General features: G+C 43.6%; 1 protein-coding gene across 4 annotated transcripts; it reads right to left on the reverse strand.

Moving 5' to 3' along the window:
• Positions 1-29,430: 29,430 nt before the first annotated feature.
• Positions 29,431-46,905, reverse strand: PAX1 (paired box 1). Of its 4 annotated transcripts, none has more exons than XM_036892274.2 (5): positions 46,487-46,903; positions 45,423-46,052; positions 43,682-43,824; positions 42,933-43,155; positions 29,431-29,640 (listed from the first exon to the last, which is right to left on the reverse strand). In XM_036892274.2, the coding sequence occupies exons 1-5, from the start codon at positions 46,761-46,763 to the stop codon at positions 29,558-29,560; spliced, it is 1,356 nt and encodes a 451-aa protein (XP_036748169.1). In that variant the 5' UTR covers positions 46,764-46,903; the 3' UTR covers positions 29,431-29,557. The 4 variants fall into 4 exon arrangements, with proteins under 4 accessions (XP_036748169.1, XP_036748172.2, XP_036748170.1 ...); XM_036892277.2 differs by lacking the exon at positions 29,431-29,640 and adding an exon at positions 36,559-38,057 and having other exon boundaries at positions 42,926-43,155; positions 46,487-46,904; XM_036892273.2 differs by lacking the exon at positions 29,431-29,640 and adding an exon at positions 37,843-38,071 and having other exon boundaries at positions 46,487-46,902.
• Positions 46,906-72,089: the final 25,184 nt, after the last annotated feature.

Raw genomic sequence — 72,089 nt, forward strand, 5'->3', positions numbered from 1 at the left:
CAATGGGATAGTATTCAACACTAAAAAGAAATTAGCTATCAAGCCATGACAAGGCATGAAGAAACCTTAAATGTATATTCTTAGTGGGAGAAACAAATCTGAAAAGGCTACGTACTGTATGATTTCAACTGTATGGCATGCTGGAAAAGACAAAACAGTGGAGACTGTAAAAAGATCAGTGATTGCCAAGGGGCTGGAGGAGGGAGGGGTGAATAGATGAGGCACAAGAAATTTTTAGGGCAGTGGAACTACTCTGTATGATACTGTAAAGGTGGACACACATCACTACACATCTGTCCAAACCCATAGACTGTTCAACACTGAGCCCTCACCTGACTGTAACTGTGGACTCCAGATAATAATGACATGTCAGTGTAGGTTCACCTGTTTTAACTAGAGTACCATCTCATGGGAGATGTACTGTGGGGTGGGGAAGCTGTGTGTATGTGGGGGCACAGGGGTCTCGGGAACTCTCTCTGCCTTCTGCACAATTTTACTGTGAACCTAAAACTGCTCTAAAATATTAAGATCTACTAAATACACACACACACACACACACACACACACTTCAGCTAAAATCATTCCATAAAGATGCGCAAAAATTAATGATAGAAAAATAATGCCTTATGGGCTAATAGAAACCCCCTGAATGTGGGGAGAAGTTGGCTTGGGCAAGGAAGTTTTTTAACCTATAGCCCAAGAGATGATCATCTGAATAGGTCCAAACACAGTGTACTATGTGGGTCTTCAGGCTACTACTATGCAGCAAGGCACACTTAAGAAGGAGATGGGGACGTGCCACGCTCTCCAGCCCAGTGGAATTCCACCTCTAAAGTTGAATGTTCACGCACCTAGAGGAGCAAGTAATGAGAGATTTTGGCCAGTGGGGCATCCCTAGGCCCCTCAGTTTTGCCAACTACCTTTTCATGAGGCAGCCTTTATACTTTACACATAATGTTTCACTGACTTAGCTTTAAAAGCTTTAGAAGCCAAACTCTAATTACTTGCCAAGAAATTGTCTTCTTTACCATTGCTGAAAAAAACTGCCAGATGAAATCCTATATTTAAAAAACCCATGAGACATGGAGTGGATGATCCACAGCCTGAGTGTATTGAGGAGCAGTGTGAATTCAGGGGGTACCAGAGGCAGCACTGTGTTGGTACCTGCATTCCAGCGCTTCTCACATTGTTAGAAGTCTCATTCTTGAGCTTGAGAGAACCCAGAATCATTTCCTATTTGGAACCCCTGCATAGTGCCTGATCATAATATTTGATAAGTAGATTAATGAATGAATAAATGGGCTTTCTATTTTGGAACCCATTCCCATAGAACACAGTGCTATCCATTTCATTTCTACTTTTGAATCCTAAAATTGAGATATTTGAAGGAGCAAGTCCTAAGGAATCTGAATCACTTTCCTTTAAACTTGTAAACAAAGGTATATTTAGAGTCTCAAAAAGGACCAATGACAATATCGGCCTGCAGTCAACTGACCAGTTTTCACATAAATGACCCCGTCCTTGGGCTTCTCAGTGTGTCAGTTTTCCATCTGCTTTGTTGCTGATTTGCTATTGGACCTCAGCCTAGTCACTTTACCCTGCAGGACCTCAGCTTCTAAGCATGGATGTTTAGAACATTTAAAGGATGGCTTTATCTTGAAAATCCCTGAGATGGGTTTCTCATCACAAGCGTTTCAGAGCCCTGTTCTTCTGTCTTTATAACATGTGTCACATCATTCTCAGTCACCACTCTGATGCAGACCTTCGATAGTCACCAGTGTAGCTGCCCCAGAAGCATACCCCGGCAGCCAGACAACACCCTTGGAAGGAGTGAGGTAGGAAGTCACCCATGTGCAGGGAGTGGCATGAGGAGGGCAACAGAGGGTCTGCTACACCACCTTCCTCTTGGACTACAGTGGGCCTGCCTGTCTTAGCAAAGTATGCACTATATACTGCTACAGTCCATGAAGCACAGGACTGAGGCTCCCCACAGTGCACTGCAGGAGGCACACTCCAGTGCACATGGTCAGTGAATGCATGAACCAATCAATCACTACTATGTCAGTTCTGTCCAAAGTAACACCATCAGATGGTAACTGCATTCATTACCTACTGGTGATAACAAATTGCCCCAAAACTTAGTGGCTTAAAAGAAAAACAATTAGTTGTCCCATGGTTTCTGAGGATCAGGAATCCAAGAGAAGCTTCACTGGCTGTTCTGCCTCCAGATCTGTCATGTGGTTGCTGCCAAGCAGCTGTCACCTGAAGGCTTACCTGGGGCTGAAGGGTCTGCACCCGGGAAGGCTCCCTCTCACAGCTGTTGTCAGGGGACCCCAGCGTTTTGTTCACTGTAGCAGGAAGACTCAGGTTTTTGACACAGGCCTCTCCATAGGGCTGCTTGAGTATCCTCATGAGAGTGCGCCTGACCTCCCAGGGCAAACCATCTGAGAGAGCAAGCAGCAGTGCATGGGACCTTACATGCCCTTGTCGTGAAAGTCACACATGATTGCGCCCACCTTACTCTGTCCTTTAGAGGTGACCCACCAAGTCCAGTCCAGTCCACAGTAAAGGAGAAAGGAACTCAGCTCCATCCTTTGAAGGCAATATTAAAGAATTAGGGATGTGTACCTTAAACCACCATAACAACCATGTTTTCCTTCAACTGTCTTTAAGCCTTCCACATAAAATACATCATTCTCAGCCTGCACTCAGATCCCCCAGCCCTATCATCATTCCATGTGTCCCCCAGCCACCCTTTCATAATCCATTGTATTAACCCAGTTGACTTGCTTGGTGCTCCTCACACGTGCATGGTGCTTCCCCATCTCTGAGCCTTTCTTACCAAGGTTCTTTGAGCAAGAACATTCTACAGACATTTTGGCATAGCCACCCCCTACCCAGCCATCAACCTAGGTCAAACCTCACTTTCTCCAGGATGCCTTCTCCCTCCCCTCACTGAAATTCCAGAGAACTTGGTAGCTTCTAAGGCACTAATCACTTTTTTTTCTTCAGACTGTGTTAATATCTATGTCTTATTTTTCCCAATTAGACTAACTTCCTTGAAGCAAGACTCAGACACATCATAGTATATTCAAGAGCTTCTCCACATATTCTAACCTTTCCTGGGTGCACTAGGGCAGAAGTCAAGACCTTTTTCCTGTAAAGGGCAAGTTAGAGAATAATTTAGGCTCTGTAAGCCATTTGGTCACTGTCACAACTGCTCCACTCTGCTATGTACTGCCAAGGCAGCCAGATACTCTGTGAACATATGGGTGTAGCCATGTTCCAATCGAACCTTATTTACAAAACAGGCAGCTGGCTGGATTTAGCCCATGGGCCATGGCTTGCCAACTCCTGAAGTAAAATATTGGCTAGGTATCCTCAAGGTCTAGAATTCTAAGATTCAGGTACAGTGATGGCTACAATTATTTTTACATAAATGTTTTTAAATCTTTTCTGTTATGAAATTGTGTGCATCTTCTGCTGTTTCTACAATCAGGGTGCATTTCCTTTATAATAAAAAGGATATTTTAAACTTATAAGTCTTTCATAGTTTTAGAAATCATTTAAGAGAATAGAGGCTGGATGAGGTGTACACACATAATTATATATTAACCATTTTCTCTAATACAACCATTCTTCTAATTCTTCTAATATAAAAATCACTATACATTCCTACCTCCTGTAAAAAGCAACCTGATTTGTTCCCAGTTATAGCAAGACTACTAGTCTGTACTGGCACAGCAGCAATTTCTATTTGAAGTTAAGGTTTAGATCATTTTTCTAAAAAGTGTTCTTAATTTCATCTTTGTCTCATATTTAAATTATTAGCTTCTTTTATAAGAAGAGGTATGTGTGAATAGCAGTCATTTAAGAATCAGTGACCCATAATCATATTCATGAATATAATGTGATTATTTAAAGAATGAGCTGAGTTCAGTCAGCATATAATACAAAAATAAATAATTGTCAGGTTTTATTGAGACACCAAAAGGATGTGTAGGGATATAATTTTGAAAAGTTAAATTATGTGTCTCATGAGGAAATAACGTTGCTCAACAAAACTGCTCCACTTACCTTAACAACAGTAGACACGAAGCTTGAAAATTGCCCCAGTGATTAAGTAAAACTTGCCGTTTTCAGGGAACTGTCAGGATTCAAACTCTATTCTTGTTTGAACAGACCTAAAAGAGAGGCTGCTCTGTCTGACACTGACAAATGGCTCCTGAAGAAAATAAGGCAGTGTCCACCCATACTCACCTTCAGCAAACCCGTTTTGCTGGCTGTCAGACTTTTGGCCTCCTTTCCATCTGTCTCAAGTGATCATGGGAAATCATCATGAACAGCTTACTGCCTTAAAATTTACCTAGACCCCTTTGTTTCAGACATTTCACATTATCTTAAGTTCTATATACATGTTACCTTATATTAATAAATATCTAATTAATAAAAAATGTGGAAGACATTCAAACAAGCTTTTGACATTGTTCTCTGTCTTTGCAGACCACCACTCTTCCCTGGCCGTCTCTGCAACTTTGAGGAAAGTATATCTAAGCCTCAGTCTCAAGGTCACCAGAAGAAAAAAAAAAGATGCTAATCTCATAAGAAGATGCATGCTAGGTCAAATTCTGTGACCATTTACTGCAAAAGATGGTCCAAATTTTCTGAGTTACTTAGATCTGAAAAATGATGGAAGAATCTAGAAAGCATTTTATTTGATGCTATACAAAGATATCTTTTCTAATTATAGGATATTACATATAGGTAATAAAATTTACTAAAAAATTATTTTACAAATATGAATGTCCTATTGGTCAGAGAATAGATAAGTAAATTTAAGTTCACTTCTATATTATAATACAACACAGCAATAAAAAAGAACAAGCTAAGCAAAATGGGAATAGAGGGCAAGTACCTCAACATAACAAAGGCCATCTATGATAAACCCACAGTCAACATTATATTAAACAGCAAGAAGCTGAAAGCATTTCCTCTGAGATCGGGAACTAAACAGGGATGCCCACTCTCTCCACTGTTATTTAACATAGTACTGGAGGTCCTAGCCATGGCAATCAGACAAAATAAAGAAATACAAGGAATCCAGATTGGTGGAGAAGAAGTTAAACTGTCACTATTTGCAGATGACATGATACTGTACATAAAAAACCCTAAAGACTCCACCCCAAAACTACTAGAACTGATATCGGAATACAGCAAAGTTGCAGGATACAAAATCAACACACAGAAATCTGTGGCTTTCCTATACACTAACAATGAACCAACAGAAAGAGAAATCAGGAAAACAACTCCATTCACAATTGCATCCAAAAAAATAAAATACCTAGGAATAAACCTAACCAAAGAAGTGAAAGACTTATACTCTGAAAACTACAAGTCACTCTTAAGAGAAATTAAAGGGGACACTAACAGATGGAAACTCATCCCATGCTCGTGGCTAGGAAGAATTAATATCGTCAAAATGGCCATCCTGCCCAAAGCAATATACAGATTTGATGCAATCCCTATGAAACTACCAGCAACATTCTTCAATGAACTGGAACAAATAATTCAAAAATTCATATGGAAACACCAAAGACCCCGAAAAGCCAAAGCAATCCTGAGAAAGAAGAATAAAGTAGGGGGGATCTCACTCCCCAACTTCAAGCTCTACTATAAAGCCATAGTAATCAAGACAATTTGGTACTGGCACAAGAGCAGAGCCACAGAACAATGGAACAGACTAGAGAATCCAGACATTAACCCAGACATATATGGTCAATTAATATTTGATAAAGGAGCCATGGACATACAATGGCGAAATGACAGTCTCTTCAACAGATGGTGCTGGCAAAACTGGACAGCTACATGTAGGAGAATGAAACTGGACCATTGTCTAACCCCATATACAAAAGTAAACTCAAAATGGATCAAAGACCTGAATGTAAGTCATGAAACCATTAAACTCTTGGAAGAAAACATAGGCAAAAACCTCTTAGACATAAACATGAGTGACCTCTTCTTGAACATATCTCCCCGGGCAAGGAAAACAACAGCAAAAATGAATAAGTGGGACTATATTAAGCTGAAAAGCTTCTGTACAGCAAAAGACACCATCAATAGAACAAAAAGGAACCCTACAGGATGAGAGAATATATTTGAAAATGACACATCCGATAAAGGCTTGATATCCAGAATATATAAAGAGCTCACACGCCTCAACAAACAAAAAACAAATAAACCAATTAAAAAATGGGCAGAGGAACTGAACAGACAGTTCTCCAAAAGAGAAGTACAGATGGCCAACAGACACATGAAAAGATGCTCCACATCGCTAATTATCAGAGAAATGCTAATTAAAACTATGATGAGGTATCACCTCACACCAGTAAGGATGGCTGCCATCCAAAAGACAGAGAACAACAAATGTTGACGAGGCTGTGGAGAAAGGGGAACCCTCCTACACTGCTGGTGGGAATGTAAGTTAGTTCAACCATTGTGGAAAGCAGTATGGAGGTACATCAAAATGCTCAAAACAGACCTACCATTTGACCCAGGAATTGCACTCCTAGGAATTCACCCTAAGAATGCAGCAATCAAGTATGAGATAGATCAGTGCACCCCTATGTTTATCGCAGCACTATTTACAACAGCCAAGAATTGGAAGCAACCTAAATGTCCATCGATAGATGAATGGATAAAGAAGATGTGGTACATATACACAATGGAATACTACTCAGCCATAAGAAAAGGGCAAATCCTACCATTTGCAGCAAAATGGATGGAGCTGGAGGGTATTATGCTCAGTGAAACAAGCCAAGTGGAGAAAGAGAAACACCAAATGATTTCACTTACCTGTGGAATATAAGAACAAAGGAAAAACTGAAGGAACAAAACAGCAGCAGAATCACAGAACTCAAGAATGGACTAACAGGTACCAAAGGGAAAGGGACTGGGGAGGATGGGTGGGTAGGGAGGGAAAAGGGGGAGAGAAGTAGGGGTGTATTAAGATTAGCATGCAAGGGGGGGTGGGAGAAAGGAGAGGGCTGTACAACACAGAGAATGCAAGTAGTGATTCTACAACATTTTGCTATGCTGATGGACAGTGACTGTGAAGTGGTTAATAGGGGGACCTGGTATAGGGGAGAGCCTAGTAAACATAATATTCGTCATGTAAGTGTAGATTACTGATACCAAAAAAAAAAAAAGGCAGTTCCTGTGTGGTAACCTCCAATGAGTTCTACACAAGAGTATAAAGGGCATATAAAAGTGTAGGCAAACAGTCTCTTTGTGTTTATACAGAGGATCAAAGCCTAATTGGGCTACCCTGAAAATGAACTAAGATACAATATGAAAAAGAACTTCCAACATCAGCACTCTCTGGAAGACTCATGCCAGAAGATGATCATCAAAAAACCCCAACAAAGATCCAGGCACTGGTACAGCTTTAGATGCACTCATCCCTCCAGTTCCTGGACTTGCCATGGGAATGAGGAAGGAGATATCTAAGCTGGCCTGTGCATACAGTAAAACCACAAATTTGACTGGATCTATACTGTTGGAACTCAATCAAGAATTAGGAGAAGTGCAAATTGTAGCGCTCCAAAATCTTACAACTACAGACTATCTACTGTTAAAAGAACATAAGGGATGTGAACATTCCCCAGGAATGGGTTGTTTTAATTTGTCTGATTTCTCTCAGACTGTTCAAGTTCAGTTGGACAATGTCCACCATATCATAGATAAGTTTTCACAAATGCCTAAGCTGCCTAACTGGTTTTCTTGGTTTCACTGGAGATGGCTGGTAATTACAGGTATGCTTTGGTTATGTAACTATACTCCTATTATGTTAATGTGTGTGCACAATTTAAGTAGTAGCTTAAAACCTATACATACTGAAGTTACTCTACAAGAATTTATGTCAAAGAAATAATAAATCTTCCCATGTTTTCTGTCACCTGCTACTTCTATAGCTTTTCTTCTTCCTTCCTAATTACAACCCTTAAATAGAATTCGTGCCTCATATCAAATTTACCAAGTATCATAGTTCTTCCAAGTGGTAAAGATACCTCAAGACAAATGCTGGGCATAGAAGCCACAGGGCATAAATATGCAAAGAAGTAAAAAGCTAATGTTTTCAAACAATAAGGCTTCTCTCTCACTTACCAACTTTTTATTTCCCTATATGGCCCTGGAAGATGACTGGTAAGCCAGAGACGGGTAAGATTCCTCAAGGGAGGAACAACCTAAGACAGGCACAGTCGCAGGGGGGTCATCAGGTGAGAAATTGGGGATCAACAGAGGTGAGGCTTAGAACCTCACCCCCCCTGTTCTGAGAGAAATCTTCTGCATACGTGGATGTTTTATTGCCCTTGTCTAGCTTGGATTAACACATAGTCTACAGGCACACACCTGATCATCTACATTTGCTCTCTTACAACACTAAACTATGTTTTCTACCTTTATCTTGTATCTACCTACCACTTCAGCATTTTATTAAAAATAATAATAATAATGAGAGAAATGTGGTATTCACATATAAATCAAGGTTAAAAATCAAATGAGTATTCATATTTGAACTGACTGTTTATAGTTCATAATGCATGAGCAAATCTGAAAGTTTCTGTGATGACTGCCCTTGTACTGTTCACCATGTAACTTATTCACTATGTAAGAATTTGTTCTCCATGTGAGAACTTGTTTGTTATGCCTCAGAAGATTGGAGACTGACGAAAATTAGGCTTGGGGTGGATTAATGATTGTGCATTGAGCATTGACTCCCCTATACAGAATTTTATTGTTGTTAACAACCATTTGATCAATAAATATGAGAGATGCCCTCACAAAAAAAAAAAAAGTGCACACTTCCAATGGTAAAATAAATAAGTAACAGGGATGTAATGTATAGCAAAAGGAATATAGTCAAAATATTGTAACAACTTGGTATGGTGGTAGCTTTAACCTAGAATTATCTTGTATATAAATGTTGTATCACTATGTTGTACACCTGAAATTAATGTAATGTAATACTGTGTGTCAACTACCCTTCAATAAAAAATAATTATCTACAAAAAAAAAAAAAAAAAGAACAAGCTTCTGGTACCCACAAAGCATAGGTAACTCTCACAGACCTAACCTTGAGCAGAAGCAGCCCGACACAGAGTAGTAACAATATGATTGCAATTATGTGACACTGAAGAACAGGCAAATTAACATGTGGTGATGGAAGTCAGGATGGTGGTTAATCCTGGGGGACATGGGATACACTAGGAATGGGCACAAGGGGACCTCATGGATTTTTCACCATGGGGTTCATTACCAGGATCTATACGGCTATACAAATTAATCAAGCTGTGTGTGTACCTCATGCACTTTACTGTGTGCGCTACTCCTCAATCTTTAAATCCTTAAAGCAAAAAAATTAAGAGATCGTAATAACTGATGCAAAAGATAGCTAATTTTAGAAAGACCCAATCAGATACCAGAAAATCAGTAAGTGGGAAACACAGACTGGGGGATGTAAGTGGAGAACAGAGGAAAAGAGACTGAAAACAGAGGAAAGTAGAAAGGGTGGAAGCAGGAGAGAAAAACACCAATTTTGAGGAAAAGACAAGAAGGAAATTAACTGGGTGCCTAACCTCTACAGAATCCTCTGTGAGCTACAATTTCCTCAGACTTACCTTTTATTTTCTCATAAAAAAGAATAAATTGGCAAGAAGAGCTAGAACTTATGGAACCAAAATAAATAAATAAATGAGGGAAATGGAAGTGGCCTTATGACAACATTCAAAAACATACCGGAAAATCTCAAAAGTACAATCAGTGTGGCAATGGTGCCAAAATATACAAGCAAGCCCAGTGAATAAAACAGACAGCCCAGAAACAAGCACCTTTAATTTGATTTAGTAAATTCTAAATAAGTTATCAAACATGAATGAGGATGGGGGAAAATATTCAGTACAATTGTTTAAATCCTGGATATCCTCCCCAGTGTGAACCAGATAAATTCCCTCAGGCCAAAAAGCCCAGAGGTCTTAGAAGATCTGAGTACCAAGAAAGACAAACCTTTGCAGAAAAGTTGAAATAAATATTGACTATGAATATGGAGTTTATCAAGAACACATCAGAAGTGTTGATGCTTGTGCTGCTGTTAGAAGCACATATTGAATTATCTACAGGACTTCCTCTCCCATGGAGTAAGTCAGAGACTAACCAGGGGAGATGTTCTTGTTCCTGACCCTTCCTTCTTGTCTTCTCCTCAATATTGGTGCTTTTCTTTCCTGCTTCCACCCTTTCTGCTTTCCTCTGTTCTCCACTTACATCCCCCAGTCTTTGTTTCCCACTTACTGATTTTCTGGTGTCCCACGGGATCTTTCTAACACTAGCTATCTTTTGCATCATTTATTATAATCTCTTAATTTTTTTTGTTTTCTATTTTGTGTCAAAATCATCCTCTTCTCAATCCCTCTTGGTGGAGATGGGGTCCCCACAAGGTCCTACACACTCATACACCGCAGCATGGCCCCCCACCCACTTTTCAACTTCTGATGATGGTACCCAACTGAGATACAGGTGAGTAGGAGAAGTGGGAGCCCCTGCCCACACAGAGTACTTCAGGACCTTCATATGAACAGTCCCTAAAACATACTCAAACTGAATGTACCTGAAGAAATAATCTAAGACCTAGACAGATATTTATGTGCAAGGATTGCAAAGTGATTTATAATAGCAAAATTTGGAAACAACCCACATGTCCAACCAAAGGGAACTGATTAAATAAACTGTAAGATGTCCATATCATGGAACATCATAGAACTAGCAAATGTAATGCATTTGAAGAATGCACTAAGCATTTGACATGCAGATTTCACCTAATCCTCATAAAATCCTGTGAGGTGAGGACTATTATCATTTTACTATATATCACATTTTATAGAAGAGCAAACTGAGGCTCAGCATGTTGTTGTCAGGAGGCCTCAGTTCCTTGCCACAAGGACCTCCCACGGGGTCGCTTGAGTGTCCTCATGACATGGCAACTAGCTTTCCCCCGGAGCATGTGACCCAAAAGAAGCAAGTCAGAATATGACAACCTCAGAAGTCACCGACTGTCATTTTCATAGTATCCTATTCTATGAAAATAGAATCGGAAAATAGAACAGGTCAGCCCCTTTCGGGGGGAGAGGGAACTACAGGAGAGCACAACACCACGTGGAGGAGGGAATCAGTGGGAGCACTCTTGGCAGCTGGCCATCTAGGAGGTCTTCAGGTAGAGCAAGCTGCTCCCAGGTGCTTCCCAGGGCTTCACCTGTGGTTTCACTCCCTAGGCCAGGCTAATATTTTGAACATTTTCTGTTGCTGAATATTTTCTGTCAGAAGTTTGGTTACCACTCTCTCCAAGCTATCTTGGGAGTCGTTTCCTCAAAGACTAAAGAATAAATTCTTTCCTTACCTGAGGATGTTTGGCACCTGGAGATACCAATGACTCCACAAGCACATATGATTATAGGCAAGGCCTGGAGAGGTAAGGGCAAGTTGGCGGAACCCTCAGATGAGGCCAGCTCCTGCAGAGGGGCACTCCTTTGGCCCGTGGCCCCTTCCTCTTGCAGACTTGTAAATTCCTCACCTTTTCCATGTTTCCTTTTCCCACCCAGCACAGGCTGCCCTTGGTATGTAAATTGTTCATGCTTTCATCCAGCAGATGGAATTGAGTGCCCCTTCCCTGCCAGGACTCTCTGCCAGGAGGTAGAGGCTCAGGGTCAAGACAGACACATATGCCCAGGGGAAAAGGTAGCCATTTCCACAATCCCTTAGCCTCACCAATGTAGATTCCATGCAACCATCTACAGTTTAAGTTAGAGGAATATGGTATGGTTTTCTAACAAGTAATCCCCATCCCATGACTTCAAACGCGTGTCCTGGGATAAGGCAACTAAAGTTTCAAGTCCCCATCCTGAGGGAGGCCACTTGAGAAGGAGTCAATCTGGCATGAAGTCTTCAAGTTCCTCTTCCATGAACCCAGAGTCCTCACTCCCCAAGGTCTTGAGCATCAGAACTGATGGATAAACAAATTGGTCTTAGAAGATACCAGTGGATTAGCCCCCAAACTCCCCAAGGGAAGTGTTTTGAGGTCCCCTATAACATAATTTTGGTTGAGCAGTAACCTGAAGTCCCATACATCTTGTGACCGAGACTGAAAAAAGGACATGAGGAATGTGGAGAAGGTATTTATTTTATTTATATGTCAGGTAGCACCTTTCTCCAAGGAGCTCAGAGCACTGCGTGAGCAGCAGTCAGCATTATATATGGTGCTTCTGTTCACAGGTGTTTGCTTGGATTGCTCAGTTTTGCTTCCGCTGTGAGGTCCTTTTTTCCTTTCTTTCTCTTATTTCTACTCACAGTTGTAGTGTTCTAGTATATCCATTTACTTAAACAACTTAAAACTTATGTTTTAGGAAACTGATTACCAATATGACAGGCTTAAAATAGATCCTTTTTGTATGATTACAACATGCTGATGCAGCTTCTATATATTACATGTTGAATAAATGTATCAGTACACCAAGAAATAATAATAGCATGCTCCACTTTTGTACAAGTACCTGTAAATGCACATCCAGCCACCAGGAGCAAAAATGCCTGAAAAATTACAGACAGGTGTTCTTCCTGTGAAGGATTAGGTTCAAGGTGATTCTCTGCAGAGGATGGCATATGATTTGATGAGGATCAAAATAATAGCTTCAGTAGGCAATTTGGCAATAGTTGGATGGGAGGATGTAGATTGGATCTGCAGCCAGGGTGGGCTTCCCAGGCCTGCCTTAAAGTAGGGAAACTCATACACTCAAGCCTCCATCCAGCTCCAGGTGTGTAGCTGGGCCTCTGCACAGGGCTCCGGAAGAATGAATGAAGAGGAGCGCCTGTCCTGGGCTGCCTGCCCTGTCCTGGAACATTTTAGCAGTTCATGGGAAAGGCAGCATAACAGAAAAAGAGAAGGTAGGGCCTGTGTTTTGTCATTTCATTGTCTTGTTTTATTTTTGCTTCTGAGGCTCAGGAACTCCTCCCTTGGAAAGCGCAGACCCAGGACATCAGCCCTCATATCACTCCTTCCTTGGGGAAAAGTAAGCAAGAGGCTGAAGTTCCCATTCCATGGTTGCTCCCCCCTTGAAAGTGGAGATAACATGTGAGGAAGGAAATAAGTGCCCATTTTACATACAGTTGTCAGACCATGGAGTCGTTAAAGAGATTGTTTTAATTTTGGGCATTGTTAGTATTCCTCATTTGTGAGGATGTAGAGGGAAGGAATTTGGGCAAGAACTTTATCCCAGTTTCCATCGTGACAACCACCATTAGTCAGCCACCATGACTTATGGAGAGAAGTGAGGGAAATAACCCTAACCATGTCATCCCAAGCTGCTCCAGGACCGCTAACTAAAAAGCAGTCTTACAGTCTGACCTGCTCTACAAAACAACAGACTGCTTTCTCCCTCCCTTCTACCTACCGCCAGGCCTGCCACACCCAACCCTAAGGTGGGATTCCTTATTCAGCCTCCAACTAAGGCCAGACTTCAAGCCACACTGATCATGTCTGCTGATTCATTTCCTCCAGAAGGAAAATGGTACCTGACAAGTTGTGTGGCTTGTACTTCCTGGTGTTATGAATAACGCACTTATAGGCTCAGTTCCTTTTAGGCCCAGCCAATTGTCTTTCAGTCCCAAGTAACAATTTGCCTCACTGTGTGTGTGTCCGAAAGTCAATAAAGCTCCTTGCCTGGTTTTCTAAATGATCTGAGCGCTAGAGGCCAGTATTGCCTGGGAAGCTTTCCTACCATATGAACCTTTTCAGATGCAGGTGGGCATGGTCATATGTCACAAGTCTTAGGTTGTATCTATGAATGTGACTTTCCCCGTTAGAAGTGCGGCTTCAGCCAAGCTCCAGATGAGAACAGTGCCTAAGGGGGACAAACAAGATAGTGGACGCCTGTCGCTGGCAGCCATCACTCAGCTCACTACTCCGCCTTCTCACATGCCCACACATTCTCTTTGTTGCCATGGCTGAAGTATCAGCCTTAGGTGGCTACAAGGAGATGTGGAGTCTTGAGAACTGGACAAAGACCTGATCCAGATCAGACATGTCCCCTTAGGAAAACCCCTCAGTCCTCTTAGTCTTAAATTCACAACCTGTACGATGAGGATAAGTGAGATTTTTTTCTAAAATGTTTGTATGTGGTTCTGGCTATAGTGGACTCTCTTACAATAAACCAAACCTCTCATATAGAACCAAAAGTTGAATAAAATACTCTAAAAATACCTGTTTGGAGGCAGCAGAGAGTTGAGGAGACAGCAAGAATTGGAGGCGCTATGATCCAAGGCAGAAAACAGGTGAGCCTACATTTGGTCCAGCCTTTCTCCAGGAGAGATTTTTGGATCCCAAAGCAGCATCCTAAGGGCTTAAAAATTGAGTGGCAGAAAATGGTGGCCAGAAGTCTGAGATATGCTAGATGGAGCTGTAAGCAGTCTCCCAAAGCTGGTGGAGGGAGCAAAAACGAGACCTCATAGCTCACAAGAGAAGTCCTGGACAATACCACTGGCTTTGGGATGAGACCTGTGCAGGGAGCCACCCTAGGAGCAAGGGAAAAGCAGTAGACCAGCCAGGACAACGGCTGGGCTGAGCTCCCAACTGGACTAGGACGGCCCCCTTCCTTAGCAGCCTGCGTGAAACAAAAGTGGAGCCTATGAAGGCAAGATAAGACTGTCCAGAGCCTCAAATTGTCTCTATTATCAAATACAATCCATGGCTTTTAATAAAAATTATTTACCATATTAAGAGATAAGACAACATGACAATACACTAATTTAAAGAAAGAGTCCCTCAGAAAGTCCAGGTAACAGAACTGCCAGAAAAGGACTTTAAAATAACTATGATAAGTATTTTCTAGAAAATAGAAGGGACAGAATTTCAGCAGATAATTAAATCCATTAAGAAAAAATTAAATGCAGGCTCTATACTGAAAAAGAAAGAAATTGAAAAGAAATGCTTAATAGATGGTTTCAAAACTAGTTAAGAATTGGTGTTTGAAGAAAGATTAGTAGAAGTGAACTAAGCTGAGTCACAGAGAGGGAAAAGATGAAAAATGCCAAAAAGAACATAAGAAATATGGGCACAGAGAAGATGTATAACATATCATATCAGAATCTCAGTAGAGGAGACACAGATTGTGACAGACTGAAACTGAAATAACTTCCTGAAAGTGATGGAAGACATCAAATCTTAGATTTTGGAAGGGTTATGTACCCCAAGTCGAAAAACATACAAAGAATATCACATCTGGCCTATCAATGTGCTGTTAAATAGAGCAAACAAGAAAAAAAAATTAGTCAGGATATAGAAGATTTAAAGGAGACAATTAGCAAACTTGACTTTATTAAATATATATAGAACATTGCAGAATATGCATTATTTTTGAGCCCATTTGGAAAATTAGAAAAGTAAATAAAAAGTAAAAGAAAACATGGGGTTACAAAACAAGTCTCAACAAATTTCAGAGGTTTTAAACCAAAGTCTTCCGATCACAGTGGAATTAAGTTAGAAATGCATATTAAAAAAAAACAAACTAACAAAATCCCAGAAAGTTTGCAAATTAGGTAATACACTCTTAACATCCCTGTGGGCCAAAGTAGAAATCACACTGAAAATTAGAAATTATGTAGAACTGAATAGTAATAAAAACATAATATATCAAAAGTTGTGAGATACAGTAAAGCCATGCTTAGAGGACAATGTATGGAGTTAAATGAGTTTTCAGAAAAAAGGAAAAGGACAATTAAGGAACAACTCCAGAAGGTAGAAAAAGAAGAGCAAATTAACCCCAAAGAAAATACAAAGATGGGAATAATAAAGATGACAACAGAAATTGATGGGGCAGAAAATATACAACACAAAAATTCAGAAAGCTAAAATTCTTTCCAAAAGGGAGGCAGGAGAGGAAGATACAAATTACAGTGTCAGGAATGAAACAAAGAACATCATTTGCAGATCTTAGAACATTAAAAAAATAATGAGAGGATATTATAAACAACCAATTTTGAAACAACTTACCAATATGATACAAGAAGAAAATAATTCTGAATCATTTGATAGCAATTCAAGAAAATAATAAATAAATAAATAAATAATATAAGAACAAAATATATTCAAGGAAAGTATAGACCCAAATGGTTTCACTGGTGAAATCTACCAAATATTAAATAAAGAGACAATACCAGTCTTTCAATATCCTCCAGTGTTTTGAAAAAAAGGAATACTTCCTAAATCATTTTATGAGGCTGATATAACCTTGATTCCAAAATCTGGAAAAGCCATAAAAAAAGGAAATGTGAAGCCCAATGTCACTTCTAAACATTTGTCTAAAACTTTTAACGAAATAATAGAAAACCAAATCAAGTTATACATAAAGAGAATAATATATCATGACCAGTTTGAGTTTATTTCTGAAATGCAATGTTAATTCACATTCAAAATTTAATAAATGTAATTCCCCATATTGTTAGAATAAAAAGAAAAATCATATGACTATATAATAGATGCAGAAAAAGCATTTTAAAAAATTCAATAACCTTATGATGGGAAACAAAAATTGTTAACAAATTAGAAATATGAGACTTCCTAAATATAACCAAAAAAAAGGTACATATGAAAATCTAGAACAAGTTTGATATGTAATGATGAAATACTGTGTTTTCACCTGATCATATGCCCTGTTAAATATTATTCTAAAAGACAATAAAGCAAAGAAATGTAAAGAATAAACACTCAAAAGGAATAAAAAGCCATTTTTCACATAATACATGAATTCATACATATAAAATATATAAAAATCAACTTAGAAACTACTAAAATTAATAAGTGAATTTTAGCTAAGTCAGTGGATGCAAAGTTGGTATACAACAGTAAACATCAAAAAAATGAAACTTTAAACAAATACAGATAATAGCAGCACATTTTTAGAAATTAGCCTAATGGAAATGTCCAAGATCTCTACACATAAAAATTGCAGAACATTATTGACAGACATTTAGGAAACCTAAATAAATGCAGAAAGATGTCATGTTTGGGGATTAGAAGACTATACTGTAACAACCTCAGTTATTACCATTTTACTCTCCACACAACCACAATAAACATCCCTGCAGGCTTTTCTGTGTGGGGAAAATGTTGAATATATGTGTAAAAGGCCAAAATGCTTTCTTGAAGACAATCTTCAAGGAAAAGTTGGAAGATTTACAGCACCACATATCAATAGTATCTGGACCTTTTTTTCCTGAAGACCCTTCAAGAGAAAGGATCCAATCAATAGAATAGAAATAAAAGATTAAAGAAGAGTGAACGGAATCTCAGAAACCTGTGGAACATTATCAAACAGGCTTCCTTATCTGTAACTAGAGCCCTGGAGGACAGAAGTGTGAGAATAAGGCAGGAAAAAAGAATATTTGAAGAAATAATGGCCAAAATTTCCTAAATATGATGAAAAGTGTCAATCCATCAAACCCAAAACAGGAGAAAAATACGAAGAAAGCACACCTAGATATATCACAGTTAAATTGCTAAAAATCAAGGAGAAAGAGAAAATCCCCAAAGCAGGAAGAGGTGGGGAAAAAAGACACTTTACATGAAAGAAACAAATACCAACAACACATCATAAGCAGTAGGCACCAAAGGACAACAGAACAATGCATTTAAAATGCTGGGGGGAGAAGGGAGGAGAGATGGCCTGCCCAGAGTCAGTATCTAGTGAAAATACCCTTCAGAAATGATGGTAAACTGAAGATACATTATACAAAACAAAACTGAACAAGTTATCTGTAGCTGACCAGTACTACAAGAAATACTAAGGAGTTATGCAAACTGAAGGGAATTCACACCAGACAGAAACTTGGATTTGGAGGAAAGAATGAAGAGATGAGAAATGGTAAATGAGTAGATAAATATAAAATAGCATGGAGGGTTTTCTTTCTCATAATTACCTTAAAGCACAACTGACTAACAAAGAAAAATATAACATGGTAAGGTGATGTTTATAATGTATTTAGAAATAAAACTGCCATGATAATAGCACAACTGACAGGAGAATGGGTTAAAGGAATTTTACTGTTGTAAGCATATCACATTTGTAAAATGGGAAGTGAGATGCATCAGGCCAGATGTGAGGTAACATTTAAACTCTGATACCTTTAACTGACTTTAAGTAAACTCTGGTAATGGAAAGATACATATTGTTAGCCATAGAGCAAAAAAAAAAAATTAAATAGAAGAGATACATCTAGCAAAAATTACAGGAAATATGAACAATTCTTGCAACGCAATAAGTAGAAGACAACCCATAAAAATATAGGCAAAAGAAAATGCACAGCACTTTACCAAAGAAAATATACAAGTGTCCAGTAAGAAGATGAAATATAAAAGTAAGTATATGACATCATTAGTCATAAGGAAGATGCAACTGAAACCACAGTGAGACACCGAGATACCAGTACACACCCACTATGATAGATAACATGAGAAAGATGAAGATTACTCAGTGTGGGTGAGGACATGGAATAATCAGAATGTTCGTGTTTTGCTGGTAGAGAAAGTATGTTAGAGCAACAATTTTGGAGTTTGTTAGTTTCTTATACACATACACATATTCTGCAGAAATCCCACTCCCAGGCATTAATCAATGACATGAAAAATTTCTGATGAAAAGTCTTTAAAAATATTCACAATAGCTTTGTGCATTACAGCCCCAAACCAGAAAATACCAAATGTTTTTCAACATTGGAATGGTGATGTGTGGTGGAATATTATACAGTAATAGAAAATTGACTGACAGAAGCCAGGCACAAAATTATCTATAATGAATTATTCCAGTAATATAAATCTATCAGGCAAAACTGATATGCTTGGTGTTAGAAGCCAGGTCAGTGCTCAACACTGAGGAAACCTGGGAAGCAGTTCTTCAGCTAGTGAGAAACCACATGAATATGTTCACTGTGTGAAAGCTAGCTGAGCTCTAAGCTTCTGCTTTGTGCACTTTTCTGTACATGCTTTACTTTTATAAAATAGTTTACTTAAAAATAGGCTTAGAAGCCACCACAGTAATCACTGTTTCAGGCAAGAACCACCAGTGGATGCTAGTCTGAGTGGGGTGAGAGCATGATGGGGAGCAGAGTATTTGTAGAGTCTCAGAGTGTCTCCTCACAAACTAGTAATAATGGCAAAAGGGAAGACATAGTAACTTTGCAGGAGAGGAAATGGACAGACACCACCTTACCAAGTGATCAAAGGAAACTTGTGTTTTAGTTTGCTAGGCCTGCCATAACAAAGTACCACAGGCTGGGTGCCTTAACCAGTGATTTAGTTTCTCACAGTTCTGGAAGCTGGAGGTCTGGGATCAAGGTGTTGACAGGGCGGGCTCCTTCTGAGGGCCACGGGTATTCCAGGCCTCTCTCCTTGACTGGCCGATGGTCCTCCCCTGAGACCTTCATCATCTTCCTGCAGTTTGTGTCTGTGTCCAGGTTTCCTCTTCTTATAAGGAAACCAGCCATATTGAACAAGGACCACCCTGATGACCTCCTTTTAATTTAATTCCCCCTTTAAAGACCCTGCTTCCAAATGCAGTCACATTCAGAGAGATTGGGAGTTAGGGTTTTACCATGGACTGGGGGAGATGCCTTGCAGCCCAAACAACAATCATAGGCAGTTGGGCTGCATCTGCTTCATGACATAATAAATTGGAAAAACACAGCATCACGGTGTGACATTCTTGCCCAAAACCAATAACCTGAAAATCCACAACCATTGTGACAAAACATGAGAAAAACCCAAACCGAAAGACATGTAACAAAATAGCTGACTTGTTCTCCAAAGTCTCAAGGTTTGAGACACAGAGACCCAGGGACTCTTCTGGATTAAAAGGGACTAGGCAGATATACAACCAAATGCAATGTGACTCTAGTCTGGCCCCTGGGCCAGATAAAGGGAATAACTGCCGAATTTTGAATAAAGTCTTTTAATAAAATAATAGCAGAATGTTAATTTCCTGATTTTACTAATTGTGTTATGGTTACAGCAGAAAATGTCCTTAATTTAAGAAATACACACTCAAGTGTTTGTACATAAATCTGAGGAATCTCAGTGAAGAGTTGATGGAAATTCCTTGTATAATTTTTGCAGTTTTTTTATAAGTCTAGAACTACCTTAAAATTAACAAGTTAACAGAGGAGAGAAAGCAAAACAGTAAAAGCCCTGCAATCAGAAAAAGCACACATAAATATACACAAAGGCCCAGCCCCCAGCAAAGTGCCTGAGAGAACCAAAGGAGCTCCATTGGCCCATTCATGCATTTTTTTAATGAATGGGAATGAATGGCATAACAAAGTGAAATCAAGCGCAAAATATGCTTGAACTCATACCATCTAGGAATCAGATTAACTCAGAGGATGGCACCTTAAAATGCGGGTGTGATTTCCCCAGAGCTTCACCTTGGACTCCTCCACTGTTACCACAGCTCAGGCTCAAATTCTGGTTAACAGTAAAGTATAAAAAGCATGAACTCTTATTGAAATATTGCTGGTATCCCATAGTTACCAACTTATGTTGAACCACATTCACAGTATAAAGATAAGCTTCCTCTGACAGAATTTTCCCTTGTTTCACCTCTGAAAACATCGTTACTGCCACACTAATCCCAAAATTTAGGCAACAGAAATTTCCCCTTCCAAAGTGATTATCTTGGTATTGTGTAGACCCAAGTCATGACTCTCGTCCAATGAGGACTCAGCTCAGGAATCTTCAGGTTGGGTCACTCTTACATATTCACTCAGCAGTCACTGCGTACCCAACATGTGCCAGGAACAGAGCTACAGGCTGCGCAAACAGGAGGATAAATAAGGCATAGCATTTGTCTTTGGGGAGCTCACCTTTACTTAAGATGTGGAGAATAAATATTTTCCCTTCTTTTTTAAAACTATCAAAACTAGGAATTTTTTTTAGATTAAAATCTTTGAGTGCTGTACTAGTCTCCTGGGGCTGCAGTAATAAATTACCACAAACTGGGCAGCATAGAACAGCAGAAATTTATTCTCTTCTAGCTCTGGCATTCAGAAGTCCCAACAGAAAATGTCATCAGGTCCAATGCCCTCGGGAGCCTGGGTGGACAGCTCCCTTGCCTCTTCCTTCATTGCTGAGGGGTCACATCCTTGGCTCGCAGCTGCATTACCTAGTCTCTGTCCTGCCGCCGCACACCATCTTCCAGAGTCTCTGTCTTTGCCTGGTGGTTTCCTCTTGTTATAAGGACACAAGTCATATTGGATAAGAAGAGTCCAGCCTAATGGCCTCATCTCAAATGGACTACATCTGCAAACACCCTATTTCCAAACAAGGTCCAGTTCACATGTACCGGGGCTTACAATTTCAACTCATCTTTTTGGGTGACACAAATCAATGCAAAACATGCAAGTTTCAGTAAATGAATATGATCACCTCCTCTGGGAACTTAAATCTTGCTAATGAGAAGACAACATTGATGTGTTTTAGACTTGTTTTCCGTGATACAAATGAGACTCTCCATGAGCTGAAGGGCATCTCTGTGGGCCTGTGGAGAAAGTTTAAATGTGATACTGAAAGGGACAGTTCCAGGAGGGTGCCAGGTATAGGGTCTCCAGGGCTCTGAGATGTGTTATAAGTACTTTGGGCTGGAAAGGGGAACTTATAGAGGGAGAGAAAAGGAGAAAGGAGACTGTGTAACTAACTGCCAGGGTAGATGACACTGGTGCCTACCAAGCCATACCATCCATCAATACATCATCATGGCTACACACACTGGGTTTCTGCACAAAGATTCCCTTTGAGGGGAAAAAAAAACACCTCCCCAACTTAAAACATTTGAAAATCAATGGCTTAGATTGCTGGAAAATTGTTCAACAGCTAAATTTCAATCCTGCTGGTGCTGTTTTTATACCCTGCCTTCTGAATAAAATTAGCTGGTCAACTAATTTTCTACTTTAAATTATATTTTCCATTCCATTGTTTTTCTTTTCCTATACTAATATGATGTTACTGTACTATCGATGGTACCAATGTTTGAATAGTGGAAGACTAGAACATTTTGCCTCAATTTTTATAATAAAATCCTAATATTTTAAATCAGTAATTCCCTTTTAAAAATTCAAATTCCAATGTTGATTAAAATGGCATTACTATTGATGTATGAAATTTTTTGATTCACTTATTGTTCATTATGTATGTTTTCTCAATAAACTTTAGTCTTCTAAGATAATTTCCTGTTTCACAGAAGAAAATTATATTAATAAATAAAGTTCTTTTTCTACATTCTTCTCACCACATCTCTCTATATACCTCCTTTTTCCTTATACCACTTTTTAATATCCTTCCTACTTTATTGTTTGAATGTTCTGCTTGCTTATGCTTCTTGACTTTTTTATTCTAAACCTTTATTCCTAAAGCTATAGTCCCACATTTTTTCATTTCTTAAGTGATCCTATCTTGGCACGTTTTTCTTCATTCCTCCTACACCACCTTCAGTAAAGGTAAAAAGTACACTTTGTCTTATTAAATGAATGTGACTTTTATTGGAAAATTTTTTAAGGACAAATGATTTTTTAAAAACTCCTTAAGCAACTACTTTGGACAGCATTCCCAGTATTTTGATGCATCTAATTCCAGAGCTTTGTTTACCACATATGAATTGTTACTTCATAAAAATGTAAGCATACTGTAATCTAGTAGTTGTGGGTAGGCCTAATGAAACTGCAAGAAATCCAGCAGGGAATCCCACAAGGTGCAGCAGGCATGGCCTTCGGCCCCAGGGCACACCCCAGTTCTGCACTCCTCGGGCCTGGTCCAGAGCAAGGCACCAGGCAGTCACATCTACCCCCAAACGTGCTCAACCTGGTAGGTCCTGTGCTCTTCTCATCTGATGGTGTGGAAGGTGCTGGAACAGAGAACCCACCTTGTGACTGCTAAGAGTGCTCCAAGTGCACAGTCCATGCAGTCTTTAAGGGACCTTTAGGGGGCGCCTTCGCTGCAGAAAGCTGCCTGCTGCCCTTTCCCAACATAGCCCAATTCAGCGATACAAAGTCCCCATGCTCTCACTGAGGCTGGGTCAGCCCAGGAAGGCCTCTCCATTTTTAGAGCCCTCGCCCAGGCATCACAGCCACAGTGCCCCCAGCCCCTTCTTCCTTTCCCGCCTTATGCTGGTGGGGATGCCCAGACCACTCGTTGGTAGGCCCCCTTCGTGCTGGGCTCCAGCTGAGTCTGCTTGCTGAAGACCCCACCCTGCAACCTCATCAGACTGGACCCTAGAAACTCCAGCACCAAATTCTTCTCCCTCTGCATCAGCCAGGCCCCACCAACATTTAAAAAGAATTTTGTATATTCTGTGAACACCAAAATAAATGTGAACTGGTTTTATTTTGCCTTTTTTCACTTGCTACTAGGATGAGATTTTATTTCACCTGCTCACTGGTTTTGCTCTTGCCCTTGGTGGCCATGCCGTACAGCCTGTTATTTTCAATCTCTCACTTGCTAGTGCAGTGATTACCTGGCCTCTGCTGGTGGGTATGTGCTCAAATCTATCCTTTGCCTTAGAACTTGGTTTATAATATTTTTAAATAAGCTGACGTTTTTGTTTGTATGTAGTCTAATCTCTCAGTCGTTTCCTTTGTGATGTGTGTTTTCATATCATATATAGAAAGTCTTTCCTCACCCAGCATCAAATAAATATTCCCCAGAGGGAAAAGATAATTTGAACTGTCTCAAATAGTAGAAAGGTGTTTATAACAATTGGGAAAACTCTGTTGTGGTCTTATTTGTTCTCCCAGTGTTAAAAAAATTATTTTGTCAAAGAGGAAACAAGAGCCAACCCCTATGATGTCGTGACCTGTCTGTGCTAGTGCCCCACCCACCCCCCACAGGCCCTGAAGTCACAGTCATTTCCACCCACCAGGTGAATGTCCTGGTAAATCTTCTCCAGGACTATCTCAGCCTTCACTGCCTTTTAAAATGTCTTTCCTGGGCCCAGGACCAGCCACACAATTTCAGGTCCTGGTGCAAAAAGAAAATGTGGGGCCTCTTGTTCAAAGATTATAAAGAATTTCAAGAGGGTGAGAACAGCATTAAACCAAGGGTGGGGTCTCTCTAAGCACAGGACCCTGAGTGTGCACAGGCCAGAAGCCCATTAAGTCACCCTGCCCAGAACAGACGAATCAACTGTTTGACCAGTTAGATCGAGTCAGTCACAAAATGTTTCATGAGTTTTTCATTTGGTGAGTTGTGAAAAGGATGTGACTGAATTCTTTTTGACTGAATTAGCTGAAATCAATGGGACAGGAAGAAATGAGGAGATTATGAGGCTGAAAGTACTGCAAACAATTTGGGGGGACTTTCTGCAGTGAGACCCTGAAATCTGTTACCTTTGAAAATCCTAACAGGAGCCAAGATGGTGGCACGAGTAGTTCAGCGAAAATCTCTTCCCAAAAACATGTATATTTTTGAAAATACAACAAATACAAAAATTCCTAAAAGTGACAAATGAAATCAACTACTCACCAAAGCAGTCAAAGGAAACACAAAAGAGTATAGAATTAAACACCTAACATATAAAGAATGGAGGAGGAGGAATAAGAAGGGAGAGAAATAAAGAATCATCAGACTGTGCTTATAATAGCTTAATAAGCGAGTTAAGTTAGACAGATAGTAAAGATGCTAACCTTGAACCTTTAGTAATCACAAATATAAAGCCTGCAATGGCAATAAGTACATATCTTTCAATAATCACCCTAAATGTAAATGAACTGAGTGCACCAATCAAAAGACAGATAGAAACAGAATGGATAAAAAAGCAAGACCCATCTATATGCTGCTTACAAGAGACTCACCTCAAACACAGAGACATATACAGACTGAAAGTCAGGGTTGGAAAAAGATATTTCATGCAAACAATAGGGAGAAAAAAGCAGGTACAACAGTACTGTTACCAGATAAAATAGACTTCAAAACAAAGAAAGTAACAAGAGATAAAGAAGGATATTAAATAATGATAAAGGGGTCAGCCCAACAAGAGGATATAACCATTATAAATATGTATGCACCCAATACAGGAGCACCAACATATGTGAAACAAATACTAACAGAATTAAAGTAGGAAATAGAATGCAATGCATTTGTTCTAGGAGACTTCAACACACCACTCACTCCAAAGGACAGGTCCACCAGACAGAAAATAAGTAAGGACACAGAGGCACCGAACAACACACTAGAACAGATGGACTTAACAGACATCTACAGAACTCTACACCCAAAAGCAGCAAGATACACATTCTTCCCAAGTGCACATGGAACATTCTCCAGAATAGACCACATACTAGGCCACAAAAAGAGCCTCAGTAAATTCAAAAAGACTGAAATTCTACCAACCAAGTTCTCAGACTACAAAGGAAACTCATCCCATGCTCTTGGCTAGGAAGAATTAATATTGTCAAAATGGCCATCCTGCCTAAAGCAATCTACAGATTCAATGCAATGCCTATCAAAATACCAACAACATTCTTCAGCGAACTGGAACAAATAGTTTTACAGTTCATATGGAAGCACAAAAGACCCCAAATAGCCAAAGCAATCCTGAGAAGGAAGAACAAAGTAGGAGGCATCTCGCTTCCCAACGTCAAACTCTACTACAAAACCACAGTAATCAAGACAATTTGGTACTGGCACAAGAACAGACCCACAGACCAGTGGAACAGAATAGAGACTCCAGATATTAAACCAAACATATATGGTCAATTAATATATGATAAAGGAGCCATGGACATACAATGGGGAAATGACAGCCTCTTCAACAGCTGGTGTTGGCAAAACTGGACAGCTAAATATAAGAGAATGAAACTGGATTATTCTAACCCCATACACAAAAGTAAATTCGAAATGGATCAAAGACCTGAATGTAAGTCATGAAATGATAAAACTCTTAGAAAAAAACATAGGCAAAATCTCTTGGACATAAATATGAGCAACTTCTTCATGAACATATCTCCCCAGGCAAGGGAAACAAAAGCAAAAATGAACAAGTGGGACTATATCAAGCTGAAAAGCTTCTGTACAGCAAAGGATACCACTAATAGAACAAAAAGCATCCTACAGTATGGGAGAATATATTCATAAATGAGAGATCTAATAAAGGATTGACATCCAAAATATATAAAGAGCTCACTCACCTCAACAAACCAAAAGCAAAAAATCCAATTAAAAAATGGGCAGAGGTGCTGAACAGACACTTCTCCAAAGAAGAAATTCAGATGGCCAACAGACACATGAAAAGATGCTCCACATCACTAGTCATCAGAAAAATGCAAATTAAATTCACAATGAGATATCACCTCACACCAGTAAGGATTGCCACCATCCAAAAGACAAATAACAACAAATGTTGGTGAGGTTGTGGAGAAATGGGAACCCTCCTACACTGCAGGTGGGAATGTAAACTAGTTCAATCATTGTGGAAAGCAATATGGAGGTTCCTCAAAAAGCTCAAAATAGAAATACCATTTGACCCAGGAATTCCACTTCTAGGAATTTACCCTAAGAATGCAGGAGCCCAGTTTGAAAAAGACATATGCACCCCTATGTTTATCGCAGCACTATTTACAATAGCCAAGAAATGGAAGCAACCTAAGTGTCCATCAGTAGAAGAATGGATAAAGAAAATGTGGTACATATACACAATGAAATATTATTCATCCATAAGAAGAAAACAAATCCTACCATTTGGAACAACATGGATGGAGCTAGAGGGTATTATGCTCAGTGAAATAAGCCAGGCAGAGAAAGTCAAATACCAAATGATTTAACTCGTATGTGGAGTATAAGAACAAAGAAAAAACTGAAGGAACAAAACAACAGCAGAAACACAGAACCCAAGAATGGACTCACAGTTATCAAAGGGAAAGGGACTGGGGAGGATGGGTGGGAAGGGAAGGATAAGGGCAGTGGGGGAGAAAGGGGGCATTACGAATAGCATGTATAATGTAGGGGGGGTAACAGGGAGGGCTGTGCAACACAGAGAAGACAAGTAGTGATTCTACAGCATCTTACTATGCTGATGGACAGTGACACTAATGGGGTTTGTGGGGGGGACTTGGAGGTGGGGGGATATCTAGTAAACACAATGTTCCTCAAGTAATTGTAGATTAATTATACCAAAATAAAATTAAAAAAAAAAAAAAGAAAATCCCAAAGACTCAGTTCCAGAGTTAAGCAATAACTGCCAATAAAGGTCATCCTCCAGGCCCGGGTCTGAGGGCATTGATGAGAACATTTGCTGTGGCCCTCATGGCAACCTTACCGAGCAGGCCCGTGTCACAGGAGGGGAACCTTAGGCTTGGGAGTAACAGTAAATTCACCAGTTAACACAGTCCATCAGCAGCCAACAGGCCTCAAATTCCAGTCTGAATCGAAAGTCTCCCTGTTGACCTCCATGTTCTGGCCTCGTGATCACAGGCCCTATCTTCTACAAACACAAGGGACATTCTGGATTTGGGAAGGCAGTGGAGAGGGTCACCTGGTCTTGCACTTTGCACACTCTTAAAATGGGCCTTGTGTTTGTAAAAGATGGGGAGTTCCTGAACAGGCCTGAATTTTCATGCCCACACTTCAGGGCTAAGGGAGGTGAAACTGCTGTTTTCAACTAAAGATAAGGATTTTTTTTCCCTCCTCTGTATAAATAGCAGGTCGTTTTCCTAGGTCTCAGCTGAAAGCCAAGTCTCAATGAAATACAAAAAAAAAAATTCTTGCATAAAACATTAAGAATTCAGCAAATAAATCTCAAAAACAAAGTGTTTAGTTTCCAAGTCCACGAACAGCATTTCAGATATTTAGTTCAACCTTGTCTTCACTTGATAGTGTTAAAAGCTGGCAGTTATGGGCTTTTGCATCTGACTGACCCTCTGCTTTTGATCCTACTAGAAATAAAGTTAACATGACCCACTGCCAGTACTTTGTGTTATTTATCTGTTTTCATGGCTGCCTTCAGACTCAGAGTAAAGTCTGGAAGCAAGAATTCAACTGCCTACATAGTTGAATAGATGATAGATAGATAGATAGATAATGGATAGACAGACAAATATCAAAATAAAACATCAAACATCTTATATTTTCCATGTTCCCTCCAGGATGCTGAAAACTGGACATTTTTTTTTCAATTTATTCATTTTTCTCATTAATATCTAATTTGATAAAAATCCAGAAGTACCTCTGAACTCCATATCTAATCTTTGTTTAACACAATGACAGTCAATGTCATAGTAAGAACACTGAAATACTGATGCTGAAGAGACTCCCAAGTCATTAAAGATAACATTGTAAACACAATATTGTAAAAGTTATATTTTGTTATGGTTATTTAGAATATGATAATCCTTTCAATAGCTATTATATATCATTTTAATGGTATCTACTGGGGTAGATTGCAAAACTTGGCCATCAACTCCTCCCATCCAGGTACACATGTGCCTTTTGCAATGTGACTTCTCCCATTAAGGGTGGAAACTGTTTTATCATCTCTGGAATCTGGGTTGGCCTTCTGAGTTGCTTTGACCAACAGAAGGCTGTGGAAATGACATTATCCAGCTTCCAAGACTAGACAGTAGGAGACCTTGCAGCTTCCCCTTCTGCCCTCTTGGACTGTTCCCCAGGGACCGCTGCGTACAGAGCGGTCTGGTTTACCGGGTGATAAGAGACTGTGTGCAGCAGGCCTGGGGAGCCCCAGTCCACAGGTAGCACCAACTGCCAGCCACATCAGTGACACCTTCTTGGACGTCCAGCCAGCCAGTCCCCTGCTGAATGCAGCCACGTAGGTGAACCTGGGAGAAAATAGCTAAAGAACCACCCAGCCGACCCAGAGAATCATGGGAAATAATAAATGATTGTTGCGTTAAGCCACTGTGCTTTAGAATGGTTTGTTAAACAGCATCATCTAGCTGATAGTTCTTCATTGCCCTGAAGCCAACTCCAAATGTAGAGACTCCCTGAATGACACATCATATAGAGAACGTACACAGGTAAGATGGCACGGGCAGAGTCCCCCCTTGGGGGAAGGGAGAGGAGAGGATGACACCATGGAGGGGCTTACCAGAGTATCTTCATTTCATAGGGATTAGGCATAGGCTCTGTGGCCCAAGTGTATGGACTCATGTATTGGACCTGCCGTTATTAGCTGGGTAACCTCAGAAAAGTCATGTTACCTCTCTATTCCTTAATTTCTTCATCTGCCAGTGGGAATAGAAATAGTACCTCCCCTAAGGTCTGTGTTTATAAAACATACATTAACTATTTTTGAAACACACAGGGCACCTCATAAGAACGTGATAAATATTAGTCTTTATTCTTGTGGGTGGAGGTAGCCTATGCACTTGTAAGAGCAAATTTAAGCAAATTAAGATGATAGCCTATGTTTGCATGGCCTGCTCTGCTGCACCCTAGCTTTAAAAGCTGTAGCCTTCATGTTAGACGTCATCGATGCTGCGTCTTTCCATCTCTGCTAGGAAAGACGGGACAAACAAGGAATTCCACCTTTCCTCCTATACCAGAGTATCCTGTGAAAAGAGAGAGAGAATGGCTCTTTCAAGATTAGAACTTTTTCTCCTAATATTACCTCTTTTTTTTTAAGCTATAATGCTTGTTGTTTTGAAACAAGAATATTTTACATGTATGAGGGTATAGGAATTTTATTCTTATACAAGGAATCCTGACTTTAAAGGCTCTATACGGACAAAAACAGATGGAAGTTAACTAGACCATTTATTATTTTCATGTGCATTAAACTCTCAAAAGAAATCTACTGGACCAATCTTACCACTGTTACAGCAATTGATAACATCACAGCTGAAAGTAGAGCTTGCAAGAAAAAATATCTATGCTAATTTATTTTCATTTAACAAAATGAAATGAAATTCTTGCTGTCAAAATTTCTTCTGATGCTGAGCCTAGCACAACCTGAATAATTCTGTAAGGCTATGTTATCATGACAATTAAAAATAAAATGTTGGCTACATTCTTGACTGAACTGTAGATCTTCTTTCATTGATTCCAAGCATGACTCAGATACAAACGTTATTTTACATTCTTGACAGAATCCATTCCAGGTGACTGCAGGAACCCAAACATTGCTTCCCTGCACTTTTTCCTCTTTCAGGCCTCTTCTGCTTCAATGTAAACATTATCATGAAGCCTCAACTGTTTGACTTGACTATGCTGTTATCCAAATTTAAAAAACAGTGACAGTGTGCTGTGTACAGCAGCCTGGAAGTTTGTACAGGCAGAAACAAGTCTGACCATAAACTGTAGATATGCTTAAAAATAGAAATCCAAATTGCAAGTGCAACTCAAGAGCTTCTTTCCAAAATGCACTCTTTGGGGGCCATTTTAATCTTCACCCCAGGGTCCAAATAACATCACAGGATGAAGGAATCAGCTCAATTTTGAATATGTTAGGGACCTCTGATTATTTTTAAAGCCTAAATGAGAACTAAAAACACACTGTAGCCAGCACATTTTCTTTTAATTTTTAAACATGCCTATTATAAAAGAAATGAAATCCATATACTTATAAAAATTCATTTACATTTTGCACCTCATAATGTGTGACAATCTTTCTATAATTCTTTTATTGTCTTGTTTTTTTTGAAAGCATTCATTTTGTGCGAATAAACTCCAAATAATTTCAAGTCAGAACCTAATGCCATATTCAGTTAATACAACCCTTTTACAACTGATAAGGCTCCGAACATTTAGAATAAGCTGTGCACACCTTCTGCAGCAAAAGGAAGCATTGTTTGGTAAGCAAGAAGATCTAGATGGGTGTGTATGAATGTTACTAAAATACTAAATTCTACAGCTACAAATCCATCTCACAAATTTGTGTGTTATTTTGTCACACAAATTTGGTGTTTTATTAAGCCTTTGTGTATTTGTGGATTTCCTCTAATTAAACCTCAGCAGTATATGAAGATCTCATCTACACTTCGATTTCCAAAAGGGACACCCCAGAGAGACAGGCATTTCCTCTCATGATAGCTCTAAAAGTCTCTTAGGACTTTCAAAGGGGGAAGACTTCCAATGTGACTCTTCCTGAAGATTTTGAGTTGATGAACTCTGTGCTCTTTGTGTTTGTAATGGCAGGTCCCTGGTGGCAGCCAGCCAGAGGGACGGAGTCAGGAAAAGGGTGGCTTTGTCTTAATAAAATTAATTTACTCAGTGAATAGCAGGAAGCCAAAGCCCAATGAAGCCACCCATAATCCTCACACCAAGGTCAGCAGCATATCCAAGAGGTTTTTAGGCCCCCTTGAAAGTGAACAGAGTAGGACAAGGTGTCTGTACACAGTTTCCAGTCCATGGACTTGAAGGGGAAATGGTCACACAACATTCATCTAAATGGACTGACTTGACACTAAGAATTTGAATCAGTGCATTAATGATGGTTCTAGCCACAGAATCATCAAGTACTCTAAGGTTCTGGTCAGTGTCCCAGGGCTATCAGATTTGATGGCTAGCTGACAGTGGTGGCTCTTTCTTATGCTGTTGAAAGTTTCAGTAAATCCAGTGACTAGCATTATTAGTCTGGATAATCTTTGTATTTTTCACAAATCTGATAACAGCAAATACAGTCTGCAGGGCTGTGTCATGACAGGATTCAACATAAAATGTTGATGGGAAATGCACAAGGAAAACAACAATAACAATAACAGCACTGATAATAACTGGCTGTGACCCAAAGCAAGTCTCTACTCTTTATATATTATCAAATATGGTCCTCACAACTGCCCAGGGAGGAGACATTAGTCCCACAAAACGGCAAGGAATCTGAGGCTGGTAAGTTTTGACTAAACTTGCCCCAACTGATAATTGGTAAAACAGACATTTGACCCAGCCCACTCTGGGTTTCAGCCACCACACACCTGAGCTCTTCCCACACTACTTTCCCCAGGGCTCCACAGCTGGTCATCTGCATTTACTAGGTGTAAAAGTCCAGGTTAAAGATAGTAAGACAGGCTCCCTTTTTTTTTTAAGCTAAGGACAAATTTCTCTTTACATACCTGTAAATGATCTCTTGGGATTTTATCCTAAAATAAGTAGAGAAGGAAGTAGTCCTTCTTGCTGTTTGCTGCCTTCCTGTAATATATTGGCCCTTACTTGAAATGTAAATTTTGACTTTAAATGATTAAGAACTTCAAAAAATCACTAATAATGGGCACATTGATGAAAACTGGGGAGATTCAAGCCCAAATTAACCAAAAATATGAATATTGCACAAACATAAAATTTATTTCATTTCCTGAAAATGTCTGTTTCAACTAGGTTGCTTTTTAAACTCTTATTTATTTGTTCTTTATTTGAATAATTGTATATTTGTATATATTAGAGTCAACATTAGAAGTTAATCTTATTTTTAAGGTGCTCTTGACTTTTTAGCTAATTTATTTGATAATTCCTATGTGGGAAAACCTAGAAAATCCATCCATTTTTACCACATGCCCAGGCTATCTCTTTATTCCAGAATCAAAGCATCTGGTTATCAAGTACGATAATAATAACAACAAAAGCATTCCTCTTGTAAACAGATGTGTTCACAACTGGACAGGTTACCACTTTAACAGAATGATTATTTTTTTCACATATTGTTCCTTTTGTTACTCTTCAGCTGCATGGAACAGTGTGTGCTCCCCCTGGTGGCCAGAGTGGTATCACTAGCTTCTTAGATCAAGGTAATCATATTACAGCTTGTTTGCCAAAGGAGCATTCTATTTTTTTTGGTTTACTTTACAAGTTTCAGATTCCAACTCTTTAAAAAAATTAATTTACTGCAGTTCATTCAAATAGTTTGCTATGTTTCATCCAAGAGATTTGTTGTTAAATCAAAACCATTTAAAGAATTTTTGTTTTGTTGTTTGTTGTATTGGGTAAAATAAAATCTTACAAAGCTAAAACCATATCCACCAGTGACTGGAAGAAGTTCCAAAAGTGAAAACTGTGTGGCCAATAAAGGACATTGGAGATAATCCATGGAGTCGATATACCTCACCAGAGAAAAACGTAATAAAATGTTACAGGATGGAAATGTAATTTAATAGCTGAATGAACACTTGATCAGCTTATTTCATCCTTAAGAAGAAAAAGAGAGTGGAGGCAACCCAGGTGGTTAAACTGTAATGCAGTTGAAATTCCATCACCCATGAAAACTGTAATTGGGATTCCACTTTTGGATTTGGCCAGCCAAGAAACAGATGTGTGTTCCAACCAAGATCACAGACTGCTTCTCCTGGAGAAGAGCCCTTTAGAGTGAAACAGGGGTTTCAACCAGTTGAAACTGAGTATAATTGTTCCAAGTGTTTAGAATTCCCGAGTTGGATCGTGACTAAATGTGTGGTTCTCATTTTAATGCCCTGAAAAAGAAGACAGTGTGATTCCTCTTTGCTCTGTCCTTTGAAAACAGAATCCAAAAACAGAATTTTTTGAAGTTGAGATCCAATAGTTTGGCAGAAATATCTCAGCCACAGGACTTTTCCTCAGTGAATGAGGCTGAGGTTCAGCCAGCAAGGTCAAGGTGAAGACCAAACACTATTTTGTGCATAATTTCTGCCCTTTAAAAGAAGAGAATCAAATGTTTTTCATTACATACAATGTCTGGATGAACAGTCCTTTCAACTGAGCTCCTCGGGTGCATTTTGGCAAGTTTTTAATTCATGTTATCCAGCATAACAAGGAGCAGGTAGAGTTTCTTTTGAAAAGAAACCCAGGCCAATGGGAATTCTAGCTAGGAAAGCTGATGCCAGAAAACCTACAGAATGCCTTAACCTGGAGCACTGTTAAATTAAGTAAACCCCATCCTATTTATCAGGAGTCAAGAAACAAGCAAACAAGATAACACAGTTGTCAATGAATGGGGTTCACACATCAGGTTAATTCCACATGGATTTCAAGTGAATTGCAGAAAAAGAATGCTTATGCCCTTACTGGTTACTGACATTTTATTCCTAACCGATATTTCTTCAAACAAGGTTCTTCTCCATCCCTTTGCCTCCTGACCTAGAAAGTCGACTCTCTTCAAAGGAAGGAAAGCTGCATCCTCAGCCCCTTGCTTTGAATAGTCTTTGGTGGTCTATAGAATAAGACAGAATATCTTCAGGAAGGACAAAGCTCTGTCTCTCTTGTCCCCCTGTACACTTCCCTTTGCTTTGCTTTCCTTCCTCCCTGACAAAAAGCAACCACCTTTCCTGGGAAGTTGTTACAATCCATTCTAGGCACTTTCATTAAGCACAAATGCAATAGAATCCTGTCCTTACTCATTTAAAGCACAAAGCTGGCCCACTTTAGAAATACTGTTTTTAGTAAACCCTTGTTGATATGTATGCATTCGAGAAAATAAAGTTAATATGGTGGAGCTGAAGCTGCTGGCATGCAAAAATCAGTTCACCAGACCAGATCTGTGTGTATAGCACATCTCCTTGGGGTGCGCTTTTAAATAGCACATATGCAGAAACAGAGATATTCTGCTGTTTGCATTTTTTTCCTGGAAGGATTCATAAAAGACTGTAACAGTGTTCACCTTTAAGGAAGGAGATGAGGATAGGAAGAAGCTTTCACTTTCCATTTCCAGGTTCCTATACTGCTAGAATTTTCTAATGATGTACATATATTTCCTTCTTTCAAAAAATCAAAGGGTTACTTGAGCAATTGTTTGTCATTTGTTTATTTTCTTTGTAGTACTTCTCTATATTAAAAAAAACACTTATCTTTCAATTTAAAAAAATAGAAGGCAGCTGCTAGAGCAAAAACATACTGCCTTTGGGGGATGATTGTTTCTCAAATTATTCTACCCAGCATAGTACTACACAGTTTTCCCATGAGTCCCCAGTACCTCCACAGATCCATTTGCAGAGAGAACAAAAATGCAATATTCCAATAGGACCTCTTGAAAAATGTTATAATACTGGGTCTCCAATCAACCATTAGGAATGGCTGTCCTACCATTTGTTAACAGAAAAATCATCTCCAGGAAGGAGAAGCACCACCAGTGCCAGCCTTCTTCAGGCAAGATCTCCATGGATATCACAGCATTAGAAGGTGCATTTCACAGACAGGAGGACAGAGACTGAGCAAGGTCATGGCCTCCACTGCACTATAGTGAAGCAGAGATTTAACCCAAGCCCACTGGGACTTCCCATGGCCTGAAGCCTCAAGAGAGAAGGGATGGCCCTGTATACCCCACCAGAAATGTCAAGCCTTCTAGCACTGTGAAAAAGTGCTGCCCATCCTCCCAGAATGTTCACAGCACAGAGCCAAGGAATTCTGACCAACCTGCCCATAGCCACAGGACATGGGGAACCACAGAGAGCAGATTGGAAAGTGCCTTCCTTGCTTTGCAGGTGGCCTTTACAGCACAGGTGCCTTCCATCCTTCCCAGATTGCTTTTCCCAGATCTGCTCATCCTTAGACAATCCATCCTTAGTCAATCCAAACACCCAGTGGGAAATGGCAGGGAAATGGGGATGGAAGCAACTCAGAGATAGAAGCTGCTTATATAGTTCCTTTTCATTTCTTCAGGATGGGGGGAGATGATTTCTTCCTGTCTCAGGCAAGACAGTCCTCCAGGCAACAGGGTTGGACTCATGAAAATCCTGTTAATGACTGAACATGTGAAGCTCAGCCAAGCACATGAAGACAGGCTAAGAGGACGGGGGACTTGAAAGCATGCCTCTTTTTCATACTTCATTCCTATTATCCTTCTAACCAGCTCCTCTGCAAGAAATGTTGGCAAAGACGACTGAGTTTCAAAGTTCAAGCCCCCATCCTGGCTCTCTGATGAAACAGTGTCTCCCAGTTCTCATACCCAAGGCTTGTAATCTATAACTTGCTGTGTGGCCCAGAGAAAACAAACCAAATAGCTACTCCTCAATATTCCCATCTATAAAGTGGAACTTTTTTTAAAGGCAAGGGAATTTGACAATTTGAGGTGAAATATTTTTAAATGAATAAAGTAGATGTTCCTTTATGATTAGCACCTTCAGCAGATATGATAGCAACAACACGCAATGAAAATAATTTCCTCACTGGTTCCCTCCATATGTCCAAGCAGGCGTCTCCACTTATGAGCAAAACCTTCAATTTAAAAATCTCCACTGTCAGTTTTAGAAAGCCAAACAGAGGAAGGAAAAACAAAACAGTTCACCAGAGATCCCTTTTGCAGCCAGAAATCCCCAGATAATTTGATAGCCTGGGATAATTTTCTTTAGAAATGTTCTGGAAAAGTCCTCCATTGCTGCTCACTGCCTTGTGTCCCCTTTTTTCCTTTAAAAATCTGCTTCATTTCACAAAGATTTCTGCACAGGGCCTCTCTACCTCAGTTTCCCAGGGCCAGCCTGTAGTTTTCTGGGACAAATCCCTGAAAACGCTCCTCCCATTTCACATTCTGTTCCACCTCCTGCTCAACCTGGGCTGCAAGTGCTGAGGAGCAAACCAATAAAATAATTTCATCATAATGCTGTTCATGCTGGGAACTCAGGAGCTAGGCCAGGTGAGGCACGCCTACACAACACTCCAGACTGGGACAGACTTGCTCACCTTACAAAGTGTTTTTCAGATGCTTTCCTTTATTCAAAGGCAGCCACGTTTAACAGACAATGTCAGACACCAGTAACATTTTTATGACTACAAAAATTGCAGTTTTATGTCCATAGTCCCACCACCAGTGCGCCTGAACTTGGAAGCACTTAACAGCTCTTTCATCCTGCTCTAGAAGACACTTTATGGGTTTTTCTGACCCCCACCCCTTGCAAACCAGAAGCCAGATTGTACCTTTGTACCCACCCGGAAGCAATTTGTGGTTTACATTAACAAATGTGCTAAGCCCTGAATACCAGAAACAGTGCTGATTCATTTACAATGTGTCATATTCCTTCCTGGTAGGTGTGGAAGGCTGGGAAGGGGCACCTCCAGGGCAGTGGTTTTCAAACTAGCAAAAATACCAGTGGTCCCAATGCCCCCTACTACTATCCCGTCTTCTTTGGGGTGACATTGTCTCAGAGGAACCAAAGAGAAGCTCACCCACTGAGCACTGAGAAAATAGATTTCAAGACAATATCCAGAGGGGGAAGACAGGGGAGAGGACAGTCCATTGGGGTTTGCTCAGGTTCATCGTTATCAAAATATAAAACAAATGCTGTGACCTCTCATTCCACTTCCTAGGTTCAAGATTCCTCCGTTAGAGCTGATGGGAGGGAGGACGGGGGGAGTGGAAGCTAGAGTCCCAGCTTTCAGAGATTGGCCTGGGGTTCTCCTGGAAGGTGATGGGTGTCAGGGAAGCAGTAAGAATGAAGAGAAATAGAGTCACTGCCTCTAAAAGGGGAGAAAGAGAGACGGTGGGTGGTCAGGGTTGAAGCAAAGGAAGAGAGCACAGCAGATAGGACAGAAAGGGGACCAGGGCCCAAGAGGGAAAAATTAAGAGGACAAAGGGAAGGGGAAAGTGAGAAAGGAAAGAGGACAGTGGAGGCAGGACGGCGATGGGAAAGCAAGAAGTGATGCGAGGGGGAGCGGAAAAGAAAGCGAGAATGGCAGGGAGGGCGAAGGATGCCAAACAACCCTGGAGAAGCGGGAGCAGACGCTTGCCGCCGGCAGGGCGAGCAAGGCCACGTCGGAGCAAGGATAGCGACGAAGGCGCAACAGTCTAAAGCCAAAGTTCAGAAAAGCCTAAAATCCCTGGCCAGTAAATAAAGTGTGGCCGCGGGCCCGGATGGCAGGGCGAGCAGCGCCGGGCACCTCCTCGGCGAGTCCTCGAGTCCCAGCGCCGGGCTGCAGGCCGAGCTGCGCGCCCGGGTCCACCCGGTGCGCCGCCGCCTCCGGGCTCGCGCTCGCGCTCGGGCTCCGGGCAGCGCTGCCCCTAGGAGGTCGAGGCCGGGATGGGCAGTCCGTGTAAGCTACTGAGGCCGTCCAGGGCCTTGCCGCCGGGGCTGGGCGGCTTCCGGTCGGCCACTGCGGGAAGAAGCACAGGGGCGTCGGGTCACTGCCTGGCGCGGCGCGGGGACAGCCCCGGGGCCCCGGACGCCCGCCAACGCGGGGAACAGCGCGAGATCCGGGTCCACGCTGGGGCGCGCGCAGGCACCTCAGTGGTTTAGAAAAAGGAAGCAGAGCCCCGCTCTCTCCAAGGGCACCGCGCGCCTGTTGGCGCCCACCTTTCCTGGTCCTCTTAAGGGATCTGTTGCCAGAACAGCTTTGGCAAGTGACCCTCTTCCCAGGGCCATTTTGCATGCGCTCCCTTCCCTTTGCCCTGCGCCAGCTCAAGAGAGGAGGCGAAGGTGTAGGGAGGCGCTGCGGACCCGTGCGCCCGGGGCGAGGGAGGCTCTTCGATGCGACTTGAGGGGAAGGCACCGGGAAGCTGGGGCCCGCGCACTCTCCTCGCTACCCCTACGCACCACCCCAGATCCCAGCCGCACGCAAGGCTCTCGGAGCTGCCAACGCTTCGCGGCCGCAGTCCCTCAAAGCGGCCCGGGACGCTCACGGTGAGCAGGGGAAATAGAGTGGGGAGAGGGTCACCAAAGACGCCCCTTTGTAAGGGCCCAGGGCGGCCTGGATCCCTTGCCCCGAGGAGGCGGTCGCTCTTGAAGTCGGCGGCAGACTTCCTGTCCCACCGCCACCCGGAATACAGATGCGCTCACCACTGTGGGCCCAGCACGTCCTGGGGCCTATGGGCCTCAGGATTAAGTGACAGTGGATTTGCCAGATCAGAGGGCATTCTGCGTGTTGCTCTATTATTTAGAGTTTTGGGAAGGGGCCCAAGTTTTGCCACAGAAAGCCAGAAAAGTTGACGCTACGATTGCGCAACCTCTGTTTTTCCTTTCCCAGTCCCGGTTTCACCTTCTCGCACTAGGAGGCACAAGCTTGTTTATACCTAAAGGCCCCTATTCAACTTTCTTTTTCCCCAAGTCCTTCTCTAAAGGAGGAGCTTGGAGCGCCTCACTTTTGGGATGAGGTAGAACTCTGAACTTTTTTTTTCCTGCGCCAACTTGCTGTGGCTGCACGGAGGTGAGCCAGACATTTCTATGCAACGGACATACACACCGAGAGACGCGCGCGCATATCTGGTTGCGCAGATGTTTTGAAGGGGTCTAAAGACCTCTCCCGGAGAGAGAAGACCCTTTAGCTCTTCCTGCCTCTCCGCTCTCATTCCTAAACACAGTTGTGGCCGCCCAACCACAGCAGATTGCAGACCTTTTCTTTCCACCTTGTACACACATTCCAAGGTGAGAACCTGTTTAGAAAACGTCTGAGAAGGTGGTTTCTCAGTCAAAGGCTGGTTGTCTTGGAGACAAGCAAGAAAATAGACCCGTAAAAAAAATCACCCGGGAGCCCAGAGATAGCCTGCACCCCACTACAAGGGCGAATCCTGCTGCCTGGCTTTTAGCCCTCCCCAGAACCTCTCCTCCCCCACATTTCCCGGGCGCAGCCTGTGGGAAGGTGAAGGGTGTGTTGTGGGGGCCTCGTAAGCTTGGGTAGGAGGTAGGAGCACTGCCGGCTCACTTAATCTCAGCGAATAGGAATGGGGGCGGAGGGAGGGTGGCAAGCGTTTTTTTAAATCCTGGGACTGTGACTGTAGGGCCGCTGGGGCCACGGAGGGGGGAGGGGGCACGGCGGTCTGGGAAGGGGACTCTCAGGGCTAGGTCAAATGACACCGGGGTTGGCGGCCACAAGGCCCTCGGGCAGACGCCTGCATCCTAGTGCTCTCTGACAAAGCTCGCTTTCAGGACCGATCCCTCAAGAACGAATCCCGAGCAGAGGTAATTGGAAAGAAGGTGTGAGCTATCTTTAACAATATAAGCAACACATTATCTTCGATGCAATATCTTATAGATTTGACTTCCAAAGCCCCTCTGAGAGGGATTTTAGAACCGTGAGGTTTTGGTATTTTTCTGAAAACTCACTGTAAATACCAGTTTTCTTGAGGGAATATCCGGGGTTCCGTCACCTGTTGTGTGTGTGTGTGTGGAGGGGTGCATATCCTGTCTGGCTATGTGAAGACAGTGGGATGGGTGTCCACATTCCCAGAATATCAGCTCTCTGCTCCACCTGTAGATGAAATGGAACTTTTCCACTTTCTCAGTTGCCAAGAATTAAAATTTCCTTTCACAGATGGGAAGCGTAAATCATACTTTCTTGTTGACATACTAAAGAACCCAGGCTCACTGCCCTTCATGTATATGAAATTAATAAGTTGTACATTCATACTTCAACATTTGATTCTCCTTCCCTTAGGATAATAGTTATTGTTCATTTGCACCTGATTTGGAGGACACACTGTTTGTTATATGTGTGTATGTGTATATATACATATACATATACACAATGTTTTGTGTGTGTCATGTGTGTATGTGCTAGATAATCAAAAGATTGACTTATTTTTTAATTAAGCACTCATAATATCAAATTGCTTTCAATAAAGAAAATTTTTGTTACTGAAAAAAGTTCAGTAAGTGCTATTTCTACTATTCTTAAGAACTAAACAATTAATTGTCTTATAGGATGCATTTCTTTGAAGGTAATTTCTTAAGTAGTGATTGAAAAATAAAAAGCAGTGATTCAAATTACTTTGCTTTGTAATTTTTCAAAAACCAGTTTTTGGTTTGGAGAGGGTCTCTGGAGTCATAGTTTCTGCCAAGGGGAAAATCCATGAAAATCCATAACCCGAGTAGATTCACAATTCTTATATTTTTAAGTTCCTATTCAAATACAAACTTATATGCCAGCTTGAGAAATCATTTTTAATGATGGGCCAGATTTATTTGATGAGCCTTTACCTAAATTGTAAAAGAGCTGTGAGGATCAGGAAATTAAGTTACTGATCTTACAACTAATGTAGATAATTATAGCTACAAATTTTGGAAACGGATGTTTCATAATAGGAAAAAAATATAATGGTAAAAGGGACATCAGTGCCAGTGCCCTTTGATGGCTCTGTATTTCTGAGAGTATTTTTACAGAAAATCAACCACCAATGAGTCCCCCCACTAATTAACTAGAATTAGTTTAGAATTCAAGACTATATGTTGTACCTTTGAATTGTTACCTACATGTCAACTTTGTTCATATGAATTGTTAGCTACATGCCAGTTTGTTCCTCATGCAGAGCCTGAAATGCCTGAGGACAAAGTGGCTCTTGAGCAACAACTGCATGGCTCTGAAGGTAGTCCTTTCTCTAAGCCTTCCCTCTGCTTGGGATCAGTACCCGGGAAATCATTTAACCTTGTGAGTAGCCTTTTCTAGTTCATATGAACCTGCTTGGTTAAATGATTTGTGTAATGAAGAAATTTCCATTTTGATTTCTAATCCAACAGATAGTCTCACTTGTAGAGAAAACAGGTAGATTCAAGGCCAAGGAGAAGACCCTGAGCAAAGCTCTCAACCTGAGACTCCCTATGTGTCCTTAAATGTAAAGCTTAATGGAATTTTAATTCTCAACTTTTAGGTTTTCCTTTACTTGGAATTTCCTATAAATGAGCAAGTGGTATCATTTATTATTCAAATTTAAGTTAAAGCTCAAAGGAGTTCTAATTCCCAATTTTTGTCATTTATAACCCAGGATGCCTGTGCTCTAGGAAAAGCGAAAATTGTAAAACATTTTTTCCTCTACTTGACTATTATCAATATACTTGGAATCTGCTCCCCCTCCCACTCCCTAGCCCCTCATCAAGTTGAGAGAAATCATTGTGTCTCATGGAAACTACTTAGAAATAAAACTTTTTCCCTGTACAACACCAAGGAGGAAGCCCCCTCCTGTCCTCTGCCTGCCCCAATGCCCTGATGTGAGGCTGGGCAGCTGGTAAAGATCCTTCTGTAATCTGGAACAACTCTTTACTCCATGCTGTCCCCCAGATTTGTATGCCCTATCTCCTTCACTGCTGGGCTGGGACCCCGGAGGCGACTCCTTCCATACCTAGAGTAGTTGAAGTTGCAAATTCCTGGTGACCAGAACCTAAATGCAGGCAGGTTTGAAGTTAGCAAACCCAGCCGCTCCCTTCACCAATGAGGAAAATGAGACTAGAGTGCAGGTAAGCTTTTCTCAAATTGTAGGAAAAACAAGAACCCGAAGGTCAGTGTGAGAAGATGATCCTCACATTGTAGCCTGTCAATCTGTTAGTGGACTTACCAGGGAGTTGATTTATGGAGATAAAAGGGGAAGGGGGTAAACTCCCAGCCCCATTTCCCACAGAAAGAAGGACCCCAAAGCACAGAGTTCAAGAGTCTAGACTTAGGGACAAGTGATTGAAACACTCTCCTTTTCTAAAAATGTGTTTAAGAAAATGAATCCAAGGGAAGACCAGGGCCTCGTTAAAAGCAGAAGAACATGGAAGAAACAGATGGGCAGTGCCTGGAAGGACCAGGCTGTAGGCCTAGGGGCCTCAGCAGGTCCACCAGAGAAGGCAAACCTCTGCAGGCCACAGAAAGGGCAGGCCGGGTGGTGCTTCTGGGCCCTTCTATGAATGGGGAAACTGAGACCCAGAGAAGAGCATAACAGCCAAGAGCAGGAGAACTGATGAAAACCTAGGAGACCTATTTGCCAGCCTAACCTTCCTTCTCTCTCCATACACTACATGATGGGCAATTTTGGGGCCTCTGTGAACCTCTTTGTAGGGACACACCATACACCAGTTAGAAATTAATCTGCTCCAGAAATTACAGGTTTAAGGCTTAACCTGGAGGAAGGATTTATGCCAGGCACCCACTTCAGCTCCTGTCTCTCCCTCTTTCCCCCCACCTTTTCCCACGCTTACATCCCCTCCCTCACACCCTTCCTAACCCTCCCGGCAGGCATCCGACCCCTCCCGCTGGCACTCCTCACCTTCTCGACTGGAATGCTTGAAGGTCAACGCTGCAGCGAGCTCCCCACCGTGCACGGTGACGCCGGCCCCGGGTGGTGCCAGCGAGGGGCCCTGTGCCGGCGGCCATTGTGGGCCTGGGGCGAGGTAGCCACCGGCTGGAGCGCTGTACACACTATGCTGGTTGGAGGCCGGGTAGGTGCAGGCCGGGAGGAAGCCGCCCACTGCGGAGAGGCCGGAGGCCGACTGTGGGGACCCAGAGGGACAGGCCATCAGCAGCAGGCAATCCCACCTCTGCTCCAGCACAGGCAACTGCTAATTAGTGGCGGATCCTCATTTCCTTCTTCTCTTCCCTCAATGCTCCCCCCATACAGGGACTGGCCTCTAATTTTTCTAGTAAGGACTCTGGCAAAGTGATTTCTGCTCAAATTGTGATGAATAATAAGAGGCCAAGGAGATCATCGTATTCACCATATGGGATTTAGAGAAAAGGGGGTCCTCAACCATCTGTATTACAGGTTCCAGCATTTTAGCAAAAGTATCTTGGCAAAAGGCAAATCAGTCTCCTGGAAAGTCAGCCTCCCCCAAACGTGTGCGCTTGAGAAAAGGAGAGAAATCTGTTGAGCAGACGCTCGCTAGCTGGCCAAGCTGCCAGACACCCCAACACTCGTCCTCCGCCCGAGGTCCTTTTCTCGTCTCTCTCTCTTCCCTCCACCCCCAATTTTTCTGCTCCCCTAAATAAGGGCACCTCCTTCCTCTGCCTTTCAGTTACCTGAGTATATTTAATGTCCGCCTCCAAGGCAGGTTTCTCGAGACCATTCATGGCGGGGGTAGGTGGGAAGGCCGCGCGGTTCACGCTGGGCCAGTCTTCCATCTTGGGGGAGTAGGCGGCACCCTCACCCGCAGCCAGGGCCCCTGCGGGGACACGGGATGGATTAGAAGGGGCCTCCGAATCTGCGCTGGGCACACGCGTGGCCTTTCGGCCCGGACCTTGACACAGCCTGCAAGCTCTCAGCTCTTATCGGAGCGCTGGGTCCTCCAAACACCTGCGGACATCGGATGCTCTGAGAGCATTGGGCGCCACCGGGTGGCAGCGCACTGGGATTCGCTTTCACTCCCAGTGGAACAGAGGAAGGAAAGGTCTGCTCCTTGTGCTTCCTAGCCTTCGACCCGCTTCCCGCGAATCGGGAAGTCTCCGACCTGTAGGGCAGAGGCTGGGCCCACTCGGATTCAGCGCCTTTCTGCTGCCCAGAGGTGGCACCAGGAAAGATGTAAGTTCAAACCCACAGCAGGCTCGTGAGAACAATATGGGTTTCTCAAAGTCTCACTCAACAAAGCTCTGGAGGGTTGAGAGACGGGTCTGCTCTGAACTGCTTCTGGAGACATCTCGGATCTCCCCGCAAAGGCATCAACCCAGAGACTCGCGTGCTTTGCACATCTGCTCTTCCCACACCTCTGTGCGCAGGGAACAGGCAGAAAACTCCAGATCTGAGCTCAGACCTGGTGATGTCACCTCCCAGACAGTTGCCCACCAGTTGTTCCAAACGCAGCTTTGGCCCCAGGCTGCACAGGCTGGGTTTGAGCCACGAGAGGAAACAAAGTGTATGCGGCCTCAGGGGTGCACCCCACAGCCATCAGAGCTAAGCATTCAGTTTCTTACCCACCGCCCCACCTCTCTCCTGAACTAGGGTGAATTTTGCTTCTTATTCTCTTCCGGAGTTTGCTAATTTAAGAGCGTGCCATAGCCTGGCCGGCTGCTGGGGGCAGAGGACAGTGCAAAGAGACTCTGGACTTGGCCTGGCCCATACAACAAGCCCACAGTCCAAGCCCCGCACCAAGACCGTCCCAAACCTCCCTCCGTTCCCCACCGCATCCTTCCCTTCGAAGAGAGATATAGATGACCCACAGTTTGCTGAGTTGTAATTGCCGGCAAAGGGCAAATCCTTGTGAGCTTTCACCGAAGGATGACTTCAGCCCTGGGACTCCGTTTCTCCGAAATCCCAGCCCCAAGACCTGAAAGGCCGCCTGGACTGCAGGAGATCTAAGCCCCCGGCCAAGCCCAGCCAGACGGCTCCTTGCATTTTACTCAAAAGAGTCTTTGGGCCTGGGAGGGTCAGAACCATTTAGGGAACCGTGAGGGATCCCGAAAGATCAGGATCTTAAGAAAGGGTCGCAGAATTGACTTTGCGGTTTGTTTGGCTTAGATCTGGCGATAGGGGTTTGCATACTTTTCGCAAGAATGAAAAAGCGCAATTTCAGGCCTCTGTATTTGTGGTCGGTGATTGCTCTTCCATTTGCGAAATATTTTCCATATTTGTCATAAAAAGTTCAAGATGTCCGAGCACTCTCACAGAAGGCCGGGGACCCTCAGCATCCCTGGCCGGGAGCCCTTCCCTGAGCCAAAACCGGTCTGAGGACGGAGCGAATGTGACCCACCCGCGTATTCTCCCCCCACCCCTCAATCTCCAATTCTGCCCCTTCCAGGAAGGCTACAGAAAGCCGCCTCAACTGACCTGTTTGCTCCATAAACGTCCGGATGCCCAGGATGTTGCTGACAGAGTGCGCCGAGGGCCAAGAACGGGGGATGCTGACGTGGCCTGCTGTTCCCGGGACCCCGTGGTGGCTGCTCATCTTGGCGCCCGTGGGCGACACCGGGCTGGGGTAGGGGTACTGGTAGATGTGGTTGTAGGGCAGCGCCGGCTGAGGCGGCGGCTGCTTGCTCGCCTCGTAGGGCCCAGTCTGTGCCAGGCTGCCAATCTTATTCCGCAGAATGCGGCTGATGGAGCTCACGGAAGGCACGTTGTACTTGTCGCAGACGCCGTCGGCCAGCAGCCGGTCGCGGATCTCCCAGGCGAAGATGCCAGGGTCACCCTGTTTGTAGTCCCGGATGTGTTTGACCACGTTGGGGGTAGTGACGCGGGGTTTGCTGCCCCCGATGGCCCCCGGCAGGATGGAGCCTGTCTCGTTGTAGCGCGCCAGGATCTTGCTCACGCAGCCGTGGGATACGCGGAGCTGCCGGCTGATGTCACAGGGTCGGATGCCCAGCTGCGCCAGCTCCACGATGCGCAGGCGGATGGCGTTGGGTAGGGGGCGGCCGTTAACGAACACGCCGCCCAGCTGGTTCACCTCGCCGTAAGTCTGCTCTGCGGACGGCCCGACGAGAGCGAGCGGGAGGGGGAGAAAACACCGGCAGGTTAGCCAGGAAGGGCCGCTGCGCGAGGCTAGCGGCCTCGAGCAAAAGCGCCCCCGAAGGTGACCGACGGGTCCTCAGGAGAGCCAACAGACCGGGTCTGGGTACGGGAGTGGGTTCCGACGCAGGGACCGCGAAAGGCGATGCCGTGCTCCAGCCTTCCATGCCCTTTCTCGATTTTTGATGCGTCTGCTTGGAATATCCCTTCCCGCGGCACGCCGAAACCACCCCCTCCCGCGAGTGCTGGCGGCGTGCAGAGGACTCGGTTTGTCCGGGACCCAGGACCTGGTCTCCCATGAAAAGCAGACGAGTGGGAAGGGAGGGAGGCGCGGGGGCACAACCCACCTCGTCAGCCCGCCCGCGCCCTGTCTGCCTCCCGCCCCTTACCCATGGCGCGCGGGCCGGCCAGCTGCCTGGCGCCGAGGCGGCCGGGGCTGGGCCCGGCGCAGTCCGGGAGAGCTCGGGCGCCGCCGCTGCGGGAGAGGCATAGAGGGAGGGCGCGCGCAAGCAGAGAGCCACGGCGGCCGGGCCGCGGGCTGGAAACGCGCCGTATGCCGCCGCCGAGCGAGCTGCCGGCAGCCCCAGGGTCCGCCGCTGCCGTCGCTGCCGCCCGCTCCCAGGACACTCTCCACGCCCGCGACCTCAGGCCCAGAGTGAACTTCATCCGATTAGGAGAAATTCGTCTGACCGGGAGGCTGCAGCGTGCGGGGATCAATTTGACGTGTCCTCCACGTCAATCTCGGCAGTCACGCCGGAGACGCGCGAGTTGGCAGCTCATTGGTTCCCGTCACTGCACCCCGGCGCCCCCCTCCCAGCCCTGAAACTCTACCCCCTCCTCCAGTCCTCCCTCCCCCTCCGCCCGCCTCCCCATACTCACACACACCCTAACCCCTGCTGGGCCTGGGACCTTCCACTTGCTCCGCTCCTCTCGAAGCCCCTGACCCTTCTGCTTTGAGAATGCTGGGTTAGTCATTGAAAATTGATGAGTATGTATTAATATTAGTACTAGTTTTGGTTTTAGATTTATTATTACCTCCACCTCCACCAGAGGATAAAGTTGACCATGCAAAGTGGCTAGTGTGTGGCTGTCCCTACTGGTGGGTGAGTGGAGGTGAGCGCCCCCATGGTGCAGGGTGCCTGACGAGGAGGGAGCACGGCGGTCTTTAGTGGAGCCAGTTCCTGCTTGTGCCATTTCTAGTCGACACCCCAACCCTGCTCTCAGGAAATCTTTACCATCTTTAATAGCCATCCCATTCCCTTGGAATTGTGGTGTGATTTCCGCGATCACATTCTAGAGATAGGCACATTCTAGATTCTGTCTGTGAAAAGGCCCACACCGGAAGGTACTCCTATCTAATAGGTGACACAGGTCGCAAGTCAGAAAAGGATTCTGACCTGTTGCCTCAGGGGCGCATCCAGCGCTCTCTAGACCCCAGGTAGTCCTGGCGGCCTGCCTGAGGTCACACACTACTGAAGCAGTAGTTCCTGCTTCAGGCCTGAGGGAAGACTGGTCCCACCTTTCACCCAGAACCTGCAGCTCCTGGAAGGGTCTTTGTTAAATCAAGGAATGACACTTTCTCCTTCATTTAAGCGGGGCTTTGCACAGCCCTGAATTCTTTCGCCTTCACATTAACCATCAACTCTTCTAGCTATTTTTGTCTTGCACCAACGCGCAGGCCGGCGTCCCTCACCATGGTAGTCCCAGAGGGAGCCACGCAGTGAGGCCCAGCAAAGAGCAGGTAGAGGAAACCCCTGGTTTTGCCCTGAACTGACTCAGGCACGCCAATACCTGGGAGTTCCGAGTTTGGGGCCAGTAAGCTACAAGGAGGGAACACACAGTTCGCCTCAGAAGGCGGGAAGAATCCTCCACCGGCCTCATCCCAAGATTGTAGAGCTCGACGGAAAGCTGCGCACAGCGCCGGCGCTGGAACGCTGCTGGAGGCACAGACGAACGTGACCAGCGCACCCCCGGGAGCAGAGGCTAACAGAGTCCCTGATCCCTTTCCCTCTGCTGCGGGAGCAGAAAGCATCGCTGGCTCCTAATCAACCTGTCTGCCTATGTCAATTAGAAGGTACTGAGCCCTGTATCCTGACTCTCCGGAGGGGGCGCGCCTGCTTGATAGGGGTGGTGGGGCCGGGGCTACAGGCAAGAATTATCCTTGAAAAAAGAAAATCCACGATCAGAAGAAGTGAGGACTCTCGCTTCCCGCAGCACGAAGAACACAGTGCAGCCTCGGGCTTTTGGAGCCCCGGGGAGGCCACGAGGACCGGGAAGAAGAGTCAGTGCACTGGCGAGAGAGGGTGGGGATAGGACTATTTGGAGGATTAGGCCTGTCCACGACCGCGCAGGGTCGGGTTACAGTTTAGACTAAGGTGGACAACTCGAGCCAGTAACTCCACAAGGCACCACAGAATGCCCCCGGTGTGGGGAGTTCCGAGGCTGCCTGGGATGGGTTGTGCCCCCTTCAGTTCTCTGTGGGTGGTTTGGAACCTAGTAACCCCTGCTTTAGACTTTTAATTTAATGAACTTCAGATCTAGCGCTGGGGATCAAAAAGGTTGATGCCTAGACCAGGGAACCCAGTGCATCCCAGAGAGGACGTGCAGCAGCTAAAGCCATTTCTTTCCCCTGTAGGCGAGGTGTCGGCAGGCATGCTCTCTGAGAAGAGCAAAATATAGCCGGTGATACTGGGGTGAGTTGGTTCGCCGCATCTGCCCTGTCAGGGGAACATGACCCCAGCTCCTCCAGTAGAGCGCGGGACCCTGGCAAGAGGGTAGAGTCCAGGATGGCATCTTCTCCCCGCTCCCCTAGCCGAAGGCCTTCGGGGCTGGGGAACCGTTGGAAGATTGCGCCAGGAGGCGTCTAGGGTGTCAGCCTGAAGGCCCTCACTTCAAATTCCACATTTACCCCCGTTCTTGCCACAACACATCCAGCAGCGAGCTGCTCTCGGCCGAGACCACACAGCGCTTGCCGCTCGCTAAAGCCTGCCGGAAAAGCTTACCGCTTGTCGCCCCCTGTCGGCCCTCGGCCCCTACTCCGCGGGTTCGCGCAGCGGGCTTCGAGGGGCTGAGGTGGCCGAAAGGTGAGATCCTCGAAGGAAAGGCAAAATGTCTCCCACTTCCTCGGGATGCAGCTTTGGCCCCTGCAAGACCAGGAGGGCGGCGACGCGGTCGGCGCTGAGTGTTCAGAGGTAAAAAGCTTGCGGTTGCATGTGTATGCTTGGTTGGGTTTGGCTCCGCTCTTTTGGGCGCCCTGGGCTCTGCGTGCAACGAAGGGAAGAGAGGCTCCTGAGCTCCGGGGCCCCCGATCAGGGGCGTGGGACGAAACCCATGACGTGATGCGTCCGGCTGGGGCTGCACTTCCTGGGAGGCAGAGAACGGATTCGAGGGTTCCCGAGTGGCCTCGGGAACTGCCCAGGTTTCCTGGAGCAGAGAAAGACGGGGAGGCAAGTTCTGTGCCAAAAGCGTGAGGCTAGAGGAGGCACTCGGAAGAGGGTACCTGCCCTCTTGGGAACTGGGGGGTGGCGGCGGCAGGAAGGGTGGTCCGAGGTCGTCCGTGAAGCGAGAGTCGTCCCCACGTCCCGTCTCCTACGCCGCTTTGATTTTGGTGAGACCGTATTCAGGCTGCTATTTGGGTGCCAACGAAATGTGCCGGTGGCTGGGGAGTTCCGGGAGCCCATGTAGTTCAAAGCCTTCAGAAGAAACCTAACCAAACAGATGAAAGCCTGACTCGGGTCCCGAAGGGTCGATGGACCAACTGCGGGGCCGGACGCTCCAGGGCGCGCGTTTAGTAACATAGGCAGCATCCCTGGAGGGCGTTGGGCCGAGCGTGGGCCTGAGTAACTTACCTAAGCCGGAACCCACCAGCCCCCCGGGTGTATGTGTGTCCCAATCTGGAGCTGCAGGAGCAGCCGGACTTGGAGTGGGCAGGAGCGGGATCCCGAGCCCTCCTGGCACCACAGCGGCGCCTCACGCCCGCAATCGCTCCCGCGTGTGTGCTGGCTCAGGCTCAGCTCAGGCACCGAGTTTTGCTGATTTTAAAAGTATTGTGCCGTGAGTCGTGCGGCTAAGAAATTAAAGTCACAGTCTCTTAAATTTTTAAAAATATTTTTAAAGACAATACTGACTACAAACGCACTTTGTGCACTCGGTTATATTGTGCCTCCACCCCTGCCCCACACACAGTTTTACAAAGGAAACCTGTGCACCACAGCTAAAATGAACAAAGAGTAAGACGTGGCTAGTAATAAGCTACGAGGGAATGTGTTAGGAGGAAGAGCTGTGTCAGATCCAGGAATTGGAAACACTCAGGGAACGCACGAACAGCGAACTAGCTCGCCAGAAATGGGAATGGGAGATGAGGCCATCAACGAACCGCCACCACCCGGTGTGCCCCTCCCCGTGGAGGGGATCGGAAGAGGGAGGCTTTGCGCCCTGCACCTGCTGCTCCAGATTGGGACACACATACACCCCGGGCCCCAGATGAGAGGTGTTGAAGATGGTGCCAATCAGCACTAAAATAGAGCCCCAAGAACCAAAAACGCCGTCCTGGGCTTTGCACACACTCATTCCCGCAGCTTGTTTCCACTTGGCCTGATCACAACCACAGTGGGCTTGAAGTTCTTTGCTTAGACTCGCCTTTTATTTGCTATTCAGGAAGTGTTTATTATCGAAAGCAGGTAGAATTGGCAGTGGTGGGAGGGAGAATTATTTCTGCCTATGCTGGCTGCTGGCGCCAGGGAATATCCTTGAGGATGCAAGGTGAGAGAAGCAACATTTCTTTCATTTTCCTAAAATAAAATGAGTAAATCAGAATGGGTGAGTATTTTCTGAGTAAATAATAAAAAGTTCCCTGATTCTGTTCAGAGGTGTGTGTGTTGGGGAGAGGGGAGGACAGGAAATCAGAACAGAGATTTTCTGTGAAACCCCCACTAGAAATAAACACGGGGTAATTGAGCCTTGCTAACAAAGATCTGAGATACTTTATACCTTGCGATGCAGGGATCTGACTACAACATTTCTAACATTTCTTTTGAAGCAGAAACACTTGTAATGTCTAAACTACAGGAAACTAGTGCCATTTATTGGAAGAAATGGTTTCTCTGAGCCTTCTGCAGGAGTACTCATTGTCATTCTTGCCCTTATATTCTCTTGGGTGTAAAGTCTGCCATTCCCTTTATTGTTCTCATGTCTCCCTCCTTTCCCTGGCAATGGGCATGTCAAATAAGCCTCAGTTTTCCCTGTAGAAAATGACTTATACTGACTAATTAGATCTGTTATTTCATTCCATCAACATAAAAACCTGCAAAGAGCTCCAGGCACTGATCAAAATTCCACCTTTGCAGTGAGCTCTCAAAAATGTTTATGTGACAGTGCTAAGAGTCTAAACAGTAATATTAAAATGAAAATATTTGGGAAACGTAAATTGTCCATGGGACATATCTCCTGTATAGGATCTGAGTACTTGGCAAAGGAGAGGTCTAAGACTAGCCACAGGAGTATGAAGGATAGAAGTGGCATTTTTGAAGAGGACGCAGAGGGTGATGGTGTGCCTGCCTACAATATGGCTTGCGAAGGCTGTGGTGGGCAATGGTCTCCTGCTGCCTAGAGGATGCCCCTGTGGATCAGACTTGCTCTGCTGTAAATATTGACACGTGTGAGACATCCACACTGGCCAGCCTAATTGGAACCAGCTTGAAGTGTGTTACCCTTGAATGCTTTGGAAATTTCTGTGCCTCCATGGATGCAGAACCTGGTGAATGGATTGAGGGCATGGAAACTGAAGGACGTGTGTGGAGTCATTTTTCTTGAATTAAAGACAATACCCAGCCAGTCCTAGTTTACCTGGATTTCTCTGATTTCTTACTAAAGATCAGTCCTTTCCGATCTTCAACAAAGAAAAATGAAAGCGCTAGAAACAGGTTCATTTGAGGGTTTACAGAATGGTTGTTGTAATACTAACTTTGGGCACAAAAGAACTGAAATCTGGTAGTGGCCGGTTTCCAGCTTCCCCTCCATCAAAGGGACAATGAAACAGGAGTACTGCCCCCATCTTCAGTTACCTGGTTCTTGCATGCTTAAAATGATTGTTCATAATTAGATGTTAATGGCTTTGTTTTTTGTATCTGGCATATGATTTATGATCCCAACATTCCACTTTAGAATAAAAGCCTTGTTCCAGGGTTGTAGGTTTGTTAGTTTAGTGTAAGCTCAGAAGTCTTGGAGGCCTCTGGAATTGCACATTCTCACCAAAGGAGGATCTCCTTCATGTTCATATAATTTTTCATATGCATATCCCTGTGCTAATTCCTCTCTGCAATTTACCACTTAGATCATTTTCCTTGCCAGAAATCAAGTGTCACTTATGATGAGCTTTCTTTGGGGCACAAATGAGATTTTCACTTGTAAGTAACTTTTAGCTGCCCATCTAGTTGGTCACTTTTAGCTAATTTTTGCTTGATATCGTCTTCTTTCTAATTGCTGCAATATACCAAGGTCTGCTATATATAAGTGTAGATATAATATGTCCGCAGCCCTGTGATGGTTTTAATTTTCTTTCCCCCTCCCCCTTGTGTATGGGCTATGGAGTTTTATTGAAGACCCGTAATGCCTCCGGTTTTGATTTAGTGTTTTGGAGTTTGTGATCTCATTGCCCGGTATGGAAAATATTAGACAGGGTCTGCAGACTGTATGCAGGAAAAGACCCGCATCACCGCCATGAGCTGAGTGCTTGTCCTCAGTGCTGCAGTAAGTCAACTGTACAGCTATCTAGAATAAGTATTCAATTTTTATGCCTTTAAATTCAGGCCACTTCAGCCAGTTCTGCTTATGCAAAAGATTCTTGAAGACACTGTTTCTCCAGGTGGCTGCACATTGGAATCACGGGGGAGGAGAAAGCCTTGGAACATCCTGGCGGCTGGGTTGCCCACAACAACACAGAGATACTGGTTGAATTTTTCGGGATACAGCCTGGATACTGGGATTTTTTAGAGCTTCCTGGGTGATACTAATATGCATTGAAGTTTGAGAATCTCTGCACTAGGGAAGGAACAGCGTGATGTGATGCTTCTTGTTTTGTGACTGTTTTCCGAGATGCTGTACGTCCTGGGGACTAACCAGCATCACTCACCTCTGTGGACACTTTAACATAACACATGAAAACATGTTTAAATCCATATGTAAAATGTCTTCCCTGTGCATTTTTACACTGTGTCACTTTGGGCCCTCTTGGAAACGTTGAAAAGAGAGAGTGCTGTCTTCTCAGTCTCAGCTTGCTGCCCTGGGTTTGCTGTCTTTTAAAATAAGAACCCTCTGTCTCCCTACACACACACAGGTGATCACAGCCTCCTGGAGTGCAACCATCTGCACAGGGAGCTGGGAGTGGGGGCCATCACAGACATGTGATTGACATGGCCACTTGTGCTGAAGAAAGTGGGCTTCGGGAGATGTGGCAATGAATCATAAATGCTGCCCAACAGGGGAGTCAGCATAATTACACTGTCCAAGGAGGTGGGAATTCTGAACTGTACTTGTAATGCTGTAAAATAACACTGCTCTCTAGACACGTATGGCGGCAGGACAGGCATACTGTGGCAGTGCTGCATTTTGAACCTGACTTGCTTTCTCCCTAGACCACTTTCTTGTGATAAGAATAGACATGTTAGTATCATGGCAGGGAGGGTAAAAAGAGGAGAGGAGGGGGGAAGCAAGAGGAAAAAAAAAACTTGTTTTACTTATCCACTTTGGAGTCCCAGAGATCAATGAAAAGAAAACTACTCCTTTTCATTTTTATTAGCCTTGCCTTGGTAATAAATGTAAAGATTTAGGCTGCTTTATTTGATGTGATTTTTGTTTTATAAACTTACGTGTATTCCAAAATAAAAAGTGCATTTCATTTTCAAACAAGTTCCAAGTCAATCTGAGGATAAGTCCATTGCTGTAAGACCTTTAGTTCCTTGACATTTACAGTGCAAGTTTTAAAGATCTTTTTTAGCTGTATAATTTTGTTTCTAAGTCACTCCTAAGAATAAGAGAATAGACACACTAATTCCTGTGGAGCCTTTAGGTTTTGTTTATTTTTTAAAATGTTACATGGGCACTTCTTGGAATCTTAAGATGTATATTTTAGAAACCACACCACTCTTGTAAAAAATTCTTTATACTCATCTACTTTAATAAGATTATACTGTTTGTACTATGTTCTAAGATAATTTAAAATAAAGATACATGAAAATTAATAATAATAATAACAACAATTATTTAAATGCCCTTAAAACGATAGAATGTTTCACAGCAACAACCAGGAGCTTAAAGGTTATTGGGTTATAACAAGGCAATGACAGACGCTGAACACAGGACAGGACTGTAAGCTTTACAAGTAGATATGCTGAGAAAATGAGTTTTGACAGGATTTCTAAGCTTGAGACGTTGGCAAAGAGGATAACTGAATTAACATCCATCTGACTGGGAAATTCTCAGAATTTGGAATATTGCCTCTTGACAGGACAACAGGCAAGAAGTTTGCTCCCCTGTAGCAGAACAGCATCAGAGGTCCCGTCCATTTCAGTTTTTGTAGTAACACCTCAGACTGAGCAGAGAGTCTGCTTGGTTTTGTCTCTCTTCTATAATTATGTTTCACAAAATACAACCCAGGTCATTTTGTGAGGGGCTGGTCTGTGCATCTGTGGGACATGTGTTCGTGTTTGCAGTGTCAGCCAACATTCGGGCAGAACGAATCTGACACTTTTATCTTGGTTTCTCTTTAAACTGGTGTGTAGGTCACTCTGGAAGGGGGTGGGACTGGGCTGGGGCTTAAGCACAGCAGAGCTTCCATTTGGATGACTAGCCTTAGGCAAGGTTTCATGGCAGTTTAATACTGCTCTAGGCTTGAGGCCCTTCTGTCCTCTAGGCTGTACTCTTGCTGCCCTTGGCCACAGAGGCAATAGGGATTTAATTCCCAGGCTCTCTGTTCTCATTGTGCCTTTAGAGCTTTTCTTTATCGCTCTAATATTTAAGCTGATGGGAAGGTTGGAGAAATTCATAATCAGATCTGATCAGAGCTACTGCCCATGATAAGAAGGTGTGTTTCATCACAGGGCTCACAGAAAGGGTCTGCACTCCTCTTTGAGGCTCAGTATCTATAGGTCCGAAAACACATGCATCTCCAACTCAGAAAATGACCTAGCTACAGAAAAGCACAATGTTGATGAGTCTAAGCTTTTTATTAGCTCTGAAGTCTCAGGTTGAAATCCAGGCCCTACCCCTAAGACTTAACCTCATTGAGCCTCTCTGGGCTCTTTGACAAGATAGGGTCATACTAAGGGTGAAATAGCCTAACCATGGACAACCTTAACAACAGGAAGCAGTTATCAGTGGCCATTATTCTCATTACATTAATTTTCCATATATTAAAGAAACTAATACATTTTTGATTTGTCTCTTTTGTTGGACATCATCTGTTAGGCATGCAGTGCATGGTTTGCTGACAGAAATATTTATAAATCAAGTATTAAATGTCTTGAGAAGAAAATAACTTTAAAGTATTTTCTTGAGTTTCTCTTTGTTTGCCACATTTTTTCATGGTTCTAAGGCACCACACAGGGGATGGGCTCAAGACACTCATTGGGGAGGCATGCTCTACTGCCAACAGAATATGAGTGACAGGTGTCAAGTGGCCACTGAGGAAGCTGAGGAAGAAGGAAATTGAGAGTTGGCCCAGAGTCTTCCCATAATGTTCGGGAGCTGTGTTCTCCCTGGAGCCGACTCTTCCAGCTGATCTGGCACTGACGGCATCAGGCGCCTGTTCTGGCCTTACCTGCAGAACAGCAGGCTCTTCCTGTGTCACAGGTAAGATGATATTTTACTTCTGTGTTTACTTTCCTGCCTCTTTGTCCTGAGCGGAGGATTTTCTCTTTCCTGTTTGCCTCTTGAACATTTTCTTTCTCCTCGAGGAAGCACCAGAGGCTCCCTCAGGGAATGGGCCTGGTCCCTTGTGAACCAAGCATAGGCTCCGTGTGAGGGCTGTCTTCCCTGGGATAGGGGCCCTGGCTGAGTGAGAGTAATTCCCATCTGTCTTGGGTTACCCCACATTTTTTAACTTTTCCCCATTCTCTGACATGCCTCAGTGCTAAGATTTTGGTGACATGGCATCTCCTATTCTTAAGAAGTTCATAGTCTTGGGGTAACTAGGCCATTTGTTGTTTGTACCTTATTTATTTAGAGTGCTTTAGTAGTCTAATAGCCTCTTGTTTACTGTGGAGCCAGGCACTTCACGTACTGTAGTAGACACTGCTGGGGTTGCTCAGATCCCTCCCACCCCTCCATCCAGGTCTGAGACACTCGTTCCCCCACACTGGCTACCCAGACCTGAGCCCCTTCAGTTGCCCTTGGCTGACAGTAGCCATCACACCTAAGGAGACACCCCCTTCCTCGGGGAAGCGTACACCTATACTGCATATGAAGCTACAGAAGCCTCAGTGGAGGACAACTGTGAAGAACCATTCCAGGGCCAGACTACATTTGTAAATCTCAACCACATGGTTGGCAAAGGCCTTTGTTCAACTGCTTGACAGTCCAACTTCTCCCCCTGCTCAGTAGTGGGCCCTCATCCCTCAGAGGTGTTGATTCCCAAGGGCATTCTCCAGCAAACCTCCTACACAAATCCCAACTCAGTCTGCTTCCTGGGGAACCCAACGCATGACATACATCACGTCCTTTGCCAACCATGTGGGTTTCTTATAGCAGTTTCCTTGATCCAGAAATGAAGAGTGGAGGCATGGAGATAAAATCATTGCCACCAAAGGACACAGGGATGGATGCCAGGGTGTCTGGCTCCTGGGTGAGCTGCAGCAGGGCTTTCTCAGATTAACATCAGGGCTCTTAGAATCTGAGAAACTAGAGGAAGATAACAAGTAAGAAGGTGGGAAGGTTCCAGGGACAGAAACAGTGATTTAACAATGCCTTCTGGCTCTGTTTCCAACATATGTAGATTTCTGTAGGAAATACAACAGAACTTCCTACGAACTCCACAAATTAGAACTTGGGAACATGAACTATGTTGGTGGGCTTGTACTTGCTCTAAAAAATAGCTTCATTGAGCAATAATCAAGTAGCTTTGATTACCAGGGAAACATATCTACTGAGAAATAAATGATTTTCAGATTCTTTAGGAGGGTTGTATTAACATGTAATTCATTTGAGCAAATATAAAGAAAGTTCCTTCTACAATCCACACACTGATGGTGATGCAGGGATTGGAAGCAGATGCCGTCTTTGCCCTTTGGGGACGTTATATTCTGGTTGCCTGTTTCTTATACTTGGCTGTGGATCTCCAGCTTTTGCTTGGATATGGGATAGAGGAGGTCCCAGCAAGGGAAAGCACATGCTCCTGGAATGTCTGTCTCACCTAATGATTTTAGAAAATAACATTATTTTTATATCAAAATAAGCATGGAGTCTTCATGGTATAGGAAATAAATTTTGTACCCATTTGAAGGACAAAACTGAAGATGTCAAAAAATGTCACCTGACTCTCTGGAGCCCACGGATAAGCGAGGATTCACATTGGGCATCAGGAGGGGTGCTGTGGTGGACAGCCATGAGTTCCACCACAGACAGAGAAAGTCAGAGGTAAAAACACGGTTCCAAGACAGAGGAGGTCATGAATCGCGGGGGGCCACTGGGAGTTTCAGGAAGGAGTTGGCATCTGAGATGGATGGGAGAGTGAGTAGATTTTGACAGATGGAGGCCCAGAAGGTGCAGGTGGAGCAGGAAAGAAAGAAAAGGCATGCAAAGGGAAGGCCACTGGAAAGCTTGGGTGAAGAGCGAGAGTCTGGTTTGGGAGGGCAGCAGGGCCCCAGGTGGAAAGAGGGGGCAGAGAAAGCACAGAAGAAGGTTGGGGCCATGTGGCGGCCTGGGGGGCAGGTGAAAGGGCCTCTAGGGAGGAATGCTGGAGAGGGGAGACCAGGAGCTCAGGCCCAGGTGCTGGGCATAGGGCACACTGTGCTGATGGAAAATGGCTCCTGGCTCTACCACTTCCCTCTTGTGGGCAAGTCATCAAACCTCTGAATGTCAGTTTGTCCATCTGAAAAATGGACCCCAGAACCTATTTCTTGAGAACATAGAGGATTAGAGGAAAGCAAGAAAATAATGTGCTTGGCACAGTGCCAACTATGTAGCAAGTACTCTATATGATTGTCATTCTACTACAAATTATGGATAATTAGGATAATATGTAACAGTTTTAATGTACTATAAAACATACTTGTTATTATGGTTCTCAAGATGGGGAGGTGGTGAGAAATCAAGCCAGGTGAGCTGTGACCTGGGAAGGCCAAAGAGGAAAAAGGTGCCTAGGCAGGCATTTTGCTTGGCTAATTGTAAAATGATCTTATTCATTCAGTAAGGCAGAATTTCTGCAAGCCGCAGCCTGCTGGCCTCCAATATATTTATCCCTAGAAAACAACAGAACTTCGTTTGTAAAAGCTCTACTGAGCTGAGGTATGCTTTCACAATGCCCGTCCTCCCCACCCTCCCTGCTCCCACCCCAATACACTCAGGATTGGCAGAAGCCATTGGAAGGCAAAGTGACACTTTGAAGATAACTTCAACTGGTGAGGGCCCAAGAGAAGGCAAAGGCATCGGGACCTCCGTGGGGCCTGACGGACATCTATGGGCGGGTGGGACAACCTGTTTGCTTTCCTTAGCCTTGACTTTCACAGGCACGGCCCACTCCCCCATAACTGCCTTCAGGTAGTAACTGCTACTAACTGGGGGATTCCAAAGCCAAGGGCCAGGTCCACCATTCTGCCTGGGAGACAGGGGCACGGGAGAGCCTCCAGGGAAGTCCAGACATGCAAATGGAAGGCAGAAATACATGGTCCCTTCCTCACTCGGGCACCAAACAGCCACCTTTGTCCCCCAGAGACCTCCCATCTGGACCAGCAGTGCTCTCAGCTGCCGCCCAAACTCATCACAATGGCCTCCAGCTGCACCTGCCGGTACTCAGGCCCTCTCTTCCCCAGTGAAGTTATATGTTTGACATTTTTTAGAATTTTGTTTTATTTTTTGTCAACAGGTAATACACTCACATGACTCAAGTGCCCAAAAGATATGAAAAGGTCCCCTTCGGAAAGGCTGGTTTTCATCCACATCCTGCCCTGTTCCCTCCCTGAAAATACAGGGACTTACTTTTATCGGGTTGCTGTTGTAGCCTCTTATGCAAATATATGCAAATAAGAACACCTGGCCTCACCCCTTTCTTACACACAAGACAGTGTGCCAGGCACACTGCCTGCCCTTCACTGTTTTCACATACAGTACATGAAGAGCTCCCGTCTTTCCTGAATAGCTGTATAGCATTCCACTGCCTGAGCACCAGAGTTGATTCAGCATTTGAACTGTGTCCAATCTTTGGCTATTTTGTGGACACACAGGTACTCATCTGTGGGATAAATTCCAGAAATGGAATTTCTGTGCCAAAGGATATGAGCATTTGTAATTTTGATAAATATCACCAAATGGACTGTCTAGGAGTTGTGCCATTTTACATTCCCACCAGCAGCTTTTTTCAGCTGATGTGTTGGGGGATAAGTGGTATGTTATTGCACTTGTAGTTTGCATTTCTCTTTCTATGAATAAGATGGACATCCTTTCACATGGTTAAGGACTTTTGTAGTTCTTTTTCTGTGAAGGCCTTTGCCCATTTTTATATTGGGTTGTTGGCCTTTTCCTCAGTTTCTAGGAAATCTTCATATATTAGGTTCATGTATTAGATTTATATATCTTCATATGTTAGATTCATCCTTTATCTGTAATATACAATGCAAATATTTTTCTGTACTTTCTCAGATCTTTAGGTTTTCCTTGTGGGGAATTTTTTTTTATGCAGAAGTTCTTAACTCATAGGAATCAGATTGCTCTTTTTTTTTTTTTAAGTTAATGGATTCTAGATTTTGTGTCACCACTACAAAAAAATTTCTTCCCTCCGTGATACAAATAATTCCCATGCTCCCACCTGGTACGTTCATGGCTTCATTTTTCATATCCAAGTTGTGATCCCTGGGTGCTCACCCAAGTGAGGTGTGGGTTTGCCTCTCTACAGAAAGACACCTGGTGAAGGAACTGCTCAGAGTAGTATCACTGACCTGAAAACCACAATTCCTGACAGTGACTGAGGCCTCCGAACCTGCACACTGGGCCCCTGACTCGTCACCCTGGACCACCTCTCCATGTGTAAGTGGTCACCCCGCATCTCATTCTGAAATGCTTCTTTGGCCTCACTACACTCTAATCTAAGACTTCTGGGCTCCTCCATCCCTGCTCTGCAGAACCTACAGTAAACTTACTTGTCCATTTCCATTAATGGCCCAGCTCAATGTCACCAAAGAAAGAGAAAAGTTCCCCTCACATTTCTGACTCCCGGGTCATTCTGCCCAGGAGGAGCCTCGCAGGAGGGCTTCTCCCTTTCCCTGGACTGTGCTGCCTAAGGCAGATAGCAGGTTAAGTAGTTCACACTAACAAATGCAATAATATCATTTACTGTTTAATCTTGTGATGTCCAAGACACTGCTGTAAGCATTTCATGTGTATACAAATCATTTAACACAGGGCCTCTGCTGTGTACGTTCCAAAAAGTATTATCTGCACTTGTGGCTTCACCTTGCCTTGTGTCCCTACATAAAGTCTCTCTGTTTTTGAAACTAGTCTATTAGCTATACCAGGAACATGTTAAAGTTCAAAAATTGTCTTCAGGTCTTTCATGGCCCTAATGAAAAGCTGTCCATCAATAAGACATCTGAACCCAGTGCTAAATCTCAACATGGCAAAAGGAGGAGCAGCCGGCCCCTGTGTACCTCTGCATGATGCAGCAGGAACCCAAGGAGGGAACCTGAATCTGATCCAAACTAATCACCAGCTTATATGACATGAAAGACAAAGATTGCTATTAAATGACCTGATGAGGATGCAATTAGTCAAACCCAAAATGTAAGAAATTCTAAAAACCAGTGACCCAATTTATTCAATAAATAAATGGCAATGGAAAAAAAAAAAGAGAGAACATATAGCATAAAAATAAAAATAAGTAGAAGAGACCTTAAGGAGTATATCAACCAATGGAAAGATTTGACCTTATATGACTCCTGGTTCAAACAAAACTGCAAAAACTCATTTATTAATCGGTCATGGAAATGTGAACACTAACCAAATCTTAGAAGATACTAATAAATTATTGCTCATTGTTTAGGTATATTATGGTGTTGTGTTTATGTTTCTCTAAAAATCCTTATCTCTCCTAAATATTGACTAAATGACTAAAATATTTATTGATAAAATGGTATCAGGGATCGGCTTTAACATAACTCAGCAAATGTATGTGATGAACTCTAGTACATTTCTTACCCGTGCCTACTACATCAGAAACTGTTCAAGGGCAGGAAGCAAATCCTTCATCCTTCCTCTAGGCCTTGAGCATAGAGTTCCCAGGAGGCATTTGTTGAATTTCCTTACCACAGAGTCACAGGACGATTGCCTGATTTCTAAATGCCCCTCTGTTCAAGGGTCACTGCTAGCTAAGTTGGTCATCCCATGACTCTGATAAGACAATGGTAGTTCAGTGAGAGTTTGCATTCTTAGTTTTTTATTGCAGGCATTGTCAACCCTATTTTCAATACCTACCCTCCTTCCCCCACAGGTGCTTGGAAAATGCAGTAGCAAGAGCCACCAACCTCTCTTAAGTGTCTGAGGCATAGGAAAAATAAAAAACTTATGTGGTCAAGTTGAAATGGTTCTTAAGACTTTCACTGTTTTGTTGTCAAATGTGGTTGAACTCACAAGGCTCTCCAAAAAATGGCCAGAACCCACTGTTCTGTTCTTCCTAAATGTCTACTTCCTGCTCACCTATAATTAATAGGGCTACAATTTCTGCTTACATACAATATATAGATCTAAATTTTGAGGCTATTTGTGTAACATGAAGCACATTTTTCTAGTCTTAACTTTATCACCAAGTCGCCATCGGGGACACCAAAAAGCCTATTTATCAGTGTTGTCTGCATGATGTCCCTGGAGAGAATTTTGCCTAGATGGTCTCTTGTTTGACTTTATGGAACTGGCCTGTTTTCTCTTCAGATGCAGAAGGAAACCCATCATGTTTCCTCCAAATTGTAATGTTCAACTGCAATAACTATATTGGAATCATCACTGGCGCATTTACTCCATCATCCTTTGGGACCTTACTATTTTATTGATACTGTTGGTAGAGAACCTTATTGGTATACTTGTTGATATAATATAAAACAGAGACCTCAAATTTTCAAGGAAGCCTAATGTGTAGTAGCTGTCAGACGCTGGGTATGATGATGACAAAGCCAGGTTTCAATGTAATGACAAAAATGGGTGATGATCTGATATTTTGAGGGGGAAGTCTTCCCTCTATTGGTAATTGTCTTGCATGAAACAACCCTATCTCTAGGTATGTTTCTTTCCTCTAGACATTGATCATCCCATTTCATTTGTTTCCCTGGTCTTAAATTTTTTATGTGGTGTTTCCTCAAAAAAACTAAATAGAAATACCATTTGACACAGAAATTCTACTCCTAGGAATTTACCCTAAGACTGCAGGAGCCCAGTTTCAAAAAGACAAATGCACCCCTATGTTTATCACAGCACAATTTACAATAGCCAAGAAATGGAAGCAACCTAAGTGTCCATCAGTAGATGAATGGATAAAGAAGATGTGGTACATATACACAATGGAATATTATTCAGCCATAAGAAGAAAAGAAATCCTACCATTTGCAACTACATGGATGGAGCCAGAGGGTATTATGCTCAGTGAAATAAGCCAGGTGGAGAAAGACAAGTACCAAATGATTTCACTCATCTGTGGAGTATAAGAACCAAAGCAAAAACTGAAGGAACGAAACAGCAGCAGACTCACAGAACCCAAGAATGGACCAACAGTTACCAAAGGGAAAGGGACTGGGGAGGGTGGGTGGGAAGGGAGGGAGAAGGGGAATAAGGAGCATTATGATTAGCACATATAATGGGGGGGCACGGGGAAGGCAGTATAACACAGAGAACACAAGTAGTGACTCTGTAGCATCTTACTGCACTGATGGACAGAGACCATAATGGGGTATGTGATGGGGACTTGTTAATGGGGGGAGTCTAGTAACCATAATGTTGCTCATGTAATTGTACATAAATGATACCCAAAAAAAAAAGCCAGAAAAAAATTTTTATGGGTCATTATGGACAGCAAAGAGAGCACTGTGATATTCCTGATAACCACAAGCAGATCCTGCCTATTGCTGCATGGTGAAGGCAGAAACCACAGCATGGCATGGGGCTCGGATACAGAAATGCCACTGTACACTGCACCTCCGGGGGCATCAGCTAAGACTCTTTCCTGGTGCCTTGCTTCACTGGTACATGCCCCACAGCTAGGGCTCCTTGCTTCACCTGTACGCTCCCCCACAGAGGCATCTGCAGATGCCCTTCTTCCTGGGCCACATGAAATAGCTGGCCCCCGGCAGTGTGAGGAGGTCTGAGTGCCCCCACCAGGGGACAGGCTTGCACGTGGATTGCCCACAGTCATCTTAACCCCTATAACAGAGCCACCCTAGTCAAGAGCACCCACTGAGAGCCACCCAGCCAGGGTGTCAGCTGTGCCCAATGAATAAATTGTGCTTCTCTATGTATGCCTTTCTGTAACAGTCCCAGCAGCCCTGAAAAGAGTTCTTTAATATTTCCTGTTAGGAATGACCTGCATTGTATTATACTGATAATTCAGATCCTGAAAGCACAATTAGAAAGCTGAATTTCAGAATAGTTGAAAGGCTTCCTGTGCTAAGAAAGAAAATAACAAAAATGTTCAAGATGAAGATGAAGTACTTTCAAGTTAAAAAGCTGTTGAGAGGGCCCATTCCTCCTCTAGGTAGAAATCGAGAAGCTGTTCTGGAGCAGAAGCCAGGAGTGAGGGCAGCTGTGACCACGGGCCAGGCCCTGAGGACAGGAGCGATGATAAAGTGCTGGCAGAGGATGGCAGCCAGAGATGCAGATAAAGGAATGGAGGGGGCGAAGGAGGAAATGCTTTAGAAGAAAACAGGCCTTTTGTTGACAAAACGTTCTTTACCTGATGGGATTCGGGAGGGAAACCAATTGAAGTGGAGGGAATCGGCAGCTTTAAGGCCACCCTACAGCTGACAGTGAACCTCGAACCTCGAACCTCGAGGTCAGACCTCACGCAGGCTGTGCTGTCCTAGACGCGCTCCTTCTGGGCCCTAGTGGGAGCGGCTGAAGCTTCCCACACACCTTACGTGTGCCAGGCATGGTCGGAAGCTCGTGGACACATTATCTTAACGTAAGTCTCACAGCAACCTTTGTACGCTCAACAGGAACTTATTCCATTATGGAGATGAGGGAACTGAAGACACAGAGAACAACGCATCCCTGAGCCCCAAACCAGGGAGCCCTGAGCCAAGATTTGACAGCATGTGGCTTCAGGCGTCCATTCATCCCTTGTGCCATGCAGGAGAGCAAGGCGTTTGGGCACAGACACTGCTTTCAATTCAGGCGACTGCAACCCTCCTTTAAGATTCATTGCACAGTCCACAAAGAATTTCCAAGGACTGGTTTCTTCTGCCCTGTGGGCTACCCAGGCCCTGAATGTCTCCTGCACACCCTCTAGCTTCCCACCTGGAGATGTGTTGGCTGCTCACCAGCGCCCCCACCAGGAGGTGGTTGGTAGGATGAGAGGTGATGATAGGCAATTGGGAAATCGACTAAGCCTAGTTTCAAAAAGGATACTCTTGAAAGTGATTTGGAAAGTAAAGACCTGGGATAATTTGAAGATTTTAATTATCCATCAGTTACTTTTTAACTAGGGATCCCAGGTCGTCGGAGGTTACAGATCCACAAAGTCCTAAAACTGATTGTGAAACTGTGTCTCTCTATATTTTCCCAGGGAGGTATCCTTTGTTTTCATCCTATTTTTCAAAGAGTTTAACTAAAAAAAGATTGAAAATCATTACTGCCTTTGCTATTCAAACTTGTGGATAAATAAATGTTTATTGTGAAATAGGCTACTTGGTGGCAAATAAGAATCATTTAGGGTAGCATAATAAGTTTTACACTGTTCACACTAGGAGTCAATTTAGCATTTTAAAAAACACAATGAACTTGGAATCAGAAGACCTCAGTTATCTTGCTAGCTCTGCCATTGACCAACTGTGCATCTGACTCAAGGACAGTCTTGTATTTCTCAACGTCTCAGCTGGCTTATCTGTAGAAGGAGTGTAACAGGATTTGCCTTGCCTGCTAAACACAACGGCTTACTTGTGGGTCTTAAAAATATAAAATTGCCTTGTAAAAGTACTTGGACTCTAGGAAGTGTCCATGGAGTTCATACACGGTATTTTCCTAAACTTTGGGAAGTGATCTGTAGGCCAAACAGTCAACTTGCCCAGGCTCATACAGCACAGAGCTTTCGCTCGCATGAAAGGCAAGGCATGCACTTTCTCAGGCTACAAGGACTCTATAGACTCCGGAGCAGCCCCGAGAGTTGTGATGCGTGGCTGTGGATGGGGGGCGGCCCCGGTGCTAAATGGGGCCCGGGAGGTGAAAGGTTTCGGTCGCCTTCATTTCTTTATGGAGATCTTCTGCATGACCATAGCTCCATCTCACCTAATGATTGACACTGACCTTGTAGAAATAGGGTGGGGTCACAGTATCTGGGCTGGACCTAACCTCGTCACAGAATTTTTAATCAAATATGGCTATTGCTAACAAACGCAGGCTTCCCAGCAAGGGCCACAACCCCAGGATGAACGCTGAGTTCATTTATTTCGATGGCCTAAAAGTCCAGTGATCACTCAAGCTCCTGTTGGAAAGCCCCCCTCAGACTCCATTATGTTCTTCAAGGGTCTCTATTTGAAATAATTTATATGCTTTCGTCTGGTGTCTTTGTATCAGTGAGCCTAATGACTGTTTCTGTTTAGTTTTCAGATGCTTAATTACAGTGGAACACTTCAACACCATTAAATTAAAACAAGCTACTAGCTCATTCTTGATTGTGGCCTGGCACACTTCCAAATGACGTTTACAGCAATATCAGCTATTTAATTCATACCACACATTTTGCTGACTTCAGAACAAAATGGGAAAATGCCTTCCACAAATCCGCTTGTGAGCTAGGAATGCTTCTACCAGGGAGAGAGTTGAGGCAGCATGTCTCATCTGCTAATGAGTTTTTTGTGTTTCAAGGAGACCAGAGTCCCTTTTCTTGGGGTATAATGATTTTCCAATTTGGTTTTCATAAGGACTGCTTATATTACATTTTGTGAAAACTAATGAAATTACGTATTTCTTGTAATCATGGTCCTATTTACATGGCCACATGACCAGGCTATTATTTAGACTTGGCAAATGAGCAAGCATGCCATCTATCCCATGCCTTTTGGTGTGGAAAACAAGCTTTTTAGGTGCCATGAAACCCTGCAGCACAGGTACCTATGTTTGAAGAGAGTTCATGTTCATGGCAACATAAGGCCCTTGTAAGATAATATTCTTTGGAAATGGATGTTAAGAGTTAGTTTGTGTCTTTACAACATCAGTCATATGGGTATTGTTTGCATCTGACAGTTTTTCTTTTAAGATTAATGTGCTTATGAAAACCTTGTGCGTTACTCTACGAGGCAAGCTTGAAATCCATCAGCATTACCATCGGAATGACACGACGCTGGGAGAAAACCAAATGACAAACAGAATCTGGTTTTCAGAGGCCAGTGTGTGTTGAAGAGAAATGATCTGAAGCCAAATTTGGCCTCCTTCCATAAATTCCTCCTGCTACACTATAGGCACAGCCCACAGAAGGGTGGGAGTTGTTGGGGGGGGCATATGAACACGGAAGGGAGGACAGTACCACAGGGAGAGGGGAGTCAGGAGTGAAGCCTGATTGATTGAAAGACTTGCTCTTTATAGCAAACAATGGTCATACGCAAGACCAAGTTGTGGAGAAAAACCATGTGAAAAATGGGACTTTTTCTGGATCATTAGGGAAAGTCATTTCCAAAATCACTGTTTGACATGCAGTTGGTGATGTGCAGTTGAAATACAGAATGGGAACATTCAACATCTGGTTGGATTTGAGATGTGAAAACTGAAAGGAGGAATGGTGGCTTAAAGAGAGGAGAATTGCAAAGGACCTCAGCTGTGTAAAGAGCCCTTATGTTCTGTAAAGGGATGCCTGAGCTGGTGAGAAGAGGAGGCTAGGCCCAAAGGAAATCAAATTGATGTCCAGTTTGAGAAATCAGGCTGATGTCTGTGGAAGGCTCATGATGAGCAATCATATAAAATGGGATAAAGGTGGCAGGCCAGAAGGGCAGAATGGCAGGAGGGACTGGCCAGGTCCCATGTAGGCCTCCAAGTTGACAGCCAGCTAAGCTGAGAAGGATGAAATTTTCCACCCACCTCCATGATGTTGTCTACCATCTTTCTTGATTTCAGGCGGTTTCACTTCTCCTCAGTCTGGCCAGATCCCACTTTCCTTGGGGTGGAAAGTGGGTGGCCAGGAATAGAAGAGAACAGGCTTCTGAGTTTCCTCAGTCTGCAGCCTCTCTGAGTCCCAAATCACTTCCCATTGCAGCAAGAGCCTGCAGCCACCGTGCACTACAGACGTGATGAATCGGTGCGACCCTGAGGCAGCTGCTGCCAGCAGAGCAGACCGAGTCTGCCACCGTGGGTGGGAGGCCTGGGGAGAGCCTGGGTTTTCACACCATCTCAACTCAGTCCTGCATTACCCGGAGAGCCAGAAGCGGGCAGATGTTGTTGGCATCTGGCCTGAGAGACCTTGCTGAAGACCAAGGGTCTGATTCACAGTGGACTCAAGAGTGCAGGAGATGGAAGTGGCACGAGGAGTCACCAGAGAGAAAATTTCATCAACAGCCCTGGACATCTGCATCTGGGAACCCCTTCCCAGTATCAGGCCTTACAAAAGCATGTATGAGTGCAGTTCAGACCAGCTGCTGAAGAAGGGATTTCGCCACTGGCCACATGCACACCTCTGCAGCTTTCCAGAGAAGGAGAGAAGCCCCATGGCCAGGTTGCAGCCACCTGTGTGCATTCAGTGGGTGGGCTACTTAGCTTGAAAGCAGAAATTATCATAATGCAAAAATGTCTTCACCCTAGCTTCTCACAAGTTTGGGCAGATACCTCTGACCCTCCTGACAATTTCTTTCCCATGAGGTAGCCCTCTTCAAAGCCAGTGCTACAGGGTGAGGCAGTGGCCCGGAACTGGATGAAACCTCTGTCAGGCTCATTTTATTTTAATCTGCACATTCTGCAGGAGGGAGGTGGCTGGGAGAGGGGATATAGTGTTCCAGAATCAATCCTGTCACTCATTTCCAAGCTGTCCCTAAGCAGATCATTTACACCCAGCACCTCCACCCTCCACCCTTATCTGCAAAATGGGATTTGTAACATGGTGACCATGGATGCAGAAGGATGGAGAGAAGAATTTACAGGACACTGAGTTTTTTAAATCATCATCATAGACCTAGTCTATGGACAGAACAGGAGGTTTTTTCCTCCAGCCTTACTGAGATGTACTTGTCATATAAACTTACTGTGTAAATTTAAGATATATTATGTGTTGATTTTGATATATTTACATATTGCAAAATGATTACCACCACCTCATTAACCAACACTGGGATTTTTTGAGTGAAGTTCTAACTCTTTGAGACTAAATGGAGTATATTTAAATGCAGTTAAAGGAACTATCTTCTCATGATGGTAACATGGATATATCTATTCCATTTTGGTGACCTAAAGCTCTTAAGAATTCAGTATTTCATTTTTCAATAAATAAATCTTGTTTCCTTTCTCCTCCCCATAAGCATGCCCCATAAACCAGCCCATTCTTCTCTTGTGCTATCAAAAGGTCCAGAGGGGACATTATTTACACAGGTCCTAAGAGGGCACCATAACACTTCTTTTTTCCTGTTCAGTGGTGCATCTTGGAAACATTTGCAGTCCATAGGAATGGATTACCCACCCATCCTTGGCCACAGTGAACCACTCAATATAAGTGTCTGCCAAGCAGCTGGGTTGGAGCCCAGTGGCAAAGCCAGCTGTGAATGAGGGCAAGGGGACATGCACACATTGCTCATGGGAGGGTAGTTTTGTGCAGCCTTTGAGAGACCAACCAGACAGGATGTCAGAAGGTTTTGAAAATGTGTGTCCTCTCTGACCCACGAAATTCTCCTATAAGCCTTTATACCAACCCATAGAATAGTGTAGGTGACCACTTGGTTAGCTTCTGGATGTCCACATAGCATAGCTTCTAACAGTGAAAAAACAATAATAATCAAAAGCATCAACTACAGGAAATTCCTTTAGCTGCAGTACATCCATTCAATGGAATAATATGCAACCAATAAAAGTGATGTCAGGAAACTAATAAGTGCTAAAAAAAATCATAACAATAATGGCTTGGGGGTGTGGGTTGGGAGATTAACCAGGCCTGAGAGAAATTTGGAGGTTGATGGTAATGCCCTAGACTTTGATGAGGGCTTGTATTACACAGGCATGTGAACTCCTGAGAACTCCTTGAACAGTTCACTTAAGATTTGTGCATTTCACTGTATGTAAATTTCCATAAAAGGACTATAAATTAATACTGTGCTTTGATTAATTATATGAACGCTGAAGTGTTTAGGGGTGAAGTGTACTGGTTCCTGCAACTTATTTGGAAGCTGTAAAAAAAAAAGATCCATGGATGGATAAAGTGATAAAGAAATGAATTGATATTTAATAATACAAATGTAGCAAAAAATTCATTATAGAATAGAGATGGTAGATATACTGGTGTTCAATGTCTGTAAATTCTTTCAACTTTTCTGTAAAATTGAAAATATTTATTAAAAAATATAGGGAGGATAACAATATTCATAGTAAGTTATTAAAATACATTTAATTTCATTTGTTGAAGTGTTAAAGAACTTATTTCTAAGTATTAATTTTAGAATGATTTGCTTCCCTTCACACTTTTTGACAATGTACACATGTCAGTTTGTAATTAGAATTTCCTTCTTATAATTGCATTTCTTTTAGTACTTAAAATAAAAACTGAGGCCAGTCTTGCCAGCAAGTGACTTGGATAGATTCCAGCCATATGTCCTGTGAAGGCCACTCTGGACCTTCATTGACAAAAGCCAAATCAGTGGTTTTCCAGTCACAACCATGAATAAATGCCTCTTTTCCCCATGCAGTTTCCAAGGTCTCAAAGGCATGTTGCTCAATAGTACAGGTTGTTTTCTTTGAAACCGAACAACAGGTGAGTTGCAGATAATAACCTGAGCTGATGAGATAATACTCTTCACACTGTGTGAAGTTACCAATCCAATTTCAATTATATTTCTCTTTGCTTTTTCCTACTGGAAGGGCAGGGCATGTTCAATGAGGAGGGTGGGGTGTGGACGGGAGCTATTAGTTAACTAACTGTGCACAATTAGTCTCACACCTTCAGTAGAGGAGTGCTACAGCCTCAGAGGATCTCATTGGATACAAAAATAATTCGCACACACTGTCATTTTTTTATGAATTAGTGCAGAGAGCATTCATATTATTTTGTAGCCTGACACTTCTAACAGGACTCTGAAAACATTCCTTTTCTCTTTCTGAATTATTGGTGCAAATACTTTACCCTCTCATTTTAATTTTTTTTATTTTCTTTCACATGCTAAAATGACATTTTCTTGGAACACAGTTCTAAGAGTTTTGACAAATGCATGGTCAAGTAAACTCAGCCCTAATCAAGAAGCACATGTATAAGTGCTGGAAGTCTTTGGCTGTAGTAATTCTTTGGAATATTCTCTTTCAGCTCATTTTGTACCTGCAGAAATAGAGGCCACATGAAGGTTGTGGAAATTCTTTGCTGAAAAACAGCATTTGTACCTGCAGAAATAGAGGCCACATGAAGGTTGTGGAAATTCTTTGCTGAAAAATCATCTTGTAAATGATTATTGTCTTCTGGAAACAAAGTAGATTTCAGGAAAAAAATTAATTCTGGTGTGGCATGGGGGAAAGTCTGCTGAGTCAGTAAAAGTATCTTTTTGCAATATGAGTTCAAATCAAAATGTTGAGCATAGAACTGGATGGTGTTTAGGACAACACTAATGTTTAACTAGAGCACGGGTGCTCCAGCTAAACTCCCCAGGCTCCAAGTTTTCTTTTTGCAGTTTTACAGAGTCTTAATTGATATGCCAAAAAACTGCACATATTTAATGTGTATGGTTTGATGAGTTCATCTGGGCTGAAATCCTGCTCTGCTACTTGCTAACTGTGTGACCTTGGTCAAAATGCTTAACCTCTCTGTGCCTGTTTTCTCATCTGGAATGGGTTATGATAGCATCCACTGCATAAGGACATTGTAAGTATTAAGCAAGGATTTAGGCATATGATAGGCAGTCAATTACCAGCACTATTATTATCTTCCTTATTGTTGTCAAGAAATATTATTTTCTTACATATGATTCCATTTCAGACATGTAGTCTGGATCCAGTCACAGTGAAAATAACACTGAAAAGATAGGGAGAGAGGAGTTGGCATCTGACTTCAGGCAACGTTTTAATGGAAAAGTCTGCCAATAGAGGGCTGGTGGAGAAAATCCCAAAAGCTATTGTTCCAGAGCAGACAGGAAGCCAGCTAGACGGACATCCCTTTTGAATAGTTGACAAGCCACACACGTGGAGACAGAGTTGCCAAAGCAAGGGTTCAAGAATGTCATGGGTCACCTGTTCCTGGCCAGAGCCACGTTTCCTCCCACTCCAGCAGCTGGGATAGGGAGACTATGGAGGGTGCCACTTAGGCAGCTGTGCTCCGTGCTGCTAAAAACACTGCCAAAGGCAGGCCCCTGTAAACAGACACATTATACCCCTGCTCAAGACTGCAGCTTGCTAACAAAATGCTCCAGCTTAGGCAATAAGGAG

The sequence above is a fragment of the Manis pentadactyla genome, chromosome 5, assembly GCF_030020395.1.
Source record: "Manis pentadactyla isolate mManPen7 chromosome 5, mManPen7.hap1, whole genome shotgun sequence".
Taxonomy (NCBI): Eukaryota; Metazoa; Chordata; class Mammalia; order Pholidota; family Manidae; genus Manis; species Manis pentadactyla.

Bases quoted from the DNA above. Each gene is read 5' to 3' on its own strand.
- PAX1 (XM_036892277.2), bottom strand. From the start codon at position 46,763: ATGAAGTTCACTCTGGGCCTGAGGTCGCGGGCGTGGAGAGTGTCCTGG. The intron at 43,825-45,422 runs GTCAGTTGAGGC...GTGTCCCCGCAG, and splicing joins GACGTTTATGGAGCAAACAG to GGGCCCTGGCTGCGGGTGAG. The intron at 38,058-42,925 runs GTGCCAGCGGGA...GCCGACCGGAAG, and splicing joins TCCAGTCGAGAAGGTGAGGA to CCGCCCAGCCCCGGCGGCAA.